This window comes from Chanodichthys erythropterus, chromosome 14, assembly GCF_024489055.1.
Source record: "Chanodichthys erythropterus isolate Z2021 chromosome 14, ASM2448905v1, whole genome shotgun sequence".
In the NCBI taxonomy this organism is placed as follows: Eukaryota; Metazoa; Chordata; class Actinopteri; order Cypriniformes; family Xenocyprididae; genus Chanodichthys; species Chanodichthys erythropterus.
Genome location: NC_090234.1, coordinates 17,220,131 through 17,292,219, shown reverse-complemented (window position 1 = coordinate 17,292,219; position 72,089 = coordinate 17,220,131). Strand labels below are relative to the sequence as shown.

The 72,089-nt window shown below is 37.1% G+C and overlaps 6 protein-coding genes across 7 annotated transcripts; 3 read left to right on the top strand and 3 right to left on the bottom strand.

The window, feature by feature from the left end:
- Positions 1–5,738: 5,738 nt before the first annotated feature.
- On the top strand, positions 5,739–9,586 carry cxcr2 (chemokine (C-X-C motif) receptor 2). Its single transcript, XM_067409916.1, has 2 exons — positions 5,739–5,847; positions 7,706–9,586. Exon 2 carries the CDS (start codon positions 7,728–7,730, stop codon positions 8,751–8,753), a length of 1,026 nt encoding a protein of 341 aa, XP_067266017.1. The 5' UTR covers positions 5,739–5,847; positions 7,706–7,727; the 3' UTR covers positions 8,754–9,586.
- A 6,806-nt stretch (positions 9,587–16,392) lies between these two features.
- LOC137035590 (UDP-glucuronosyltransferase 2C1-like) lies at positions 16,393–20,971 on the bottom strand. Its single transcript, XM_067409029.1, has 2 exons — positions 20,889–20,971; positions 16,393–20,546 (listed from the first exon to the last, which is right to left on the bottom strand). Exons 1-2 carry the CDS (start codon positions 20,893–20,895, stop codon positions 18,946–18,948), a joined length of 1,608 nt encoding a protein of 535 aa, XP_067265130.1. The 5' UTR covers positions 20,896–20,971; the 3' UTR covers positions 16,393–18,945.
- Positions 20,972–32,295: 11,324 nt separating this feature from the next.
- mettl5 (methyltransferase 5, N6-adenosine) lies at positions 32,296–37,604 on the top strand. Its single transcript, XM_067410480.1, has 7 exons — positions 32,296–32,684; positions 35,931–36,045; positions 36,139–36,320; positions 36,398–36,480; positions 36,561–36,612; positions 37,246–37,295; positions 37,443–37,604. Exons 1-7 carry the CDS (start codon positions 32,585–32,587, stop codon positions 37,482–37,484), a joined length of 624 nt encoding a protein of 207 aa, XP_067266581.1. The 5' UTR covers positions 32,296–32,584; the 3' UTR covers positions 37,485–37,604.
- A 1,624-nt stretch (positions 37,605–39,228) lies between these two features.
- On the bottom strand, positions 39,229–46,146 carry klhl23 (kelch-like family member 23). Of its 2 annotated transcripts, none has more exons than XM_067410478.1 (4): positions 45,803–46,146; positions 40,889–42,106; positions 39,723–39,875; positions 39,229–39,562 (listed from the first exon to the last, which is right to left on the bottom strand). In XM_067410478.1, exons 2-4 carry the CDS (start codon positions 42,099–42,101, stop codon positions 39,252–39,254), a joined length of 1,677 nt encoding a protein of 558 aa, XP_067266579.1. In that variant the 5' UTR covers positions 42,102–42,106; positions 45,803–46,146; the 3' UTR covers positions 39,229–39,251. The 2 variants fall into 2 exon arrangements, with proteins under 2 accessions (XP_067266579.1, XP_067266580.1); XM_067410479.1 differs by having other exon boundaries at positions 45,808–46,146.
- A 1,717-nt stretch (positions 46,147–47,863) lies between these two features.
- On the bottom strand, positions 47,864–61,367 carry phgdh (phosphoglycerate dehydrogenase). The gene is made up of 12 exons (XM_067409993.1): positions 61,126–61,367; positions 57,720–57,871; positions 57,337–57,402; positions 56,010–56,064; positions 54,763–54,861; positions 54,522–54,654; positions 53,465–53,613; positions 53,177–53,329; positions 52,082–52,220; positions 49,554–49,681; positions 49,202–49,418; positions 47,864–49,021 (listed from the first exon to the last, which is right to left on the bottom strand). Exons 1-12 carry the CDS (start codon positions 61,261–61,263, stop codon positions 48,867–48,869), a joined length of 1,584 nt encoding a protein of 527 aa, XP_067266094.1. The 5' UTR covers positions 61,264–61,367; the 3' UTR covers positions 47,864–48,866.
- Positions 61,368–63,499: 2,132 nt separating this feature from the next.
- cfap210 (cilia and flagella associated protein 210) lies at positions 63,500–70,617 on the top strand. The gene is made up of 9 exons (XM_067410558.1): positions 63,500–63,663; positions 63,754–63,953; positions 65,679–65,852; positions 65,932–66,137; positions 67,692–67,848; positions 67,940–68,079; positions 69,639–69,831; positions 70,020–70,184; positions 70,264–70,617. The coding sequence occupies exons 1-9, from the start codon at positions 63,597–63,599 to the stop codon at positions 70,615–70,617; spliced, it is 1,656 nt and encodes a 551-aa protein (XP_067266659.1). The 5' UTR covers positions 63,500–63,596.
- Positions 70,618–72,089: the final 1,472 nt, after the last annotated feature.

Here is a 72,089-nt window from a genome sequence, read left to right as displayed (position 1 = left end):
TCTCCGCGCAGATGAAGCGTGTTTTCGACCGGTCGGTCGCTGGGAGAGAAGCCGCCAGGTTACTGGCGGAACTACGTCAAGGAGAGAAGTCGGTGTCTGATTTTTCCATCGAATGTCGCACGTTAGCGGCTGAGTGTCACTGGAACGAGGAGGCGCAGTGGGACATGTTCCTGCATGGGTTGGCTGACCGTGTCCAGAAGGAGATCTACGCGCTGGATCTTCCGACTACACTCAACGGACTCATTGATATGGTGCTAAGAGTTGATGCTCGACTGACCAGGGTCGAGCGGAGGATTCCTATCCACAGATCGCTTGGCGGAATGTAAGGTCCGCGATCCAGCGGCGGGGACACGGTCAGCCCGGTTCAAGATCACGAGCCCATGCAGGTGGGTCGAGCTCGGCTCTCCCGGGAGGAGAGGGAGAGGCGGAGATCCCAGGGACTTTGTTTATATTGTGGCGGAGCTAGCCATTTCGCGTACAACTGCCCGTTAAAAGGGGCAAGCCTGACAGTAAGTATGGGGCTACAGTCGGGTGGGATCTCCGCCGAGAAGATCTACTTCTACGCTCCTCCCGGTGAGATTGAGATGGTCGAGTCACACGCACGACTGCAAAGCACTGTTGGATTCCGGGGCTGAAGGCAACTTTCTGGACAGATCTTTTGCTATCAAACTCCATATTCCATTCAACCCTCTCACAAACAGAATTGCTGTGCACGCCCTCAACGGACCGAGTCTTCCCACCATCTTATACAGCACCGAGGACATCACACTCATCACCTCCGGAAACCACACTGAACTCACCTCTTTCCTGATTTTTGATTCTCCCCTCACACCCATCGTCCTAAGTCACCCCTGGCTCACCAAACACAACCCCCGAGTAGACTGGACCCAGAATTCCATTGTGGCCTGGAGCAAGGAGTGTCATGAGTCTTGTCTTGTCTCTGCATGTTCATCTGTCTCTGTTTCTGTTTTGTAGGAGGAAGCAGTGGATCTGTCTACCGTGCCCGCTGAGTACCATGACCTGAAGGAGGTGTTCAGTAAGTCTAGGGCTGCTTCTCTCCCTCTGCATCATCCCTATGACTGTGCCATAGACTTATTGCCAGGTAAATCTCCGCCTAAAGGCAAGTTATATTCACTTTCTGTTCCAGAAAGGGAGGTTATGGAGAAATATATTTCTGATTCACTGTCAACAGGGTTCATCCGCCTTTCCTCTTCTCCAGCGGGGGCGGGATTCTTTTTTTGTGGGTAAGAAGGATGGATCTCTGCGACCTTGTATTGACTACCGGGGGCTGAACAACATAACGGTAAAGAATACCTATCCTTTGCCGTTAATGTCTTCAGCTTTCGAGAGGTTGCAGGGAGCATCTATTTTTCACAAAATTGGATTTAAGGAATGCTTATCATTTGGTCCGCATCAGGGAGGGGGATTAATGGAAGACCGCCTTTAACACCCCTAGGGGGCACTTTGAATATTTGGTTATGACGTTCGGGCTTTCCAACTTTCCAACTTCCCAGCAGTCTTCCAGGCACTCATCAACGACGTGCTGCGAGATATGGTCGATCAATTCATATGTCTACCTGGACGACCTATTGATCTTTTCTTCATCTCTCCAGGAGCACGTGCAGCACGTTCGAGTGCTTCTCAGGTTGCTAGTGAATGGGCTTTTTGTCAAGGTGGAGAAATGCGTTTTTCATGCACCGTCTGTTCCTTTCCTAGGGTACATCGTGTCGACTGAGGGAGTACGCATGGATCCTGAGAAGGTTAAGGCTGTGGTGGATTGGCCAAGTCCAGATTCCCGTAAGGCCCTGCAGAGGTATCTGGGGTTCGCCAATTTCTACCGGCGTTTTATTCGGAATTTCAGCCAACTAGCCTCACTGTCACGGTTCACAGATGCATTGTTTCCTTCCTGTCACGTGTTCTGTGTTGTGACAGTGGTGGGCGTGTATGTGTGTGTGTCCAGGCCACGTGGCTCATCAGTGGATCCAGCTGCAAGTCATCACCTCACCAGCTGCTGCTCATTCACTCACCCTTTATAAGCTCACCTCATTCTCCTCTTCCCCATCAGATCGTTGTTTGGTGTTCTGTGCTGTGTTGTTCCGTCCTGTTCCTGCCTGTTCCTGCCCGGAGTTCTAGTTGTGTCTTCACCCATTCCAATTTGGTGTTCATCGTGTTCTCGTTCTATGTCTGGACCTTGGATTACTTCACACCAGCACCTTTCATCACAGCCATGCATCACCAGCCGGCCATCTCAATCCCTGCGTCACCAGAGGCCCGCCTATTCAGTGACTGTGTTCATTTCTCTCTTCATTGTAAATAAACTAGTCAACTCGCATTTGCTTCCTGTGATCAATCATGACAGTTGAGGGAGTGCATTAAAATGAGAAATATCTTATTTTAATGAGGCCTTTTATAAATCATTTTAATTCATCTTTATGAGGCCCATTTGGAAGCTTGCTGAGGCCCCCTGGTCGAAAATCACTCTACTACTTGAACTTGAAATCATTATTAGCATCAACAACCTTTTTATCAAAAACCATATCTACCACTGTCTTCTCACACACAGAAAAACATTCGACTATGGGAAAATGCTAGTTGACTAGAGAATGTGCATCTATTCTGGTTAATTTAAGTGAATTTGGTTATTAAATATTATTTTATTTGAAATCACCAATGAAATCAGACAGCAGCTGTTTCATAGATTTGTTTATAAATGCTCAAATCATGACAAAAAAAGGCTGGAACAGCCAAAGCGCATGTGCAGTCTTAACCAGTTGTCTCATAACACAATGGCTGTGTCCAAAATCATATGCTTCCCTACAATATAGTAGGCAAAAAAAAAAACAGTATGTGACAAAAGAAGTACGTTAGAATTCACAGAAGACCTACTCATAAAAGAGTGGGCAAAAAGCACCTGGATAACCTAATACTTCTAAGAAGTAGATTCTGAAGTGTGTGTAAGGGTGGTTTCCCTACAGTGGTTCAGGCTGCATGATAGCCAAATGACTAAAGAAACGTTATCAGCAAGATGATAAAAAACTGTACATTTTTGTCTATTACCATCCACTACTTACACCAATGGTGTAAATAAGAGCAGTTGATGGCAATATATTTGAAAGATCATTGCTATAGTGTGACTATATTGTATTGCAAAAGGTTGCACTTCAAAGTTAATACCGCATCAAAATGAGTTAGCACACCATTCGTAATTGAAAGAGTTTAAAGACAATATCTGGTTATGTTTACACTTGAAATGGTTACAAAATAGATGTACCAATAATTGTTCCCAGCATGTATGTAAAATGTTAGCTGAGATGGAAAGCAGAGGTCAGGTAGAGAGGAAGAGGAAAAGCCCCCAGGAAGAAGAGACAAAAATAGAGGACAAACTGACCAAATAACAACTTCGTCCACCGTACTAAAGGTGTGACAATTAACAGGCCCTCGATAAGCACACATCTTGGTGTACAGGCCTTGATCACTATCAGCACTTCTTGTGCTTTTATGAATTCCAAATGGAAATGAGGGTGTTGGAATGGACACTTTACTATCCAATGAGGCCATGGGAGAGGATTTGTGAATGGCAGTGAAGCGACGCAACTGATGCTGGTAGGTCACGTGATAAGGGCAACATGTATGTCCAGATTACAGTCATAATATACACATTCATACTATATAGAAAGCACTTCTGAAATGAAATTTGAAATGAGCTCATTTAGTGAATAAAAGTGTAAACATTTCTCAGCTTAAACATTTGTAATGTTATATTTGTTCTATTGTGAATAAAATATTGGCTCATGTGATTTGAAAATCTTTTAGCTTTCATTTTATTTAAATTTAAAAAATGTCCCAACATTTCCGGAATTCGAGTTGTAAGTAGTAAGTACATACTCAAGAGAATATGTGATTTCGGATGCAGCCAGGGACAGCAATCAAACATCTAACAGCAGCTGCAGCAAAACAACAACCTTCCCGATTGGCTCTTTTATTTAGAAGCTGGGACATATTCAGCCATATTGCACTTACCATTCATAGTAATAGAAGTGAACCGCCTTTGTGTATCTAAAGTCTTTGGTACAACACTGTAACGAGGTTAGTAGATATGGGAAGGAGGAGGCGGGAACCGGCGAACATTCAACAAAACTTTAATATAAAATAAACAAACAAAACGAAAGTAATGCCGGCAGACCCTCGCGGACGTCTGCCGGCCACACAAACATAACAAAACATAAAATAAAGTCCAGGCCTGGTCCTGTCTCGTCTTTCATTGTAGTCGCTCCTCCTTTTATGCCTCCGGAGCTCCTCCGTGAGAGACTCGTTCCCTCACGGCTCTCGCCCGCCCTGCTCGTCACATACCCCCAACGCCCCTCGCAGGCCGGGGGGTACCTCCGAGACTGCGCTCTACTCCCCCCCGGGGTCTGTCTCGGCGGCCGCAGCACCTGGGGGTAAGGACAGACGAGACGAGAGAAAGGAGACGGAAGCAAGGGGAGCGACAGGACGAGAGAGGGGAGAGAGGAAAAAGAAAAAAAAAAATTCTTGGTCCGGTTCCCCGACACACTGCCGCTTGGTCCTCAGCCTGCCGAGAGGCTCTTCTTCGCGGAGCCATGCGGTGGCACTGGACGCTCGGTGGACGGCCCGATCCTCGACCGCCTCCTGGCGGCCGGCGATGGCTCCTCCGACTGAGGGCAGCCGGCAGCGAGTCCCCCGTTCCCTGCTCCTCCCCTTTATGGCGGACGGCAGCAGGCTCCGGCCCACGGCGAACGGCGGCGACTCCTCCGCTCCCTCTTGGACGGCAGCCACCCCACCTCGTCCCAGGGGCACGGCCTCGAGCTCTCCGTCCCACCTTTCACTAGGCTCCAGTACCACCGCTTCGGGCAGCCTTTTGCGGTCTTCACTCCCGCGCTGCCCGAACTCCGCAGCACCGCGATCCCCCTCAGCAGCGAGGGCTCTCCGACAGCATGTCCCTCCTTCCTCCCGGGTTTCGGCACCAATGTAACGAGGTTAGTAGATATGGGAAGGAGGAGGCGGGAACCGGCGAACATTCAACAAAACTTTAATATAAAATAAACAAACAAAACGAAAGTAATGCCGGCAGACCCTCGCGGACGTCTACCGGCCACACAAACATAACAAAACATAAAATAAAGTCCAGGCCTGGTCCTCTCTCGTCTTTCATTGTAGTCGCTCCTCCTTTTATGCCTCCGGAGCTCCTCCGTGAGAGACTCGAGGCCAGCACGCCTCGCAGGTGACGCTCATTATCACTCGCGTCACCGGCCTCGCGCCGTTCCCTCACGGCTCTCGCCCGCCCTGCTCGTCACAAACACAGTCGCAGGGGTTTGTATCATTTCAAAGCCTAACTTTTTTTGTGAAACCTGAAGTGCAGTTTGTTTACAAACCTGAATCAACTGTACAGTTATGTGTGATTATGAACCAATGAGACTATCAGAAAGTTGAAAGGCACTTATTTGAATTTTTATGGCACATAAGTATGAGAGTATGTATCAAACAAAAGCAAACCAGAGTCAACATTATAACCTTCTGTATATCACTAATTGCTAATACATGAACTGTAAAGTTGTTTTTTGTTTACTGTCTTGTGAAACTGTAAGACTGATAATATCTCTTGTTCTACCTCTCTTTTTTTCCTCCTCTTCTTCTTTTTTTTTTTTTTTTTGATTATTCACGCAGGAAGGAAAGGGACGTGGTAGAAATAATCAGTTGTTATCAAACCAGTTATTCTCACAAAGCTGTCAGAAATCAGCCAGCAAGTATCGGATAATTTCCACGGAATAATTCCTAAACCCCAGACAAGCAGGCCTGATAAATCTCAGTAAAATCACAAAAGATAAAACGGTAAGAGAATAAAATCTTGATCAATATATTTAGTGTTTGTACAGCTTTTAATCAGGTTAAAGATTAATTGATTAGTATGACTTAATGTGAAATATTTCATTGACTTATTAAAGTATACTTTTAAATTTATGCATTTAAGTATACAATATACCAGTCAAAAGTTTAAACATACCAACTCACTCCTGATTCTTGTTAAGAATAATTAGTCAAGTTACATTAATTTATATAGCACTTTATACAATACAGATAGTTTCAAAGCAGCTTTACAGTAATAAACAAGAAAATGACAGTATTAATGTTGTAAAGATCTTCAATCATGATATTTCACATTTTTTGCTGTAAAGCAGCTCTAAAAAGGGGCTTTCACACAGAATAGTGTTAGGATCTAGCAACAAGTTCCTGAGAACTAATTTCTCCCCTGGGCCATGTTCCTTTTTCCATTCACACCGGGAATAGAAACTCTGAAGAGGCAGACAGCAAGCACACCATTTACAAAGGCTAAAAACCGGTGGATGAAGTGGATGCCGTGATTGGAGCTGTGTTTGTTGTGTTTTGTGGGTTTTGTGATAATGGAGATGGAATGTAAACTCATAATTTACAAGACTGAAAAAGCTAAAAGTGGGGCTAAGAGATGAAATCTCCTATGACAACTTTCAGTAATACATATCATCGAGGCGGAGAAAAGAACACAACCCTGCAGACAACAGGTAAATGCCATTATCAATGTTTTCTATGTTTGTGAAGTAAATATGTTTACACAGCTTTTTAAAAATGCCGGTGTTTGACATGCGTTTGACCAATCAATGTACACTTACGTCACTGATAGGTCCTATAGTGCTGGTTTAGACCCTACTCTGAAGTAGGAGCTAATTTAGTTCCCCCAAAAGGAATTCCTAGAACTAAAATCATTCCTAGTTCCTGCGCTGCGAACACGGCAAAATCCGGGTACTTCAGCCAATAGTTCTGGGAACTAAGAAAAGTTTCCTCTGGTGCGAAAGCTCCTAAAGAAAATGTACGTTGATTGGTCAAACGCATGTCAAACATTGGCACCTGGCATTTTTAAAAAGCTGTGTAAACGTATTTACTTCCTGAACATGGAAAACAACAATAACAGCATTCACCTGCTGTCCGCAGGGTTGTGTTCTTTTCTCCGCCTCGATGATATGTAAAACTGAAAGTTGATATAGCAGATTTCAGTCTCTTTTTGCTCTTTCAGTCAAATACATTATGCATTTACATTCCATCTCCGTTATCACGAAACCCACGACACGCAACAAACACATTTCCGATAACGGCATCCTCCGTTCATCTTCTTTTTTTATGTTTGTAAATGCCGTGCTTAAAGACGCCGCTGTCAGCCGATTCTGAGTTCCTATTCCCAGTGCGAATGCAACCAGGAACATGGAGAAATTAGTTCCCGGGGAACTATCCTAATGGCAAGTTCCTATAACTAATCTCCTAGAACTATTCGGTGCGAAAGCCTCTAATAGTGCCATTATTCGGTAGCACTTGATTTAACTTTATACTTTAAAGTCCTGTTCCCCATGTACATAGGCTACTATGTACTTACTATAGTAATTGCAATAACTGGGCAATAATGTAATAATTATTAGCCTGAACCGACCCCTTAAACTAATATTACCCACTACTTTCTTGGGTAAGTTTACTGTAAGTACATGTAAGTGCACATACTGTAAATTAAAGTGCAACCCATTATTTAGCTCAATTTATTTCAATGTTGATTCGGTTTAGTTCAATAACTGTGTTAAAGTACATTATGACGCAAACTCTATAAATCACTTTTGTACACTTCTCAATTTGAAAATGCTGGTCCTAATAAACTTTTTGTCCCCTGCAGTTGGCAGCCAAACTTCTTAAACATGGAAGTTACTACAGAGTACACATACTATGAATTTATAACTCCCTGCCCGGACACCATACATCATCTGAACAGCACGGTTTTGATCCTAGTCTACATCATAGTCTTCTGTCTGAGCTTGCTGGGTAACACCGTGGTGATATTCGTGGTGTATTTCATGGAGAACCGCAGGACGTCTACTGACGTATACCTGATGCACCTGGCCATAGCCGACCTGCTCTTTTCTTTGACCCTACCGTTCTGGGCCACCAACCTTCATGCCGGCCGCTGGGTGTTAGGCACTGTTATGTGCAAGCTGCTATCAGGCATTCAGGAAACCACATTTTACTGCTGCGTCTTCCTGCTGGCATGCATTAGTGTTGATCGCTACCTGGCCATCGTGAAAGCAACCCAATTCCTCAACCAGAAACGCCATCTGGTTGGCATAGTGTGTGCGTTGGTGTGGCTATGCGCCTTTATTTTGTCCATTCCCGTAATTGTGAATCGCGATGTCTTTGCACCCGCCGAAGGCATGGAGTTGATGTGTCATGACAATGTGACAGCGGAAAACATGGACAACTGGAGGATGACCCTACGGATTCTCCACCACACTTTGGGGTTCTTCATACCGCTCGCCGTGATGTTGTTCTGCTACGGTTTCACCACGTGTAAGCTTTGCCACTCACGCAACAGCCAAAAGCAGAAGGCCATGCGGGTCATCTTGTGTGTCGTTCTGTTTTTTATCATCTGCTGGTTGCCCAATAACATCACAGAGTTCGTAGACAACTTGATGCGAGCCGGTGCAGTGATGGAAACGTGCAAGATGAGAGACAGGATAGATGTGGCCTTGTATGTGACAGAGGCGATAGCTTTCACCCACTGTGCAATAAACCCAATCTTGTATGCCTTTATTGGGAAGAAATTCCGCAACCAGCTCCTGACTTCTCTCTTTAAGAAAGGCATGTTAGGTAGAGACGTGATGTCGAAATATCGAGTGGGTTCTGTTTATAGCTCCGGGAGCACTAGGCACACGTCAGTGACGCTGTAGTCAACTGTAGTTCTGTTACGAGGGTATATGCTTCTGTTAAAGAAATAGTTTAGACACAAATGCAAATTTAGTCATTATTTACTTATCCTTGTTATAAAAATACAGAGTTTGTAACATAATAGGGGTGAGTAAAAATGACAATTACCATTTTTGAGTGCACTGTTCCTTTAAGAAAATGACTTCTATATAAACTCAATTCTTTTTTTTAAAACAGTAGAGCAGGTTCATGAAACAAGATATAAAAAAAGAGTGTGTTTGTGTAGCTCTTCCTGATGATAATGATCTTTAATTTTTTTTTTTTCCTTTGGCTTGAGGTGACATGCCACGCTCCTGCTTTGAACACTGAGGGCCCATATCTAGTAATAGATCTATGAAAAACACTCTGCAGAGGTTTCAGATACTGTCAGAACAGAATAACAGGTGAAAGCAGAGATTGTCTTTTGTGTATAATTTTCATCTGTATTTTTACCTGTGTTGTATACAATACCATGGGTCAGTAAGATTTTTTAGATGTTTTTTACAGAATTCTCTTATATGCTCACCAAGGCTGCATTTATTTGATCAATATACAGTCAAAACTGTAAATATTTAAAGGTCAAAAGAACAGCATTTATTTAAAAAATAACATTATAAATGTCTTAACTGTCACTTTTGATCAATTTAATATGTCCATGCTGAATAAAAGTAAGGATTTCTTTCAAAAAAATAAATAAAAAAGTCTTATTGACCCCAAACATTTGAATGTAGTTAAACAGGTTTTTTAGTTGCATGTTTCAGGGCATGTTGTTTTTCTTTGTATACTCTAAAATAATGTAAATAAGCAAATTACTATGTGTTGACTGCTTTACAGGTGTAAATAAAGTTGTTTAAGAAAAAATTGAGTTTTCTCACACACTAAACTGTTAAGAAATCAGTCTGCTCCAGGTCATGCAATAACATGACTTCAATAATGTCTCCACTTCCCTTCGACAACAAAACAGAGAGAAGTGAAGCAACCTGTTTTCCTCCTCAACAGGTCACAACCATAAAATTTTACAACATCATGCACACACAAACAGAGATACAAAGAAAGTTACACTACTTACTGTATGTGCCACTAAAATACAGAAAGTGTATAAAAGTGCTATTAGATTTTATTCTTTAAATCATATTTAAAAATGTTAAATCTATAAATGTATGGCTATGATGATTAGGTGTTAACTGAGATTAAATGACACCTGTTCATGTGACACGTCATCCTTAGATGTGGTTTGCATAAAGTCTTGAGAAATGGAAACAGGAAGAGACACTTTTGAAACGCAGTCCAATTCAATTTACTTCTGTCTTTTAGCATGAACAAACTCTTCTCTAATTCCTAATGCAGTATCACATATAATCTTTATCATTATATCTGTTTACAGTTTGCAAACTTCTGAAGTAAGACAATAAAGACAATTTGTTGAGAGCCACTGCCTTAGAATAGTTATTCCTCAATAATAATAATAATAATAATAATAATAATAATAATAATAAAACTAAAAGAACTAGTAGAAATCAAAAACTATATAATGTGACAAAAAATTTTTGACATGTGGTATGCACAATTTTTAAAAATGTTTTCAGAAGGAAAAAGGATGTGGCTTCACACTCTTTGTTTTCCATTGTATTCGGTTTATAAAAATAGACGAGGTTGGTTGGAGAAGATAAAGATACGAGAACTGCAGTAGATTAAATCTTTATTTTATTCACATGTTACTTATAATCATGAGAGTCATGAGATGATAGTCATCTACTATCAGAATGAAACAGAATCAGAAAAGAGCTTTGCCAAGTGCCAAGTGACAGAATGACAGTGACAAGACAATAAAAAAATACAATAAAATAGAGTAAGTGAATAAAAGTTAAAATATATTAAAAAAATATATTATATAGACAATACTGTATATGTATGTACAGATATGTTATATACAAATGCAAGAGAATGTAAATAAGAGGTATGGTGTGCTAATATAAGTATAAATAGTGTTCTGTATTGCATGTTTATTGCAAGAGCGAATTACATGCGCGCCCATTGTCCACGAAGGCATCGTTTATGTTGTTTGGAGTGCTGTGGGCCCCTCACAGCATTTGAATGGAAAAAGTTCAGATACTCTTAAATACTGAAAGCACTCTTTGTTTATTGCTTCTAGTGTTTTGTTGTTCCTATTTATTATTATTTATTAGACTACTTGCTTTTATGTTTTGAGCTGTTTATAGTTGGAGATTTTATTTTTATTTTTTCAAACTAGTAATTATTTAAAAAGTACTAATATTTACATACACTATGTATTAAATATATATATATATATATAAAAAAGTTTACAAAAGTAATTAAAAAGAAAATAAGTGGATCAAGAATCGTTTTGGAATCGGATCGTGACTCCCAGAATCGGAATCAGATCGTGAGGTGCCTAAAGATTCCCACCCCTATAATATATATTTACAAATATTTGGTTGTACCACCTGACAAAACCCCCAAAAATGGTGAAGGAGAAGTGTCCCGCCAGGATGGAGCCTACCCCCCCAAGACTTTGAGAGGGAATGTTTGGTGAATGTGGTGAATCTTGTGGTTCCTGAAACAGAGATAAAAACAAAAAAAAAGGCCACGATAGGCCACATGGAGATGAGGCCACGACAAGCCACATGGAGACGAGGCCACAATAGGCCACATAGAGACGAGGCCACGATAGGCCACATGGAGACGAGGCCACAATAGGCCACATGGAGACGAGGCCACGACAGGCCACATGGAGACGAGGCCACAATAGGCCACATAGAGACGAGGCCACGATAGGCCACATGGAGACGAGGCCACAATAGGCCACATGGAGACGAGGCCACGACAGGCCACATGGAGACGAGGCCACGTCAGGCCACATGGAGACAAGGCCACAATAGGCCACATGGAGACGAGACCACGATAGGCCACATGGAGACAAAGGCCACGATAGGCCACATTGAAACGAGGCCAAGACAGGCCACATGGAGACAAGGCCACGTCAGGCCACATGGAGACAAGGCCACAATAGGCCACATGGAGACGAGGCCACGTCAGGCCACATGGAGACAAGGCCACAATAGGCCACATGGAGACGAGACCATGATAGGCCACATGGAGACAAGGCCACGATAGGCCACATGGCGACAAGGCCACAATAGGCCACATGGAGACGAGGCCACGATAGGCCACATGGAGACAAGGCCACATGGAGACGAAGCCACGATAGGCCACATGGAGACGAGGCCACGATAGGCCACATGGAGACGAGGCCACGATAGGCCACATGGAGACAAGGCCACGATAGGCCACATGGAGACGAGGCCACGACAGGCCACATGGAGACGAGGCCACGACAGGCCACATGGAGACGAGGCCACGATAGGCCACATGGAGACAAGGCCACGATAGGCCACATGGAGACGAGGCCACGACAGGCCACATGGAGACGAGGCCACAATAGGCCACATGGAGACGAGGCCACGACAGGCCACATGGAGACAAGACCACGATAGGCCACATGGAGACAAGGCCACGATAGGCCACATAGAGACAAGGCCACGTTAGAAAATTCATTAAAGCTATAGAAGTTAAAAATACAGAATCAATGATGAAAACGAGATAAACATACCACCACCACTAGTATTTGCAGAAAATTACTAGATTAATGATGAGCATTTGAGTTGGAACACAGCAGTCCTCTTCATCTGATGTTAGTAAAATTTCTAAACCGCGCTCATGGCTTGATAGAACTTAGCCAAAAGGACTCCATCTAGCCATCAAAACCTGCCAAGAGAACCCCCAAAAGAAATTTAACCAGATAGCATGACAGATAAGTATAGGGTGACCAGACGTCCCGTTTTTCCCGGGACAGTCCCGTATTTCAACTCAAATTTTAGTGTCCCGACTTATTATGAAAAAATCATGTTTTGTCCCGTATTTTTTATCGTTAATATATATATATATATATATATATATATATATATATATATATATATATATATATAATATATAATTTTTTTTTTTTTTTGCTGAGTGCAGCGTGAGTACTCTATTTTAGAGAAAAAAAATTCCATCCAATAAGAGAAGGCAGAAGGACAATTCCATCCAATCACAATTCCCTTAATCAACGTGCAGTTAGTGAAGGCAGAATCCGACGTCACAGTTAAGTATATGAGATGAGAGGACGGATAAGCTTACCTCAGGTGCAAAGATGTCAAAGAAGCGTGCGTGTACATTTAACGACGATCTTCAAAAAGAATTTACATTTCTCAAAAGAGAGTCACTATCAGAGGCAAGTAAATTAAGATGCGACTTTTGCGGGGCTCGCTTTTCCATTGCTCACGGAGGGCGAGCCGACATTACGCAGCATATGCACACAAAAAGCACATGGATGCTGCTAAAAGTAAGTGTGCTACTCCAAGTGTCAGCGAGTTTTTTGTGAAGCAAAGTTGCGAATCTGATAAAGTGTTGTGGGTCTGTGGGTTCTGTGTCTGTCCCGTATTCCACTCTGAGAAATCTGGTCACCCTAGATAAGTACAAGAATACTGAAATACTGAATGCCATTGTAGAAAGGAAAACGATTTACTTGACAACGCTTTACTAGCTAACCTTAGCTAGCTACTGAACCCTGCAAAAGCTAGCAAACCATTGCAAAAGGATAACAATGCAAGTAGTGTTGTTTAATACCTCAGCGAAGAGAAAAACTGTTAACCAGAAAAAATTAACCAGACTCTACTGCTTAAGAGACAAACATGTCCAATTGTCTTTAAAGGTTTTATTTCTTGCAAGAAAGGTCAGACAGGTCATACAGAAACACAAGTAGCTGCAGATTGTAAAACAAAGAACGAAAGCTTCCCCTCACTTTTATATCTCTAACCTCCAAGGCCGAAGCCTCTGTCTTTTTACTATATTAGGAACATCTCTTAGCGGCTGTAACTTTCCACACATTGTTAGCACAGACATGTTTTTAACATACATCTTGCATGTTCCCATACCATATCTTGCTCTTTCTATTTCTAACATCTATGTTAACAACACTATGTTAAACATTACCACTTAAGCCAACATCATACCATGTTTCATAAGCTTCATATTTCACAAGAATACAGGTAAAAAAAATCATATGAAAAATTCAAATTTCCACAACAATTCCCTCTTCTTATCATTCAATGATAATCAGTCACTACTTCTACTTCATTTCACATCACACTCTTAAGGGTTAACCACTCATCTCCATGTGGCCTATCGTGGCCTCGTCTCCATGTGGCCTATCGTGGCCTTTTTTTTAGTTTTTATCTCTGTTTCAGGAACCACAAGATTCACCACATTCACCATACATTCCCTCTCAAAGTCTTGGGGTGGTAGGCTCCGTCCTGGCGGGACACTTCTCCTTCACCATTCATATTCAACTTAAAATATCATATACAGCAAATTTAAGTTCTTACTTCACATTTATGCTCTTCATCTCTGATCTTCATACAAACAACAAATTCAGATACATCGCCTAATCATAAAACTAATGATAACATCCTTCATTTTACAGACATATAGCATGCACCATCTTAGTTGTATAACATCTTATCACAACAGATCCATTTTGTAGCCCACGGTGTGTCATTGTCCAACCTCAGTGGTCATTTGGAATTCCTTGAGCTGATTTCACCTGTACACAAACCTTAGACAGGATAGAAAACATTTCTTTGCAATAGTTCAACATGTCATGTTCACACAATTCTGTTGATGCCACTCGTTGTTTAGCCACTTCTATTCCCAAAAATGGGTTCTTCCAACCTAATTTAAAATTTTCAGGCATACATTCATTAATTACCACCCCCCTTTTTGATGTATTGTTCATCAATTTATCATAGTGGTTGGAGACAAGTTTCTCTAAACAACATTTGCCATCAACACTAAACTAAAATCCATCTTTAATTCTGCAACCAGATTTCCTCCAGCTTTCTCTGTCTCTGAACATGCTCTGTGAAGAGTTAGAAAAAACATGGTTATTTTCAGATAACAGGTTACACACAATCTCCTGTGTCTGCTCCAGCACTTCCTAAAGAAACAGAAACTTTTTTTTATTAGTTTGGGCACAAACAAAAATTCAAACCACAGCACCTCAAAGATCGTCTTCTACCTCGAACCAATAACAGGCACCTGTGTAGATAGCCACAATTCTTTCCACCTTGACTTCTCCCTTTTATTCTGTCATAAAAGCTCCTAACTTCTCACTGTAACTCATACTACATCCCCAAATCGCAGTTCTCTTCAACTCATTCCCTTACGACCTTAAGTCTTATGACCACTCAACGTTCCCTCTTCTGGAAAATCATAATACTTAAAGGTGCTCCAAGCGATCCTGGGTGGAGTAACTTCCTGTTGACGTTCGAAGTGTTGTCAAACAAAACAGAGGCTAGCTAGTCCCTCCCTCCTCCTCCCCTCCATGCTTCGTGAAACAGTCATGAACACGCATTTAAAATCATACTGTCGGTTATTGGCTGGAGCATGTTTATTATGTTTCATGGTCCAGGCTGCACCAGGTAGTTTTTGTTGCCATTTAAAAACACGTGAAGTCGCTTAGAGCACCTTTAACTAACTTTTCTATATCTAACATGCATCTTTGGCCATACAGTTTTCTCATTTGATAAAACACTGGTGCAACATATTCTACAACACCCCCGTCACTTCACATTTTGCAAGCTTGCTCTGGGACTTCCCCATTTTGGCTCTCTCGACTCCTGTGTATTTCCTTTCGGTGCGCACCTACTTAATTTGTTGGACATCTCCTCCAGATCTGATTGTTCTACCCCAAAATCGGAACGGGTTGAGTCTCAATGCTCGAACTTTGTGAAGTTCACAACGTAATTTCGGGAGGAGTGAACCCATCTAATCTTTAAATTAGTGAAACTCAAACATAATCTCAAGAGGAGGGAACCCTTATCTTTCAATTACATCCAGAGCATATAAGCAGCTACTCACCCTGCTCTGGCATCAGTTGTTTCGATATCCCTCCACCTCCCCAACTCCACCACATAAATTAAGCATCTCATCTATCGTACTCCTCTTTCATGCAATAGTAGTCCCTGGGGGGTATATCCAAGCTCGAGTTGAAGCTGCTTCCTCGAGCCCCTCCACAGCGAACAGCAAGCCAAATACGCTTAACCTTATTAGCTTAAAGATTTTATGAGGAAACGAACTCGTGAAACCCAAAACTGAGCCTCACTGCTCCAGCTCAAGCGTTTAAACAGTGTCACTCCTTCACAAATTTATTAACTTCAGCACTCAGGCTGTAGCCGGGCTCAGTCCTAAAATTTGCTCCAATGTGACTCAGTCAATCATTTTACTAAATCACACTTACTCTTAATTCCCCATAAAATTTAGAGTCGTGTAGCCACCTGGATTCGTTTTCTGATTCTAGTGGCGTCCCCCTCTGGACCCTGGCGGTCAGCCCCTCATCCCTTAATCTATTCGGGGTAGGGCTGAGACTACTACTAAGTCCAGGATGATCAGTCACCGTCCACCCTCAGGTCCAAAAGACACATCCAAGGAATCCCAACTTCTGACACCAATTGTTGTGGCAAATAATCAACCCGACTCTAAAGACAATTGGACATGTTTGTCTCATATGCAATAAAGGTTTTATTTCTTGCAAGAAAGGTCAGACAGGTCATACAGAAACACAAGTAGCTGCAGATTGTAAAACAAAGAACGAAAGCTTCCCCTCACTTTTATATCTCTAACCTCCAAGGCCGAAGCCTCTGTCCTTTTACCATATTAGGAACATCTCTTAGCGGCTGTAACTTTCCACACATTGTTAGCACAGACATGTTTTTAACATACATTTTGCATGTTCCCATAACATATATTGCTCTTTCTATTTCTAACATCTATGTTAACAACACTATGTTAAACATTACCACTTAAGCCAACATCATACCATGTTTCATAAGCTTCATATTTCACAAGAATACAGGTAAAAATCATATGAAAAATTAAAATTTCCACAACATTGTAAAAGGCCCTGCACAGGAGATGGGGGAACGATAAGCACAAGCGAAATACTTATAACCAGGCAGGGGCAGAGTACTGAGCGCAAAGTAATTCTGATGTTCGAAATGCGGTAGGCTGCACCATTGCGATGAGCGCATCCACAATAGTCACGTCGCAGAAATTGCAGTGTTTAGACCAAAGTTGCATGTGTTTAGGTCCTGACAGATAAGCACACTATTTCAGTAAACACCAAAAATCGTTCACTTTACCATCTATTTGTGCTTAGAGGGACACGCACACACGGGATTATGTCAAAAGTCCTTGTGCATACAGTGCTTATGGCTTAGGTAACGCGAACACAGAAAACCGACATGGATCATTATAGGGGATCGGCACAATCGATCTTCGCATTCGATGAAATGTTAGAATATCATCAGGATGATATTATAATTTGATCTAGCTTACAGTCAACAGACTAATACACAGAACAGCATTACAACTTTAAGCATGCTCAAATGCACATTAGTATGATAGTATGACGCTAGACCAAGTAAAACAGTTCTGCGTTATCTCACAATTTTAATTTGACGAATAAATTGACCTGATAGATATAAGATAGATATGCTAGGCGGGCGTGGTTTCAGCAACAAGTCGCATAGGCTCCAAATACATCCCGCCTCTTTGCCCATTTTCAGTTATCCGTGAGTGATGTGCGGTGACGCGCAGCTAAGATGGCCGCGGCCTCATTTTCGCTTCAAAACTGCTGTTCAGAAATCTATGGGTGACGTCACGGACACTACGTCCATATTTTTTTACAGTCTATGATCTGAACTAATAAGTGACGTAACATTTGAGTCTTCCCGGCAGAACTTGCGCTAGAGCTTCATTTCATGACTCAATATTATGCATTTCAACAATTTTGAAAATATTTTTTGTTTTGAAGCTTAAAACCTGTTGGAAAAACATTACAAAAATCATGTATTTTTGTTAGTGTATTTGTACATCCACAGCCGAAAATATTCTAAAGACAATACACCTGTAGTTTTGATGTTAGTATTTACTTATTTATTTGAACTGTTTGGCTAAGGTAAGAGTGTGTTTAGATCTCTGTGTTAACTGTTTTGAGAGCAGTTACATTACTTTGGAGAAATGTGTCAAATCTACTGAGAAAAACTGTAACTGTTCATGAGATAGGCCTGAGGACAGAAACTTTTCTTGTCTGCCTGTTCTAGTGCTCTATAGCTCCGACCAGACAGCAACAGTTCAAAGAGAAAGTGGCCTGGGTGTCAGGGAACCAGAATGATTTTACCAGCCCTTTTACTCACTCTGGATGAGTACAGTTCTTGGAGAGTGAGGAGGGTTGTACTAAAGCAATAAGCCCCAAGAAGCCATACATTCTCAGACTATATTTGCGCTGTGTGAACAGAATCACACTGGCCATCGCAGTAAGTTACCAAAAGCCAAACCACACAAAACACCTTAGCAGAGCGGCTCTTTCACACTGACTGATGTTACAGACTGCTCTGCTAAGGTGTTTTGTGTGTGGTTTCGCTTTCGGTAACTTACTGCAATGGACATATGAGCTGTGTGTCATCTGAAGGTGTTAGATCCAGTCACTGTTCTCCACCAGAGCGGCTCCCATCAGTTTTGTGTTTCTTTTCCAAATTCAAATGCTGTGTCATGTGCGAGATGTCGCAAAGGACATGACACGCATGTTCAATGGTTAAAGACTGTATACATTTTTTTTTTTTAAAAAATGAATGTTTCATAACCAAGTCAGTATATTGGCCAATGAGACCTGAGCGAACACAAATGAGAAAAGTCATGAAAAATCAACAAACTTTTATACAGACCGATAAAACACAAACAAGAGAAGTGATACTGCTTTGGGGGATCTAAAATTATATCCTAATCTGGGCTGCTAACACAAAGGTCAAAGATGTTAATCATAAACTGGAAACATCTACCAAAACTGTGCTCATGAGCAGAACATAATCACAATCACAGGCTACCCAAATGGAAGTGTCACTACTGCTTGTGACATTCAGAATAAGACATGTTTACTATGTCAAGTAATGAAATATGTTTGTTGTTTTCCATTGACGAAAAATGCTTTATAAAGGTATAAACAACTGCAAAAAAGGAAAGTAGGAAAGTAATGCAAATCCTAAAACCTCATCCTCATTACTGTAACTTGTTTTTTGTTTTTCTCATGCATATTCTGCAGCAGAAATATTTGATAACCATATATATGATCAGGATTATGAGTGACACGGCAGAAAGCAGAAACAGTATGACATCAACAGAGTGATAAGAGTACCAGGGCATTTTGTAAGAGTCTGTGTGCAAGTGAGCAGCACCTTTGTGCCTCATAACAAACTCAATCCAGAAGATGGCTTTGTCCAGAGGCTTCAATGGGACGTCCTTGTGAAGCCTTGAGAGCCTCTGCATGTTCTCCCTATAAGAGGGCTCATGAAGAACCTCTTTAACAGTTTTAAGAAAGGAGTCCTTATCCACTGTGGCAAAATCTACATTCTTGGCTACACCCTTTACTCTCATATTTAAAAGATTACTAAGCTGGTCAAAAATCAGCCCAAATCCAATGATTGGCACCCCGTGGTAGATGGCTTCTTGAATTCCATTGGTTCCTCCATGTGTCACAAAGGCTCTGGTCTTAGGATGACCCAAAAGATCATTCTGAGGAATCCAGTCCATTATTAAGGTGTTGTTCCCCAGTGCAGATGGTATCTTTCCTTTGTACCTCCAGATGATCTTCTGTGGAAGTTCTGCAAAAGCTTCAGCAATTGCCTCAGCCACATCATCAGGAAGCTGACTAAAGAGAGTGCCCAGAGACATAATGATGACACCATGCTCAACAGAGCTCTGTACAAAGTCCTCCAGGTCTTGTAGAAGAGGCTTTGATGGCTTGCACTGAAAACCTCCAATGTAGACAATGTTTGGCATAGTGGGACGTGGGAATTCAAAAATAAAATCAGCTCTATGGAGCCACAGATCAGCACCCTGAAGTAAAGAAAAGTAGGATGTTCCTGGGCCAATGAAACGTTTACAAAGTGCATTATAATTTGGAGTAATCATTATAGCTAGCTGTATTTCTGGTATGATGTACATCACAATATTCTTCACTCTTTCCAGGAAACTCATGCGGTCTGATAACTCCAGCATTGAAGCAGGAATATAAGAAAGTGGTGAAGGAGCTATTACAAAATGAGCCTCACTGTAAACTGTCCAACGGGCATTGAAAACAATGGGCAGTTTGAGATAATGACCCAATAGGACACCTCCAAACATGGCTGGATCTGTTAGAATCAAATCATATTTGGAATCTTTTAAGGACTGCATTAGCTGCTGGTCTTCAAACATGTTGATTATAATCTTGTTTTCTACTTCAAGCATCCCTAAGAAACTTTTCCACATTATTATGTCCAGCTTCAGACGAGCCCAGATTGAACCCTCCCTCATAATTCCCATTAGTCTAGATGTAAATGTCTCAAGTAATTCTTCACTAAATCCTCCTTCAGACTTGAGACTGACTGATGTGTAATGAGGTGAGAATTCTTTGATGTACCAGCTGTCTGCTAACCGAATGACTGTAACTTTGTGTCCTTTGGCATGAAGTGCTTCAACCAAGATGTTCATGTTGATCCAGTGACTGCCACCCACGGGAAAGACAAGGACCTTCCCGCTCCGAACAACTGGGACAGTCGTCAGAAGGAAGGTTAGCATGATTGGACCAAGCACCTGAAAAACCTGTCCATTTATAGTACCTATATCGCAAAGGAGGGAAAGCGATTAAGTAAATGTTTAGTATGTTAAAATACAGTAGCCTATTTGTAAATTTGAATAATTATGGTTAAGGTGCAGTATATCATTCTTGCTTTCTTAAAAAAAGAAACTATATTAAATCTAAATCTATAGAGGAAAGAGAGGCAAATTTTAGCATATAAAAATATGAAATTAATTGCATTAACTCCAAAAAACAAACCATTATTGACATCCCTAATTTATACAAGACCCATATTTATTTGATTAGGGAAACATTAAACATTACACAGCAATATAAACATGAATCACAATAATGCATCTTTTCAAGAGAAAAAAATTCTCACCCATCATTGTGTATTTCGGAAAATCTACCAGGTTAACTTATGTTGAATGGAGTGCAAGTCATCCAACTACAAGCACAGACTTTGTCCTTGTTTGAAAGTTTATTTAACAATCATTGAATGGAAAGGGGCATTACCTTCAAAGAATTAGTTAATTAGTTACTATTCAATAGGGACTGGTTGCACCAGCTAAGCTTGTAAGACTAGACTGGACATAAAATCCGTTTAAAGTCCTGCATAGAAATAAAGGTGCAATAGAACATTTTCGGGGAAGCTAGCAATAGCGAGCTAGCTTTCAAATCATAACATCCCACCCTCCCTTCAGAGCACTCTCCAAAGCCATGCCCAGGGTTGCCAACTTTGGGACTTTGGCTGGAGTGAGACTTTGTAAAAAATTCAGTTTGCGCATGTGCGCGGAGAAAATGTTTGGTAACCCTATTTTAAAAATCAATGTCAGTCCATGTTTACTTAGTATCATTGGGGTGAAATAATTTATTTTATTTTTTGTCAGTTTTGTTACATGATAGGGGCTTTGATACTTTCGGGGCTTATTCCAAATCTATATTTGTCCAAAGACATTTCAATTTTGTATTAATAGCTTTAATGACATGAAAGGAGCTTTTGTTGTCGTATGAAAATGTACATTATTTGCCACTGTAATTTGTAAAACTTTGTTGGATGTACCTCCGCTAGGGGGGTCGGGGGGCATGCCCCCCCGGAAGAAAATTTAGTACATTTTAAGGTTAAATGCATCAATCTGGTGCACTTTGGAAGCTCAAAATTAAGAGCTTCAACCCATGTACAGTGTGCAAATTGAACAAAGAAACAGCATTGACTTGTACCTGGGCATTAAAAAGGGTTCAAACATTTTTTTACAATACTTTTGTACTCATTTCTTTTTAAAAGATATCCTTGAGCTATTATTTTGATCACACATATATATATATATATATATATATATATATATATATATATATATATATATATAAATTATGTTTCAAAACCAAGTCAGTATATTGGCCAATGAGAAGTGAACCAACAGAAATGAGAAAAACTGTAATGAAAAATCCCACCACTTTTATACAGACCAGGGGGTGGACTGGGGCAAAAAAGTGGCTCTGGGGCTGGGCTTTCTGGCACAAAGCGTCCCATCACACCCAGTCCACAACACACCTCATGATAAAACCCACCAGCTCATTATGCACAGCGCAAATTTTTTACACCACTTTTTATAACATAAAAATATAAAGGCTATTTATTCAAATGCTTATCATTAAAGGAACACCTTTATTTATACCTTTATTTTATACAATTATACCTTTTTCAAATCCATTCAGCTAATCTCTGGGTCTGGCGGTACCACTTTTAGCATAGCTTAGCATAGTTCATTGAATCTGATTAGACCGTTAGCATCTCGCTCAAAAATGACCGAAGAGTTTCAATATTTTTCCTATTTAAAACTTGACTCTTCTGTAGTTACATTGTGTACTAAGATCGACGGAAAATGAAAAGTTGTAGCAGGCGCAATGATATTACGCAGCGGCTGTGACCCTGTTTGCACAGGGAGCGTGCCTTGCAACCATGGAGACATTTGTGAGAGGCACTACGTAATATCACTGTGCCTGCTGCACTCATGGTATGGCAGCAAAGTTCCTTGATTATTACGCCAGAATCAGAGTATAGTTCCTAGCCATATCGGATTGGATGAAAATAGGATGTTTTAGGATGGAATAGGGTGAGAAGTTATGGATTTGTGTTTAGTGTTTTGAGAATACGAGGCATAGTTTTAAGAAATATGTTTATACTGCAAGGAAATGCATAATTCTGTCTGAGGACATGAACAACTCCGGTTAGAACATCACAGGTTGAAAAATGAAATTTCTGTCATTAATTACTCACCCTCATGTTGTTGCAAACCTGTAAGACCTTTGTTCATCTTCGGAACACAAATTAAGATATTTTGATGAAATCCAAGAGGTTTTTTTTTTTTTTATCCTCCACAGAAAGCAATGAAATTACCACATTTAATGTCCAGAAAAGTAGTAAAAACATTGTTAAACGTTGTCAACGTGACTACAGTGGTTCAACCTTAATGTTATGAAGTGACGAGAATACTTTTTGTGTTCAAAAACAAAACAAAAATAACTTTATTCAACAATCTCTTATCTCCCATGTCAATCTCCTGTGGCCTTCTGACGAAGAACCTGGAAGCGCTGAACGTCAACAACTTATGTTCACACGAGTGGTTGCGGACACTAATATTTGCTGGGTTCGTTGGTATTTGCTCTGAGGTTTCAATGGTATTTGCTCTGAGTGCATTAAGTTATTCCTAGTGTTCTGAGGAGCTTATCCATCACTTTCAGTCTGAACAGCGTGAGAAATAAAACAATGGGAGAGAAAATGAGATAGCTACTATTGAACAGGCAGAAACAGAATTTTTCTTCTCAACTGACTCAGGGTGACATTAAGTATTGTTGTCCAAATCTCAGTTTTTGGAGTTTTGCAAATAATCGAAATATCACACATCTCTTCCCGTAGGATATGAATACACTGCTGTGCAAACTTTTAATGCTCTCCAAGATAATAATCTAAGATGGTGGAAATGTACAGTGGTTACTACTTGTAATATTAATTAGCAATTATGGTACATATAAATTCCAAATATTAGATTATTTTATAGCCAAAATATCTTTGTACTTCTTGGTATCTCAGTGGTTAAAAATGACAAAGTGGCTTGAAAATCCAAAATCTTTGGACTAAATTAAACCCTAAAATCTTTTAAAAGAGAAAGTGGTCAAGTAAGGACATTAAATGTTTTTAGTATATAGGTAAAGGAGGTCTGTCTTTATGATGGCAGATTGTAAACTGGTATAGCAAATTGGTATGAACAGATATTAAAGTCTGCTGCATTTTTATTGGAACTTACATATGTGTTACTGTATCCTGAAATTATGATAACACCACTTTCAGTCTTATTTATAGGCTACCTCACCTGCAGATATTGTAAACTTACATGTCGTTGCACAGCCATCTAGTGGAAGAAGAAAGAAATGCTGCAGTTTCGCATCTGTGAATACAAATACAGCTGTTTAGATTGTAGTTTAAAAAACCAAGAAGAGTCTCTTGTATAAGAGATTATGTAAAGTAAACATGGACATGAAATATTGAATAGAGTAAAACTTTTTTTTTATAGACGGTATAAGGTCTCCAAACGGTTGAAGGTCAAATATTATTAGTTAAAATGTATATAATTTTAACTTTTTTTAGAAAATGACTTATCATTTAGCTAGATAAGACCCTTATTCCTCGTCTGGTATTGTTTAAAGCCCTTTGAAGCTGCACTGAAACTGTAAATTTGACCTTCAACCGTTTGGAGGCAAGTCTATATGGAGAAAAATCCTGGAATATTTTCCTCAAAAACCTTAATTTCTTTTTGACTGACGAAAGAAGGACATAAACATCTTGGATGACATGGAGGTGAGTAAATTATCAGGGAATTTTAATTTGAAAGTGAACTAATCCTTTAAAGCCTCTGCAAAGAAAAAAAAAAAGTCTATAGCAAAGTAGTAAACATCGAGTTAGCAACAAAATGAACAATATATCAATTAAAATATTAATGTACATGTTAGCAGGCTAGATTTCTTCCTCTGTTCACCTTATTTTGCAAGTTATGCGATTTCATCCGTTTAACTAGCCGCTATAGGTAACATTGCTAAATAACTAGAATAACAAAGTGCAGTAAACGGAAAAACTATTTTCTCTACAAACCAGTGTGTTTATAATTACGACTTAATAATATGGTTGGTAATAAACACCAGTTTGCAATAACAAGCTGTGTTGTACAGCTAACAAATAACGCAGCGGATGACACCGGAAGCCAGACTACTTAAATTTACAAATGGCCGCTCCCGCTCTTACGCTAAAAATAAAGTAGATGAGCTCTCACATCCAGCATTTTTCTCTGGTACATCTGAACATTCTTCTCATTTATTTGCTCGTTCATTTGACACACAATTAGCTATTCTGCCCTGAGTTTGAATAAAAAGAGAAAGACCGCGGAGTGATCCGAGAAACATGAAAGTAGCTCCGGCGTGTAACAGAACGGTTGCCTGGATACGGCAGAACTACTTGACAGTGCATGACGCAACAGCCGTGTGGCTGGCGTCACAATATGAATACTATATAAGCTGTGGGAATCGGCGCTTGACAGAAGTCTGCCTCGTCTTGCAGTACAGACAAGATTAAGCAGAATATTATTATCATCTGTTGATCTTTTATGAACAGGTGAAGGAACTGGTCTGTTATCAGCAGCCTCGTTGACACTGCTTGTGTTTTTATGTTAATATGCGCTATTTGGACGTGTTTGACCGTCTCTTTTGCAGTGTTGGACTCTAGGAGCGACAATGAAGATGATTGGAATGACTTTTAATCGGTTACACTTTATTTTAAGGTGTCTGTGTCACAGGATAATTATACATTTAAGTGATGAGTAATACTTATTACTTTCTGTAGGGTTAGGGTTAGGATGAGGGTTTGGTTTAGGGTTAATTGCATGTCATTATGCATAATTTATGATTATTATTACAGTAACTACATGTAACGTGTAACAATGACACTGTAAAACAAAGTGTTACCTTTTAATCATTTGACTTGATCCAAAGGTGTGAGCAAATGAATAATATTATGCACAAAATAATGTTTTTTTACAGGAGTTTGTTCTGCATATACCAACATCACTTTGTTGAATTATTTTCCCACTATAGATCAGAAAGCTGTGGAGGAAAAACAGAAACATCCTGACAGAGAGAGCATTACTTGCTTCTGTGTTGGTAAATTTGAAGCATTTCATATTTCTAGCAATTTCTTTACCCAATCGTGTCCTTTTCTCTCATAGTTTTCCTACAGAAGGTTGAGATGATGGACGTTTGGCTTTTGCTGATTGTCTATGATAGCTACTTACCTTTATAATCAGTGTGGCTCAGTGGCAACGGACCATTTCATGAAATCCCACTATAAGACATTCACAGGTATGTTGTGTGGGACTTTATTTACTAATTACATAACACTGGATGTTAACGAGGATGACAGAATGTCAGATAACAAATTCATTTCCTGCATTCCCATAGAAAAAATGCTGTGGAGATCCAAACCCACACATCGGACAAAACATTTCCGTTGCCACTGAGTCACAGTGATTTTAAAGGTAAGTAAGTATCAGACAATCAGCAAAAGTGTGCATCAGTGTGCAACAACATGGACTCTAGGAGCGACACCGAGGATGATGGGAATGACTTAATCATTTGACCTCTGATCCAAAGGTGTGAGCAAATGAATAATATTATGCACAAAATAATGTTTGTTTACAGGAGTTTGTTCTGCATATACCAACATCACTTTGTTGAATTATTTTCCCACTATAGATCAGAAAGCTCTGGAGGAAAGACAGCAACATCCTGACAGAGAGCATCACTTGCTTCTGTGTTGGTAAATTCACACAAATCAAGCTGTTTTTTAAACATTTTGTTTAATTTGTGGGTTTTATATTTCTGCACTGACTATTTAAACAAATCCCGGTCCCACTTTATATTAGGTGGCCATAACTACTACGTACTTGCATCAAACAATAAGAACACTGTACTTATTGTGTTAATATTGTTTTGCAAAACACTTGTGCTGGTGGTATGGGTAGGTTTAAGGGTGGGTTAAGGTATAAGGGATGGGTCAACAGTGTGATTACAGAAATTAATTACACATGTAATTACATGCAGGTATTTTAAAAAATATAAGTACAATGTAAAAACATGTTTTTACACAATAAGTGCATTGTATCAAATTTGAATTCAAGTACATAGTCGTTAAGGCCTACTAACATAAAGTGGAACTGAAATCCCACTACAAGACATTCATAGGTATGTTGTGTGGGACTTTGTTTACTAATTGCAATGATCACTGGTTCGCATTCTGTAATCCTTGTTTACATCCAGACAAATAACATATTAATTTCTTGCATTCCCATAGAAAAAAGATCGGACATCGACCCCACATAGGGCAAAATATTACCGTAGCCACAGAGCCACACTGATTATAATGGTATGTTCGATAAATATTATAACATCATTGTTTAAGAAACATGGGGGAAGAGAATCCGACGGCAAACAATCCAGCTGTTAGAATCAGTTCCCCCACCTATATGATGAGAGATGATGATGTAGTGACTTCAAAGATGCTAATTCTATTCTGTGTGTAGGTGGAGCTTAACCAGCATCAGTTTAAAGATTTATTTTTGTCATTTTTGCCTTTTATTATGACAGGACAGTTTGTAAACCGGAAGTGAAGTGGGAAAGAGAAAGGGAACGGGATCAGAAAAAGTCTATGATTAGTGTGATAAATATTAGAACCTCATTGTGCAAGAACCACTGGGGGAACACAATCCAACGGCAAACAATCCAGCTGTTGGAATCCGTTCCCCCACCTGTTCGATTAGAGATGTTGATGTAGTGGCTTAAAAATGCTGATTCTATTCTGAGAATGGAGCCTAACCATTTCATTAGTTTAAAGATTTATTTTTGGCGTTTTTGCTTTTAATGTAGACATGAAGTGAAATGGGAGGGATGCGATCAAGAAAAGTGCACGAGCCGGAACATGAACTAAGCCTCCCAAAGCACAACAGCACTATATGTCAGCATGCTGCCCACGAGGCTATCAGCTCCACCGAACCAGCATCAGTTTGATAAATATTAGAACCTCATCATGTAAGAAACATGGGGGGAACAGAACCTGAAAGCAAACAGTCCAGCTGTCAGAATCCGTTCCCCCACCTATATGATGAGAGATGTTGATGTAGTGGCTTAAAAGATGCTAATTCTATTTTGTGTGAGGATGGAGCTTAAACCAACATCACTTTAGTGACCAACATCACTTTAAAGATTTATTTTTGCCTTTTATTATGATAGGACAGTATGTAGACAGAAAGCAAAGTGGTAGAGAGAGGGAGGATGGGATCAGGAAATGTGTATGAGCCAGGACTTGAACTCAGGTTTCCCAAAGCACAACAGCACTATATGTCAGCATGCTGCCCACGAGGCTATCGGTGCCAACTAACCAGCATCTGTTTTAATTTTTAGAACATCATTGTTTAAGAAAAATGGGGGGCAGAATCTGAGGGCAAACAATCCAGCTGTCAGAATCCGCTTCCCCACCTATATGATAAGACATGTTGATGTAGTGGTGGCTTAAAAGATGCTATGTGTGGGTGGAGCTTAAACAGCATCAGTTTAAAGATTTATTTTTGGCGTTTTTGCCTTTATTATGACAGGACAGTATGTAGACAGGAAATAAAGTAGGAGAGAGAAAGAGGGGAGGTGGGGGGGGAGACTTGATCAGGAAAAGGCACTTGAACTCAGATCACCTGAAACACAACAGCATTAAATGTTGGCGCTGCCCACGAGGCTATCTGCACCAACTAACCAGCATGAGTTTGGTAAATATTAGAGCCTCATTGTGTAAGAAACATGGAGGGGACAGAATCCGATGGCAAACAATCCAGCTATCAGAATCTTCTCCCCCTCCTATATGATGAGAGATGTTGATGCAGTGGCTTAGATGCTGATTCTATTCTGTGAGTGGGTGGAGCTTAACCAGCATCAGTTTGATAAATATTAGAACCTCAATATGTAACACCGTGTCTCACCGGACGTGAACGGGATGATGCGACGTGACACAACAAATTCCCGACAGAAAACGGACTCCCTGTTCTATTTCTGATGTAGTCTAAGTGCTTCGGTTGGTTTGTCGTATTTAGTGTCGACAGCTTTTAGCGCGAGGCCGACAACTGGAATACCCAGTCTGGTGTAGACATAGTGTAAGAAACCTGTGGGGAATCTGACTGCAAACAATCCAGCTGTCGGAATCCATTCCCCCACCCTCATGATGTGAAATGTTGATGTAGTGGCTTAACCTTTAAAGGCAGGAACACACCAAGCCGACGGTCGGCCATCGGGCACTTTTTCTTTGTCGGCCGACTACGTTTTCTCAGTGTGTTCCGCACCGTCGGCTGAAGTTGGTCCTCGTCTGCCTTTTTCGGCCGATTCAAAATGTTAAATCGGCGTTGGAGCTCGTCGGTCCGTCGGGCCTTCTGATTGGCTGCTCAGCTACTGCCGCCTGCTGTTTCGGAAAGGCATTTCATCTTACGCAGGCGCAGAACTGACGTGCTGATTGGCCGTCGGCTGTTTAGCTGTTTAGTCGGTTTGGTGTGGCAGGGCAACTTTGGACACAGACGCTGCCGACGTGAGCCAACCCTGCAGTCAGTCTGCTTTCGTCTCCATTAGTTCGTCGGCATGGTGTGTTCTGGCCTTAAGCGTCCTTCATAGAGCAGCCCTTAATGAGTCCTTTGTGGACAAATTTGGGCACGAATGTCACAGGTGTGATCCCAAAATGTCTTTAAATAAATGTCATAACACTATCTTCAATAAAATAAAAACACTCAAATGTATGCAGTTCAATGTTGTTGTTTTTTTACTTTTATTTTCCTCTAAAATTACTATATTTTTCATGTAATTTTTCAAAAAAAAAAAAAAAAAAATGTTTTAAATATTCATTCCAGTAAGCTATAACCACAAACATTTGGCATATGTTGGTGACATCTGGTCACATATGTTGGTATAAAAATAGCAATTACATGAAATATCAATGGACACTATATGGCTGTAGTACTCACTGGCTGCATAGGTTAAAATGTATAAACCAATGCTAACAAACTTGACCTCTTAAGTTTTAGATTTTAAATCTGGGTGTCCTGTAAAGAGCACATTCAGGGCTTTTCAGAGATACCAAATGTTTGGAGGTTTGACTATGACAACAACTTCTTGGTCTTTAAAAATGACTGACATTTATTTAGTGATGCTAAAGATATTTAGGTATTTTAAATGCACTCTTATGGAAATATGATAATATTCTGTAATTTCAAGTTGTTTGTCATATCAACATCTCAGGAAAATGTTATGGGGTTTCTAATCAAAACAGGGCATTGATTTCATACATGTCAACTGAAGAGGACTCAAGAGGCCCGTTTGAGAGAGGAGTGAAATGTGAAAACGGGTTAAAGGGTTAGTTTACCCAAAAATGAAAATTCTTTCATTAATTAATAATTACCCTCATGCCGTTCCACATTTTCATGGCAAATTAAGATATTTCTTATGAAATCAGTGAGTTTTTTGGGTTTTTTTTTTTTTTGTCTATGGACAACAATTTAACCACCAATTTCAAAGTCCAGAATGGTACTAAAGATATTGTTAAAATAGTTAACATGACTGCAGTGAAAAAAGAAGAAACACCTGAATATGTAGTATATTTTTTTGTTCATGTAGTAAGTGTGCATATGGGGAAATGGAAAGTGAAATGATTTAAAATAAATTTCCTATGTTCCGTTGATAATGGTCATGTGATATAAAAAAAACATATGATGATTGTGCCACATTGCAATACCAGCAGGTTTTTTGAGACTTTTACAAAGCATCACTGAATCTCAGAAACAATCAACATTTTAAAAAGAGGTCTTGGTGTTGATATTAAATGCAGTCATACATTTTTCATTTGATTCACTGCATTGCGTAATAAATACTTTTGGAATAACCATTTTGAGAATATTAATTGGAGATTGATTTGGACTTATAATAACAAATACTGTATCAATAATAAATAATAAAGTTAATGAAATTATAGTTCCTAAAAAGATATAAAACTGAACTTTCTGATCTTTTTTAATGTACTGTATGTATCTGTGTTAAATTATTTTGGATTTATGTGTAATATTTATTTAAGTGGCATTAAAATTAACACAGAGAAAAGAGATGCTATTTTTTACTATGTCTATATATACATATATATATATATATATATATATATATATATATATATATATATATATATATATATATATATATCATAGACTGTAAAAAAAGATGGACGACGCGACGTCGCTTCCTTCCATTGTAATGAACTGAAGCCAAAATGGCCGACCGAATGGGCGCTGACATGTTACGCAATACGTAAGTTTGGAGCCTGGGCATGCGCAGAAGGAACCGTCAGTGGAGCCGGAGGCGGAGTCGCGATATCAAACTTCCGCCCAGACGACTGCGTCATCATTCATGTATTTTAAATAGACTATAAAAATTATATACAATTTAAAATTCTACCTATAAAATAATAGGCTATTCTATTTCTAGAGCAATAATACTTTTAAAACAGCAAATTCAGTAGATAAAATCAATATAATATGCCACTAGAAACAACTCTAAATCGTCAGAAACGGTCCTGCCATTTTAAATCAAGTTCAACTAATGTTACAGGAGATCGATTGCTGTAATTAGAGTAAGCTATCATTAGTTTTGTCCTGCTAATTATTATTTTATACCCATAAAAATAATAAGTAACTGCCAGATAACGATCACCTGCTTTTTCCCGACATTGTTAACATTAGGTGTGTTATCTTAACTAATAACATTTATTAATTAGCTTATAACACCCATATTTAATGTTACAGAAAAAGGTTCAGTGATCCGTCAGATCCTGTAGGTCGGTTAGTACAGTTTACTGCTGAACAACTCATTTTGTTGGTGTTAAATAACAAAGAAATCGAAAATTAACAGTTAGTTAATACATCTTCAATCTCCCCTCGAAGCTCCGACAGTCCTCAGACAAGCTGAGCTGTCAATCAAGTTCGAATCATGACGACACGCCCCGTTTTTATAGCATCAAATTGCTAGCTAAAATCTAAATCATCACAAAAACGAACAATTGAATATATATCAGTGTGATAACAACTACCTTAAATGACCAAAAACATTTTTCATAAAGTTTTATTTGAAGCAGAATTTATTTTTAAGTTTTCACTGAAGTCTCATTCGACTGCATTGAGAGGGCGGGGTTTATGACCTGTACTGCATCCAGCCTCCAGGGGGCGATCAAAGAGCCCGTGGCTTCACTTTTCAGAACGTATGAGACACACCCGATATATATATACATTTTTATGTTAAATCCGATAATATTACTTGGTTTCACATACACAAATGGTCTGAAAGGATACCCAATATCACCCATTTCAAGGCTGAAGATTTACTTTGAATCCTTACAAGGACTTTCAATCCACAAAGCAATCAGAACTATGGACATTTATAAAGAAATAAATTCCTCTTTTTATTTTGTATCATACACGTATACCCTTTTCTATTATTTTTTCTTCTTCCTCCTTAATATGTGAATATTTTTCTTTAATATCTTTGATATGAATGCTATCATATAAAATACCTGATGTTAAAAATGTTATTAATGATGCTATTGAAATATTTGTATCATTCGAAATGTTTCATCATGTATGTTTGTGCGCATGGTAGCAATCATCCAGCAGATGGCGATAAGATGTTCGGCCGGCAAGATGATCATGCAGAAGAAGAAGAAAAGAAAACACACATGTAGGAAGGGTGCTGCATGTTTTCATATCCGATCCACTGTGTGAAATCTCCACTTTGAGGAAAATCACCATATATTAATAGGAAACATCGTAAGATCCATGTGACACATCAGTCACGACATCATGATCGTTAGGCGCTTCAGTTAAGAGTCAACCTCATCCGATTAACATTCGCATAAATATATCAATACAGGCTGATGTGAGCTGGATTAGCTGGTCATCTGATGTAAACATGAAGCTTAAAGAGCTGGAGAGCTGCCTTCAGCAGGTGGATGGATTTGAGGAGCCCAAAATACTCCTGGAGCAGTACCCCACCAGCCCTCATATAGCTGGTCAGTGTTATTTATTTATTTTTATATAGAGCATGATAAAGACTCAATAATGACACTTTTAATTAATGTACGGTGTGTTTTTGTGAATGTATGGATGTGGTCTGCAGAAACATGAAAAGAACATGGCTATATTCGCAGTGTGGGTCACTGACAAATAAATCTTCACCAAATGTGTGTTTTTTTTTTTAAATCTTTTTAAAACTGATGTAATGCATATTTTTTTGAGTCATGTACAGTGTTTTTAAGTGTGTAACTTCATTTTTTTTATTGTTTTTATGTGAGGCGGTACAACCAAATAGTTGTATGCAATGTATGTATACTGTAGTTGTACCACCAAGATGTTCATTTCTTTCTCTCTTCAGTCGAAAAGAAATTAAGGTTTTTGATGAAAACGTTCCAGGATTTTTTTCCATATAGTGGACTTCAATGGGCACCAAACGGTTGAAGGTCAAAATTAGTTTCAGTGTAGCTTCAAAGGGCTTTAAACAATACCAGACGAGGAATAAGGGTCTTATGTTGTTCAAGATGTTCAGTTATCGTCTTGCACTTCCATATTCTTCAAAAAGCTTATGCCGTATGTCCTACGCCTTCCCTTTTCTACTTACGGAAAAAATGGAACTGACGCTGCGTTCTTTCCGTAAGTTGAATAGGAAATACGGCGTAAGTTTTTTGAAGAATACAGAAAGCAGAAGCACGTACAAAGCGACCATTTCTGCATATACAGTTGTATTTTTTTCAAAAATGACCAATCATTTCACTAGATAAGACCCTTATTCCTCATCTGGTATCATTTAAAGCCCTTTGAAGCTGCACTGAAACTGTCATTTTGACCTGTAAATTTGACCTTATTCTCCATATAGTGGACTTCAATGGGCACCAAACGGTTGAAGGTCAAAATTACAGTTTCAGTGCAGCTTCAAAGGGCTTTAAATAATAATAATTTAAATAATCCTGGAATGTTTTCATCAAAAACCTTAATTTCTTTTTGACTGAAGAAAGACATAAACATCTTGGATGGCATGGGGTTGAGTAAATTATCAGGAAAAGTTTATTTGAAAGTGAACTAATCCTTTAAGACACCATTTTTACTAGTTTTTTTAGTCTGTGTTAATTTGTTCTGAAAGTTGCACCACCTGACATTTTGGGGGTTTAAGATAACAAAACATAAAATGATATGTATTATTTAAATGTACTAAAAATGTAAGAATTTAAACTAAATAGACTTTATAGAATTGATATGTCATGCATTTATCAAATTATTAAAAGGAAATAGTCCACTTGGACATAAAAATATGCAGGTCATGATGTCATTGACCCATACTCGTTTTCTTACTATTCATGTGGTAATTACTGTGCAAATTTTCTGTCTTCCATATCTGAAATACTGCGCTAGGTACTGTATACCACAATTCAGTACATTTGTCTTAAAGTCACCATGAAATCAAAAGGACAATTCCTATTTTTTATGGAATATTGCATTAATATTGCATTATCTGTGCACACCATTACTTTTTATTACTATTATTATTCACATGCCCTCGTAATGTTTACACACAGTTTCTGCCAATCTCATGTTAATCTTGCATACCTATAGAGTAGTTGTGCATCCTTCACATCTCCAAAAAGTCTTTAGTTTTATCAGATTTATTAAAGATACATACTCTGTACCGAGTCTTTCCGAAAACTGCCGAGCGCCTGGAGGCGTGCCTTGTGAGCGGAGGTAAAGAGTCACAGCTTTTGTGTAGAGATCGTCTGCAAGCTGTCAGTGGTCGGCTAAATAACTGTATTTAAACACACACAATACACCATCGCATTATCCCTGGATAACTTTTCATTCACTATAATGAATATAGTGTATGAATAATGAATTTGTGTTGTTTACATTATATGCACTTAGGCGCCTATTGCCAACAAAACAGACATTTGATGCAGTTTTACTCACCACCTGTAGTTTCGACTCATGACGGGGATCATTATCGCGTTGACCGCTCCATCTCTCTCCATATCTGTAAATCCACTGTAGAACTGGGCCTTGTTTATGAAACCATAAGCGCAGATCCTGAGGGCTTGAGCAGCCACGGAAAAACACGAGATATTCTCCATTCATTTTAACCAATAAAAAAGTGATTGCAACTATCAGTTTCTATGGTTATTTTAATAACAAATGTCGAGAGCGCATCAATGTAACGCGTGAGAACAAAACTCTCAGCTCCACTTAACGCTGGGTTCTTTGGGAAGCAAGGTTATCTTTCCCTCACAAAGGTATGGTCTATATAGTATTTAGTATTAATGTGTTTAGTATGAATGTACTACACCCGCCATGTTGTCATTATCATGTGACCTACCAGTGTCAGTTGCGTTGCTTCATTGGCATCCGCAAATCATCTCCCGTGGCCTCATGGGATAGTAAAGTGTCCCATCATATGCACACTTCAGAATATCACCAGAAGTATAGGTCATCCGGGACGTGCACAGCAATAGCGAACCACAATGACTCAATCACTTCCCGATTGATCAAATCAAGTACCTCCGTAAATTTTTTCTTGTTCGAGAAGCAATTTTACTCGGATATATGTTACATTAAAAAAATTTTTTTTTACATAAAATTAAGTAAAGATTGGAAATTTACAATGTTTATATGCAAGATGACAAATAGAAACCTGCTTCTGCTGTGGGATAAAAATTTAAAAAAAGGTAATTGCAACTTTTTATCTCACAATTCAGAATTACTCAAAATAGCACAATTCTGACTTAATTTTTGCAATTCCTAATTTATATCTCACAATTTTGAGTTAACATCTGACTTTTTTCTAAGAATTATTATAAATATTTCTCAGAATTGCGAGTTTATAACACAATTCAGAAATTAGTGTCTCACAATTTCGAGTTTACATTTCTCAAGTCTTTCTCAGAATTGCACATTTATAATACAATTCACACAATTATAACACATAATTCTGACCTTTTTGGACATAATTGTGTATTACAAGCTAAATTCTGCGAGATAAAAAGTTGTGATTACCTTTTTTTTTTTCTGTGACTGAAACGGGCTTGCATAAGAAGCCACTCACTAAATGAAATATGCACATAATTGGGTCATGTGACAATTGTGTGACATAAGGTGGTTCACACGATGTCGGAATTACCGTAATTACGTGATGACAACTTGTAAAAAGCATCCACGTCATTGTCGAAATCATGATTACGACTTTTAAACCCTGAATTTTCCCTGTCTTTTGTCTGTAGGCTGTATGTTGTACACCATCCACAACACATTTGATGACATACAGAATAAAGTAGTTGCAGACCTGGGCTGCGGATGTGGAGTGCTGTCTATAGGAGCTGCCGTCCTTGATGCTGGGTAAGACCAACTTCATCCTTCTATCCATGGCCTAAAATTACACTCATTTTAAAAATGAAATGAATCAACATAACCTTAATCTTTTCTTACAAGACTGTGTGTCGGATTTGACATCGACGAAGATGCCTTGGATATATTCAAAGGAAATGTTGAGGACTTTGAATTGTCAAACATTGATGTGGTCCAATGTGACGTGTGCGCTATCGGATCCTCTTACGCCAAGAAGTTTGACACGGTCATCATGAACCCTCCATTTGGCACGAAGCACAACCAGGGTAAGAGTCAGCTTTAACCTCAACATGCAATGCTTGATTTCACTTTAACTTATATATATCCGTGTCTTCAACCTTAGGTATTGATATGCAGTTCCTGCGGACAGCGATTTCCATGGCAAGTACGGCAGTGTATTCCCTTCACAAGACCTCAACACGAGATGTAAGTTATCCCGTTATATCATAATTTCACAGCTTCAACTCTATACTCTATATTTACAATTGAATTGTATTTTTGTTCAGCACATTCAGAAGAAAGCAAATGACTGGAAAGTGAAAATGGAAGTCATTGCAGGTAAATTGTACTACACCTATAAACATACGACACACTACTGAGTCAGAAAGACTGCATTTGAAAGAAATTATTACTTTTATTCATCAAGGATGCATTAAATGGATCAAAAGTGACAGTAAACACTTAGATTTTTTCAAATAAACAATTCTTTTCAATTTTTAAAAGAAGAATCTTGGAAAAATATATCATGGTTTTCACAAAAATATTAAGCAGCACAACTGTTTTCAACATTGATAATAGTAAGAAATTTTTCTTGAGCACCAAATCGGCATATTAGAATAATAATAAAGGATCATGTGACACTGAAGACTGCAGTAATGATGCTGAAAATTCAGCTTTGCTGTAGTATGAATAAATTGCATTTTAAAATGTATTCAAATAGAAAACAGTTATTATAAATTGTAATAATATTACACAATATTACTGTTTTTACTGTATATTTCATCAAGTAAATGCAGCCTTGGTGAGCAGAAGACTTTTTTCAAAAACATAAAAAAAAAATCTTACTAATTGCAAACCTTTGAAAAGTTTTATTGCTTTATTGCAAGCAGGAGTTTATGCACTACCTGTAAGTTGTAATAAGTTTTATAGTTTGTCATAATATGATGTGAACTGTTGTTGTGTCCCTCATAGAGCTCAGATATGACCTGCCAGCATCTTATAAGTTCCACAAAAAGAAGTCGGTAAGTCCATGTTTTGCTGCAAACTTGTTGAGTTGAGAACAGTTTAATTTTCATATTTTGCATTGCCACTGGCAACATGTAGTGACTTTTTTTTTCAGAGTTTACCATGAAAAACTGCTTATATAATTTTTTATCTGATTATTGTAGGTTGATATTCAAGTGGACTTCATTCGATTCACTCCAACATAAAGGTGTTGGGCGGAAAAGGAGTTTGTGTTGCTTTGCAACATTTTAGTAGGGTTTTTCACTGTTATACAAAATAAATTTTATAAATTAACATACTGTATCATTTTTGGGTGGATACCACAGAAATTCCAGCACTACTGTAGAAACACTATTGTTGGAACTTTATTCAAATTTGTGCTTTTCACATTTTTGGCAGCATACACAGTTGAACATCATCACAATAACTAAAAAACAATAAATTACACATCACACATTTTTTAGTTAAAATCCTGGGTTCACAATTATATTACAAATATAAAATCATTTAAATAAATACTGATTAAGGAATAAATACACTTAAATCATGTTTAAAATACCAATAGAGTTTAGTTTTTTGTTGCAAAATACTAAAAAGTCACTGTGCAAAAAGTGATGTGCTGTAACTGATTGTGCTGTTCAGTGTATATTTAGAAACAACCCTTTATCTTCCAGAACAGATAACAGACAAACGCCCTGTCCCAAATGGCTCCCTAAATACTCACGGTCTTCCTACGAGTCTGTGACGTATCGACTGATGGGAAGAAGTCTGCCGCGGAGCTCGCAAAAGTGCGCATCAAGGGCACATATCGACCGCAAAGGGGGCACTCGTGACCCTTCTGAAGCCTAAAATTGACAAATGGGACACTCTAAGGTCTCGTGGACTTAACGGACACACGCACAGGCAGCCATTGTAAGTCCACAAGACTGAAAGTGCACAGAAGTGTGCCATTTGGGACAGGGCCTAACTGTTTCTCACACATTATCAGTGACTTCACATAACATCATCATTCACATCATCATTCACCAGTTAAGAATTATATATAGTGGGGTTCAAAAGTCTGAGATTCTCAGGGCAAGAATTCAAGTGATAAATCGAAACTGAAAATGTACATGAATATCCAAATTCTTAATTGGTTTTCTCCCTTTTGGAGCTGACATGAACAAAATTTGATGATCATGATCTCCAGTATAATTTGAGATTATCCAAAGAGGAAGCAAGAACTTCTGACCATCTGTACAAAAATTCACATGATCAATGTAACAAATTTACAGGCTTCCTACGTAGCATGGAAAAGTATGGAATTTGATTTTAGCAATTTCCAGGTCTGGACAAGTATGGAGAAATATTTGCGTTTCCATATTATTGCCCTTATTTTGTTGTCTACAATATAAAAATAATAATTTCTAAAAATATAAAGTTCCGTCTAGATGGCACTTCATTCTCTATTAGGCACAGCTGATTGGTTCCTGCTGTATCAGTAGCCAATGAGCTCGCTGCTCAACCTTCAAATACCTGGTCAGCGTTTGCCGTAGCAGTTTGCAGCATGCTTTCAGAAACCCTCCACCTTCCCCAGCTCCACCTGTATAGATCTGCTATGGGTAATTCATATATGCTATATTGTACAGCAGCAGCATGTCTTACTTGCTCACAGCAGTGTGTATTGTATGTATTGGCAGTATCTTCAGAAAACAAATGAAGACTTGCTAAACAAAAGTCTTACGACTCAATGGTGAGTAATTAATGAGAGAATTTTTGGGTAAATTAACTCTTTAAATATGGTCTGAAAAATCCACAGAGGAGTGTGGAAAAGTATGGAATCCTGAATATGATTTGTGACCTAGAAATTCAGCACCTGGTCTGTTGCGTATTCATTTTATGGCATTAACACTATTTATTTCCAGGTTTAAACAAATAAATGTGGTCTCCGATTTTTAGACCCCACTGGATGTGATCGTGATGGTGTAGTGATTTCACACGCTGAACACACAAACGCAGCCGTGTGAGCGTGCGGCCGATGGGAGGTTCCCCACAATCTCCCAGCAGTCTATCTCAGGGTCGTACCTCTCTATACTCTGCAGATACGTCCCCTTAGAGTACGAATACCCTCCTGCTACATAGATGCAGCCATTTATAACGGCCGATCCACACTCCATCCTTCTCTCCTTCATCGCACACATCTGTCTCCATTCATTTTGCTCGGGATCGTAGCAATCTGTGATGGTGGTCTGACCGCCGACCAGATAAAGCTTATTGTTTAAGGAGACCGAGCAAAGACCGTACTCTGAAAGTAAAGAGTTTTCAAATGATAAGGGATGGTGAAGATGGGCAGGTACATCATTATGAGAGAAAACAGATGGACTCATTTCTGTTAGGAAAATGCCTTATAGCCTATGGTGGAGATTACATTTTGGCTCATTTAATACAAAACGTAGGTGGCTCACCAGGATGTGGACATATCGTTGTGATGCTCCACTCATTGATATCTGGCCGGTAAGTCTGAATCTTCTCGTAAGTGCAGGTTCCTCTGTACCCATAATGCCCTCCAGTTACATAGATTCTGTCATTCACCACGCAAGAGGTTGCATTTCCCACACCTTTAAAGTCGAAATAAAAAGATGATGAACTTCCATCAACAGGCATTTTGGGTCTTTGGTATTTTAAAGGTTTTGTGGATGACAATACATTTTCCAACATTTAATTTTTAAATTTAATAGCTGAAATCCTAGTGAAGAACTGCACTATGCATACGATTTTTTGACTTTGTTTCTTATGCTGCTCACCAAAGCTGCATTTATTTGATAAAAAATACATTAATGTGAAATATATTACAATTTTAATTAACACCTTTGTATTTAAAATGTAATTTATTCCTGTGATGCAAAGCTGAATTTTCAGCATCATTACTCCAGTCTTCAGTGTCACATGATCCTTCAGAAATCATTCTAATATGCTGATTTGATGCTCAAGAAACTCTTATTATTATCAATGTTGAAAACAGTTATGCTGCTTATTTTTGTGGACAGTGTGATACATTTTTTTTTCTGGATTTTTTGATTAATGTTCAAAAGAACAGCATTTATATAAATAAATAAATCTTTTGTAACATAACTCACTTTACTGTCATTTTTTTTATTTATTTTTAATGCTTTCTAGCTGATTAAAAGTATTGATAAATCTTAATGTCCCAAACCTAGTGTATATATCTGAATATTGTTTTCTGATTTCATTAAGTAACACATGAAACATTGCAAATGATATGACAACATTTACAGTAGCCTCCACAATTATTGGCACCCTTGAAAATACAACTGGCTGAAAATGGCTGTGAAAATACATCTGCAGAATTGCGTGATATTAAGTCGCAATTGCGAGTTATAAAGTCAAAATTGCAAAATATAAAGCAAGAATTGTAATTATAACATCAGAATTGTGAGATATAAAGTTGCAATTGCAAGACATAAAGTGAGAATTGCGAGATATAAATATAAGTCTCTGATGTTGGATGACGAAATAACCTTATAAAATTCATACATGGTTGAGTACATAGCACACTGTAAGTGCATAGTGTATAGTGCGTCATTTGGGACGCATCTTGAATTAATCATACCTTGTATCATATCAGCCACAGGGAACCATATCTTCTTCAAGGGATCATAGAATTCAGTTTCTCGTGTAGGAGCTCCTGCCGTATATCCACCTATGACATATATACACCCACGTAAAGCCACGGAGCAGTGGTAATATCTGGCTGTGATCATTGGACATCCTTCTGTCCATTCATCCGAGTCTGTGTTATAAATCCACACGGTCTCTAAAGCATCTACGGTCTCTGTCCTGTATCCTCCGGTCACGTAGATATCAGGACCTAGAAGTGCCACACTGTAACTCTCTCTTGCAAAGTCAGGCATGTCTTTGCCCTTAACCCACGTGTTGGAAACGGGGTCCCACATGTGGACTTCACACAGCGGATGCCAGTAATATCCACCAATAACATACAAGCTGCATGTTAGTTTTTTGCAGCAGTGTGAGAAACCTTTGCTTGGCTTCAAGGAGGTGAGAATCAGAGATCGCAATTTGCTTTCAGAGCATCGTTTGCGTAGATCCAAAGCAGTTTTGAGGTATACGTCATTCATGTCGAGATGGATGCAGTTGAGAAGCTCTTTTAGGTGGTTTATTCGAGAAGCCGCATCGTGGGCGACCCATTTCACCACCGCGTCCAAAAGCGTTGCATCTTTCCATACATTAAGGTTTTCTGTTGCTAATATCACCATGAGCTTTTGGAAATCCACCTCTAGGAACTCCTCCTGAAGTGTAAGTTCCTCAAAGCGGCTCAGTATGATCCTCAAAGCCGCACGCTCCAGCGCAGAGCATACGTGAAGCTCGGCGAATGAGTGCATGCCAAGGCAGTTGTCGACGTCCAGCAGACGAATCAAGAAGTTCTCGCAGGCTTTCTTGAGCGAGCTGAACTGCAGCAGGTCTGCGGCCTCCAGAAGACTCTGAACGTTGCTCTGGGTTATGCTGATCTTTGAAGTGTAGACGTAGGTCACCAAGGCACCCAGAATCTCCCCGTCTATGCAAGGTAGGTTGATAGTGTCATTCAAACGTTCTCTCATGTCTAAGGTGAACATTACCTTGAAGTAGGAGCTGCGTGCTGATAGGACAGCCTTGTGGCAGTGGAAGAGCTGTCCGGATGAAGACTGCAGGGTGATGTCCGTGAACAGACCGCTGCTGTGGAACTCGTGAAGAGCTTCCAGCACTTCTGATGAATGAGAGGCATCGCAGAACTCGTACGAGTAACCGCTGTGACCTTTGCCTGACATTGCAACTGGAAAGACATCATTTTCAAATGAGTTTTCAAGTGTCTGAAGACAATTACTAAATTCCTTTAAGCCATGGAAATTTTTATAGTACTTTAGTTATACTTGGCTCATTGATTTTTTCATTTTGTTAATGAGACACAGTACAGTCCAAAAGTTTGGAACCACTAAGATTTTTAATGTTTTTAAAAGAAGTTTCGTCGGCTCACCAAGGCTACATTTATTTAATTAAAAATACAGTAAAAACAGTAATATTGTGAAATATTATTACAATTTAAAATAACTGTGTACTATTTAAATATGTTTGACAAAGTAATTTATTCCTGTGATCAAAGCTTAATTTTCAGAATCATTACTCCAGTCTTCAGTGTCACATGATCCTTCAGAAATCATTCTAATATGCTGATCTGCTGCTCAAGAAACATTTATGATTATTTTCAATGTTGAAAACAGTTGTGTACTTTTTTTTTCAGGATTCCTTGAAGAATTGAACGTTCAAAAGAACAGCATTTATCTGAAATACAAAGCTTCTGTAGCATTATACACTACCGTTCAAAAGTTTGGGGTCAGTAAGAATTTTTATTTTTTTGAAAAGAAATTAAAGAAATGAATACTTTTATTCAGCAAGGATGCATTAAATCAATCAAAAGTGGCAGTAAAGACATTTATAATGTTTTAGATTAGATTTCAGATAAACACTGTTCTTTTGAACTTTCTATTCATCAAATAATCCTGAAAAAAAAATATTGTACACAAATATTTTGTACAATTGTACACATTAAATGTTTCTTGAGCAGCAGATCAGCATATCGGAATGACTTCTGAAGGATCATGTGACACTGAAGACTGGAGTAATGATGCTGAACATTCAGCTTTGATCACAGGAATAAATTACTTTGTCAAATATATTCATATAGAAAACAGTTATTTTAAATTGTAATAATATTTCACAATATTACTGTTTTTACTATATTTTTAATTAAATAAATGTAGCCTTGGTGAGCAGACGAAACTTCTTTTAAAAACATTAAAAATCTTAGGTTTTTAAAAGTGTAAAACGTAATGGAGATATAATTAAATTGGAAGATTTATTAAGTGCTAACACTGAGATTATCTGGTTTGTATAATAAACTATGCTTTTACGTTTTTATAATAAATGCTTTTACAAGATGGAAAAAATTTGTCACCAAAAAAAGTCATACTGTTTAATCAAAATTTCGGTTTTACCGAATGACACTTTTGGTTATACCGAATGAAAATATTTTCAAACAATGCTAACAGGCTGATATCTAGCTAGGACAATCAAACATTTTATAATTAGTAAGTAAGTTTTTAAAATATTACAACATTTTCCATATGTTATAGCGGTTGTTCCAAATGACCTGATTTTTCGGGACATGCGTATGAGCAAGTGAAAGCATGAATTTTACAAATAGTTAAAGGATTAGTCCACTTTTAAATAAAATTTTCCTGATAATTTAAGATGTTCATATCTTTATTTCATCAGTCGAAAAGAAATTAAGGTTTTGGATGAAAACATTCCAGGATTTTTCTCCTTATAGTGGACCTCAATGGCCTCCAAACAGTTGAAGGTCAAAATTACAATTTCATTGCAGCTTCAAAGGGCTTTAAACGATACCAGATGAGGAATAAGGGTCTTATCTAGCAAAACAATTGGTCATTTTCAAAAGAAATTTTACAACTTACAACTGTATATGCTTTATAATCACAAAATATCGCTTTGCACGTAGTTCCGCTTTCCGCATTCTTCGAAGAGCTTACGCTGTATGTCCTACGCCTTCCCTATTCTACTTACGAAATGAATGCGGCGGCAGTTTCGTTTTTTCTGTAAACCTTAATTTCATTTCGACTGATGAAAGAAAGACATGAACATCTTGGATGACATGGGGGTGAGTACATTTTTATTTAAAAGTGGACTAATCCTTTAAGAGAGAGTTAGTTCGCTTCACGACCATGTGGTCCTTTGCCGTGACTTTTTTCCCCCAAACCAGCGGAAATCCCGCCCTGGAGCCGATTCTCCAAACATTTCATTGACCATGTCAATCACAGTAACGATTGCCTACACCCAACCCTGCTCCCTAAACTGACACTATGACCTCAGCCAATGAAAATTGTTGCAGGGCGGGGATTTACGCTAAACCGCTTGGGGGGAAAAAAATCACTCTGTCCTTTGCAGGTGTCTGAATGATGTCACATCCTGTCACATGATATTGACAGCATGACTTGATCCAAAATGGTCCCTTTATATTGGTTACTCCGAATGACGTCAATCAAATTCATTCTTTCTCATAACAAAGCAACGACTTCTACACATAATTTTAATACCATTTTGCACTGTTAATATATGATGTTATAAAATCATGGCAAAATAAACAATATTTACATTTATTAAATTTTAAGATATTTTAATCTCAAATTAAAGGGCTGTATTGGCCTTTGTACGGTTAAGCCGAATTACCTTTTGACACTTCGAAATCTTTAAAATACCTTTATATGTAGCAAAATATACTTAAATCCTTTTGGATCCAATAAAAGAGATCTAGTTGTACTGCCTTACATACTTTGGATGTCATATCTTTTTTTATTATTATTAAAAAATGACCTATTACGTTATTGACCCATTTAATTGTGAATTAAAATGGCACCACTATACAATTCTACAGATAAGGACAGACAGAACTTAAAATATTTTAGACAATGGGGCTAGTTGTCACATTTATTCCAGTGAATATTTCTCATTATTACTTCTGAAGGTAAGTTTCTGTATGAAGTCTTTAAAATCAAAAAGTGGTTGTATATTGTCGCACATGTTCGCGACCTAGTGTTATGTTTTCACACCATATATAAGGGTAAGTTGTGACACCTGCAATTAAACATTATAGGCTTTTTAGGCAAAATGCAAACAATCATGAAAAAGCAAAATGTGATCTGTAACATAAATATTAAATTGTTTTGGCCAGGAAATAGTAATAATTGGTCAATTGTACGAAATGTTCTATTTCAGCTTTTCAGTTAAACTTCTTTCATTACATATTGACTCTAGTCTGATTGTATACTAGTCTGTTTTTTTCTGGTTCACTTGTTTACTAAACAGATATTACAAAACTATTTTTAGAAATATTAGTTATGAGCACAATATATTCACAAACACATACACACACACACACACACACAAATATCCTAATAAAATACAATTTTGAACCAATTTTCGAACAGAGATAGCTTACTATAATAGTTTTCATTAAATTTTGGATTAGTTTTTATCTTTATATTTTCCGTTTTCATTTTAATTATCATTTTAGTCATTTTTATAACAAATTTTAGTTTTTCTTACCTTTTTTTTCTTTTAAAATATGTCTATTTATAGTCTTATTTCAGATTTAGCTACCGTATTTCACTATATAACGTTAAACTAAACGAGAAATTAGAAAACAACTAGCAGAAACAAAGGGTTAATTGTTTTATTTAAGTTAATTCGTTTATAAATACCCAACATGTTTGTTATGATTTAAGTTTTAGTTAAATATAATAACCCTGTGATCCTTTGGACTAGGTTTTTACCATAGTTTTTACAAGCAACCTACAAAAGCACTAATGAAAACAAGCATTCATGCAATTTAACTCTTTACTCACAACCGAGATAGAGCTTGTGACAACTAGCCCCTATGCAAAAACAAGCTTACCTGACCCGTAATGACAGATTGACACAGCTCGTCCTTTCTTCGTTGGAGAAGTTTTATCTCCAACAGTGCAACTTGTGCTCGGACAGATCAGACATGTGGCCCCTGTATTTAGCCTCAGCCACTAGTGAATGTCGAGCTCCTATTTTGGTATCTGTGTATACTCTCGGCTGTCACCCGCCACTAGAGATTCAACACAGCCGCGTCCTTCAGCCATATGACGACACCAGTGTGCTCACAAGCATCCCATTTTTATCAATACATGTTCAACATGCCACTATTTGATCGATTTTTCAATCAACTGAGACACAGTACTAGCTTTCACGTTTTAGTTGTCATGGCAGTCTTGAGTGTGTAATCCTAATAAGGATTAAAGCCGTTGCATAATAACGCCTGAGGAAAACAGTACCAAGGGCGACCGAACACCAAGAATTAATCCATACCGAGCGCTTCGCCGTTTTCTGAACTCAGGAGCGTTTGTTTATAGCTTAGTGACGGTGAATTATTGGTGTGTAGTTACCATTAAATCCACAGGGTACAATAAAAGGACAGAAATAACTCACGGTTACCATGGAAACAGCTTGAGGGTCAGTCAATGAAGCGGGACTTTTCCTGCTTGATGGAGGTTTTTTTTTTATAAAAGTACATTTCTGCGAGATTGTACATATTCTTTCAGATTAAGATGATTAAATTCTAATAATTTAAGAATCTAAATTGAACTCAAGATATATAAACACAATAATACTAATTTTGTTTGCTAACATTATGTTTCCTGAAACGTTCCTGGAACATTAGTTTAAAGTGTTAGTTCACCCAAAAATGAAAATAATGTCATTTATTACTCACCCTCCACACCCGTAAGACCTTCATTCATCTTTGGAACACAAATTAAGATATTTTAGTTGAAATCCAATAGCTCAGTGAGGCCTCCATCGGGAGCAATGACATTTCCTCTCTCAAGATCCATTAATGTACTAAAAACATATTTAAATCAGTTAGGGTTAGGGTTAGTACAGTGTGAGTACAGTGGTTCAATATTAATATTATAAGGCGCCGAGAATATTTTTGGTACACCAAAAAAAAATAAAAAATAGCGACTTATTTAGTGAAGGCCGATTTCAAAACACTGCTTCAGGAAGCATCGGAGCATAATGAATCAGTGTGTGAAATCACATGACTTTTGCGCTCTGAACAGCAGATTCGATACACTGATTCATAACGCTCCGATGCTTCTCAAATCGGCCATCACTTTATAAGTCGTTATTTTGTTTTTTGTTTTTGGCGCACCAAAATATTCTCTTCGCAAAATATTTTCGATTTATAATATTTATAATATTAATATTGAACCACTGTACACACATGAACTGATTTAAATGTGTTTTTAGTATCTTTATGGATCTTGAGAGAGGAAATGTCATTGCTCCCTATGGAGGCCTCACTGAGAATTTTCATTTTTGGGAACTATCCCTTTTAAGGGTTGATTATGATTTCTCTTTTTTAACTTTAGTACTGACAATCCTCATTGTGGCTGTGTGAGATTCTCCAGCTTTGTTGTTGTTGAGCTGTTAAAGCTCCGCCCTCTTCTGGAAAGGGGGCGGGAGCAGCAGCTCATTTTGCATTCAAAGGGACACACACAAAAACGGCATGTTTTTGCTCAAACCCAAATAGGCGCAAATTAGATAAGCTATAATAAATGATCTGTGGGGTATTTTGAGCTGAAACTTCACAGATACATTCTGGGGACACCAGAGACTTATATCACATCTTGTAAAATGGGCATTATAGGTCCCCTTTAAGGAACCATTCTGTTTGCTGAGATGAGTTTAATTTGACATTGCAAGCCTTGAGGTCAAAGTTGTGAAACTAAAGTGTTTCAAAGTTAATTTAATGCAGATTCTGTACATATTTCTGTTTGCATCATCTACCTGTAAAGAGAAGCACACGGAAAAGGGGCTGTATGGTTTAACTTTTTTATATTTATTTATCATTATTATCAATTAAAACCTGTATCTTGATGGAAATAACATCACAACGTTTATTTCCATCAAGAGGTGCATACATTTTCGGTCAAGATCTTGTATTGACAATGCAAGAGGTGAGCACTCTGTAAAGTCTCCTCCAGTACATCCCAAATTAATTTAAGGTCTGGACTCAGAGGTGCCAGTTCATATGTGAAAATGATTCTTCACAACTATTCTTTCATAATTTGAGCCTGATGAATCTTGACATTGTCATCCTGGAATATGGCCATGATGCGTCTTCCTACATGGTTGTTTAAGAAATGAAAAGCTACACACTCCATCATGTAGGGTTAAAATAACTGTTGCCAAACATATAACATGCTACAAACATAATAATCGCTGTAATAATGATCCAGTCATAGACTCTTAAAGGGTTAGTTCACCCCAATATGAAAATTACACCATGATTTACTCACCCTCAAGCCATCCTAGGTATATATGACTTTCTTCTTTCAGATGAGTACAATCAGAGTTATATTAAATAATGTCCTGACTCTTCCAAGCTTTATAATGGCAGTAAAACTTAAAAGATAAAATAGCTAGCTTTCGACAGACGGTGAGTAAATCATGGGGTAATTTTCATTTTTGGGTGAACTATTCCTTTAAGCATTTGCCTATTTAAATACAAACAGTGACTTTTTTTGGCCAGGAAATGTATGTAGAGAGAGAGAGAGAGAGACTTAAAACAAAGTGCCATTTGTTAATGCATACTTGCATATTTGTTAATAAGACGGAAACAGAGGTGGGGACAGTCCCAAAAACTCCATCCTGATGTTGAAACAACATGGCATCACTTTAATATGATGAAAAGAGACACCGAAAAGCACTGATGGTTATTGTTTTTATCAAACACATGCACATATCTGCAATACAAATAAGGTTTAGTAAACTAATAACAACAAAAGTAAACATCTGAATTTTTTCACACGGTTGTTTTAGGAATTGTAGTGATCAATGTGAGTAACGGTAATTAATGAAACTCAGTAAGGCTAGAGCTTTAGATGCTGGAATGCTAAGTGGTTCAGATCAGGTTCAGCAACAGATATTCAAACAGAGAGCTGTGCAGCCTCTTTCACTAAGGATTTAAAGGCACCCATGTCCCCCAGCAGTGAAGAAACCCCCATGCAGTACCACTGGTCACCACTGCTGGCAGTAGAGGCACTGAAGGACTCCAGCTCCACACCTGCAGCGGCCAAAACCCCTGAGGAAGATAAGAAAGCATCAATAAACTGAGCTTTTTCAAAGCCCTATTTTCTCACAGAGATTTTAAAGAGTCATTATCCACCCTCATGTTACTCCAAACCCATGACTTGTGACATATTACGCAAATATATATAATCCTATTAAAGGCTATTTGTGCAGAATGTGAATCATGCTTTACCAGTTACAGAGAGCAGGAGATCAGTGGAGGTGGCGGCCTTGAAGAACAGCAGGTGTCCGCTGAGAGGAATAGGCTGTCGAAACACACTTCCATTCAGCTCCAACAGCACAGGAACCCCAGTCTGCACCGAGCCAACAGCCTTATAGCTACTGCCGTTCACAGAGACCTCCACAACACACGCCTCACGGCCATTTGAGTCGTTGTGATCCGTCTTCACCTGGGTTTTTTTTGACACAGACTAATTAGGAGTGCTGCTGGGATAATAAACCACCTAAATAGTGCTTGTGCATTAACATAAAATACAGTTTTTAAAAAAAAAAAAAAAAATACAGATTTTGTAAAGTTGTCTTACAGTAATTCCAGTCTCTGCAGCTAGAGGCAGTGCATTCACCAAGTTGGGGCCATTCTGAGGACCTTCAGCGAGTAAACCAACCACAGCTGCTGAGCTCAAAAACCCAGTGGACTTCTTTAAGGACTCACCTGAATAGCAAAAATAAATACAAATACTTTGTATATTATATAGACAAGTGCACACAAATGGATACAAATGCATTATATTGCCACAAGATGGCATCCTTGGCCTTTTGATGATAAAATGTCATGCCAACAGACTAGAATGACAGAACAGATGAAGTACACAACCCTATCTAGCCACAACCCTATTAGTCACTACAGATGTCCCTCAGGGGTCTGTTTTCGGACCCATTTTATTTTCTTTGTATATAAATAATATTTGTGATAACATTCCCAATGCTATGTACCATCTTTATGCAGACGACACTGCTATTTATTGCTGTGCTTCATCAGCTTCACAAGCCCTTTATTATTTACAGTCAGCATTTGATATTGTTCAATCTCGTCTGTGTCAACTTAAATTAGTTTTAAATATAGATAAAACTAAACTAATGATTTTTTCAAATTCTAAAGTTCTATCAAGTAATCTTTCTGATATAATATCTTCTCAGGGAGCAAAAATTGAATGTGTTGCGAGTTATAAGAACCTGGGTTTTTATTTGATAATCGATTAACCTTTAAGCCACACATTGATAAATTACTTTCAAAACTTAAGCTTAAATTGGGTTTTTATTTCAGAAACAAAACTTTATTTTCTTTTAGTGCAAGGAAATATTTGGTATCTGCAACCTTTTTACCACTATTGGATTACGGAGATCTGCTTTACATGACTGCCCCAGTACATTATTAAAAAAAACTTGACAATGTTTATCATAGCGCTTTACGTTTTATTACTGGTTATAGCTATCAAGCACATCATTGCACTTTATATGACAAGGCTGAGCTGCCATCTTTGTATATTCAAAGAACTTTTAATTGGTATCGTTTTATATATATTTATATTATATTATATTATATTATATTATATTATATTATATTATATTATATTATATTATATTTTATTTTATATATTATATATTATATATATATATATATATATAGATAAGTCTATCTGTGATCTAGCTCCATCTTACTTGTCTCTTAGCTTTTCAAACACTAATGTTTGTTACAATCTTCGATCAAACAATTTATTATATCTTAAAGTTCCTCGAGTTCGAACAGAGCTAGGTAAAAAAGGTTTTAAATATAATGCTTCCACTGTTTAGAATACCTTACAAAATGTCTTAAAGCTGACTGTGCTTACATCACTAAATTAGTTCAAGTTACTTTTAACAGATTACGTGCTTTATCCTTTGGTAAATTGCTGCTGTGATCCTTGATAGTTTTTTTGTTTTTTTTTTGTCTTGATGTGTATTTGTGTGTCTATGTTATTGCTGCTGCTTTCTTGGCCAGGTCACTCTTGTGACCAGAGTTTTTTAACCTGGTTAAATAAAGAAGAGTGAAAGAAGGGATACGGCTACGGCCAGAAGTGAGGCAAAATCTCGGGATAAATAACAGTAAATTAAATTTGCTACTATCAAATTGTGTTTTAACAACATCTACACCTACCCCAACCATAAACCTACCATTACAATACTGCAAATGCAGTTATTAAATAAAAATAAATATTAAATGATGCAATATGGATGTGCGCATGCCCAGTGGCCATAGCTGTATCCTTTCTAATCTTTACCAAATAATAGTTCACCCAAAAACATGAATTGTCTTTTAATTCAAATGTCATTATTTTTAAATTAAGCGCATTCCATTTCAGTTGGTTTATTAGGCAACATTTTTAAGTTTTGTTCAAGTTTTGTAATCTAATATTTATATTTAATTTAATTTTTACTTTGGTTAATTTTACTAACAACAAATATTTTTTAATTGGTATTAACTTCAAAACAACATTATTCCATATCTAATATATGGAATTAATAATTCAAAATTATTCATTTAGATAGAGTTACACATCTGTAGTGGTCACCATGCATCAGAGAGTTTAAGAAACTAAATCTGGATTAATTTGATTAATTCAAGGGTATAAACAGAATAAAACCTTTTTCTCAGAAGAGTAGAACATATTTATATATATACAGTATGTGTGTGTGTGTGTGTGTGTGTGCGCGTTTTTGTGACATATCAGGACACAAATTTGTATACTGACATGGGTATGACATAGGTATTACAAGGAGAGGGTGACTTATGAGGACATTACTCTATGTCCCCATTTTTTCCGTTGATGGGTAGGTTTAGGGGTAGGGGTAGTGTAGGGGGATAGAAAATACGGTTTGTACAGTATAAAAACCATTACGCCTATGGAATGTCCCCACAATTCACAAAACAAATTGTGTGTTTGTGTTCAATCCTGCATCATGTGTAAATGAATTGTTAACAATTGTTATTACAAGAATTGAACAGGATTTCTTGCTACTCGTTTGTTAGTTTTGACAACATATTTGGTGAACAATTCCTTAATAATTCACCTACCAAGTGCTGTGACATGGACCTGGCTGTAGGGTTCTTTAGAAGTGCTGCAGGCCTTCAACACTCTGCCCATGGACTCTCCCAACCGAATCCACTGATGAGAGTCAGGAGAGAAAGTGCTGACCAACACCTGAGCATTGACCTGAGGAGAATAAAAAAAAAGAGATTTGAAGTCATGATGTTACAGAAGTAGTGCAGATCTGTTCTTCTGTATTGTGATATGCATCCGAGTTAGATAAATGATCGTAAAAAGAAGAATGTAGGGTGGGGACTAGTTCTGTCCTTCGGTTGTTGATTGGATGGAGGTGGATCTGAATGCGAGCTTAAAATAGGCTTTACACAGATAAAATGATTGGAGAATTCCGGCACACGTCACCAAAGAGAAATCTAACATTTTTACTGGAAGATTTTGTCATGTCAGTTATGAAATGGATTAAAAATTACAAACTTAATTTAAAATAATAATAAAAAAAAAAAAAAAAAAAAAAAAGCAAATGCATGGAGGGAGTTTACAATAAGATCAATAACATGCACAAAATACATAAGGTGAATTTTCATTTCATGCTGACTTTAAACAAATACATTCTTGTAAAAATCCTAAAGAGTTGAAGGTGATGCGTGTAATTTCCTAGTTCTCATTTCCAAATTTAACAAAGCTGTTCATTCATAACATAAATTTCTTAATCGAATAAGGGTTTTTAAAACTCTTTCAAAGACTAATAAATCTTTCAGACCATTTTGCGAATTGAAATCGGATTCACTGAAAAGAAGACTTTTGTCCTGCAATTCCTAATATTTTCAGATTTTCCAAGGTAGAATTTGGATTTAAAAATAAATATCTGTGGTGCACATTACTCAAGTCTTCTATTTTGTTTCATCCTACAAAATAAATTACTTGGTGCATTAATTATAGCTACTTTTGTATTTGTTAATTGCTTATAATTTTTCAGATTAAACATTTTTATTTTAATGGAATTATTTGACATAAGGATAATTTACTATGATTTGATATGGTTAGGGAAAAAATATGCCCTCTAATATTTATATATATATATCATAAAGTTAATTTCTGACCATATAAAACTGAGTGTGACTCACAGCTCCCACTAATGCTTTGCCTGTAACCATGTCCACAATCTGCAGGGCGATATCCTTCCCACACCGAGCCTGTGCTTCTTTAGTGCTGGCTCCCAGATGAGGACAGCTAATAACATTGGGGTGGTTCACCAGGGCCCGGTCCTTTGGAGGCTCCTGAACCCCACAAAATGACAGCAACATTATTAGTAATACTTTAAATATGCTTGCATGAAATGCCATTTATTTATTTATATTTATGCAGCAAAAAGCTAAAACAGTTCTCAGTCTGGGTGATTGACAAGCTCTGACCTCCACAAACACATCCAGTCCCGCTCCTCCACACTGCCCCGACTCCACAGCCCGGAGGAGGGCGGCTTCATCGATGATGCCACCACGAGCACAGTTCACCACCTTCACACCCTTCTTACACTTAGCAAATGAGGTGTCATTGAGGAGACCTGTGTAGCACATCACCAAAGGTTTGATTTTAACCTGGGGCAATTAACATTAATAAAATTAGAACTGCAATATTGTACTATATAATACAATTATTAAACCATAAGGCTGTCATATAATTAAATAGATGGTATGCAGACTTGTTCTGCATGGAAGTGAATAAATTACAACAGAAATAGCTTATATATTATATAAACTACCATTCAAAAGTTTGGGGTCGGTAAGATTTTTTATGTCTCCTCTGCTCACCAAGGCTCCATTTATTGATCAAAAATACAGTAAAACAGTAATATTATGGAAATTTATTATAGTTTATAATAAATAATTATTCCGTTGATGCAAAGCTGAATTTTTAGCATTATTACTCCAGTCTTCAGTGTCACATGATCCTTCAGAAATCATTCTATGCTGATTTGCTGCTTAAGAAACATTTCTTAATATTGTTGAAAAACAGCTGTGCTGCTAAATTTTGTGTAAACCATTTTTTCAGAATTCAAGACCACAAACATTTGAACACACATATTCTATCATATTATTACTATATTAAAATAATATTTTTTATTGAAATTGGGATTCAATCCATCTATAATCCCAATAATCAACAATAAAAATATAATATATATAGTATAAATATAGTAATAATAATAATAATAATAATTATTATTATTTTTATAACAACAACAATTATTTTTATGTAGAATACATTATATTATATTATATTATATTATATTATATTATATTATATTATATTATATTATATTATATTATATTATATTATATTATAGATTTGATTAGATGCAGGTACCCCAGGACTTTAGTATGCAACATGTATTGCGGTATTTGTCAAATAATCTTTTTTTTTTTTTAAGCAAACTGGCAAAGATACATGTCATGTTTTGGTTGTGTTTACCTGTGGTGGAGGGCATGAGTGGAGTGTGGACTGTGATATAATCACACTGCGGCCACAACTGCTCCAAAGACATTTGCTCCACACCCCAGCCCGCAGAAACCTCCGGAGGGGTGATGGGGTCGTAACCAATGGTCTATTAGGGATGCAAAAAGTTCCATCTTGGTAAAACAATAAAATTCTAAATAAATAAAATCACTATCACACCTGCATTTACTCAATTTTTAGGACACAAAGATCTTACCTTCATCCCAAAGGACTGCATTCTTGTCGCCACCTCTTTGCCGATTCTTCCAAGCCCTACAATTCCAAGAACTTTTCCATACAGCTCTGCACCCATGAACTGCAAAATCATTAGCAAAACAATCAGCCATCTAGCATAACAATGTGAAGCAACACATTCAGGGATCACAACCGATTAGTGATGACTGAGTTAACATGGACAGGAAAGCATGGCTATGCAATGGCCACTGATGAGCTAAACATTATGACCAGTCACAGGTGAAGCGATCATCATCTAACAAGGCCACATATTAAGGATTAGATGGTAAGCAAACAATCAGTTCTCGTAATCAACGTGTTGGATGCAGGAGAAATGGGCAGAAATAAAGACTGAGTGACTTTGACAAGGACCAAATTGTTACAGCAAGACGATTGAGTATCTCTGAAACGGAAAGGCTTGTGTGTTGGTCCCGGTCAGCAGTGGTGAGAATTCACCAACAGTGGTCCGAGAAGGGACAAACCAAAAAAACTGTGACGGAGTGTTGGATGCTCATGCACGAGGGCAACGAAGGCCATCCAGTCTGGTTCGAACAAACAGAAGGTCTACTGTGACACAAGTCACAAAATATTAATGATATTATGGGAGGAATGTGTCATTCATTGCACCTTGATGCGTATGGGGCTGCATAGACAGGGTCTGGCCATTCATGTGGACGTAAATTTGACACGTACCACCTACCTAAACATTGTTGCAGACCAGGTAAACCCCTTCATGACAATGGTGTTCCCTTTATCCTCTTTCAGCAGGATAATGTGCTCTGCCACACTGCACACATTGTTCAGGAATGGTTAGAGGAACAAGGTGTTGCCCTGGCCTTTAAATTCCCCAGATCTCAATCCAACTGAGCATGTGTGGGATGTGCTAGACCAAGTAAGTTTGATCCATGGTGTCTCCACCTCGCAACCTACAGGACTTAAAGGATCTGCTGCTAACATCTTGGTGCCAGAAACCACAGCACACCTTCAGGGGTCCATCCCTTGGCGGGTTGGCGCTGTTTTGGCAGCACACGGAGGACCAACAGAATATTAGGCAGGTGGTCATAATGTTTTGGCTCATCAGTGTAAACTGTGCACAATGTTTTTAAACTACCTGGATGATTTGTCAAAATTTTACAACTTGTTGCATGCAATTCTCTATCCCACTATGCAATGTACATATTGAATTTGTGATTGACAGCCACACAAACGGAGGATAACAAATGCACATACCTTTTTACGATCCCATTTTCCATCCTTCATTGACATGACAGCCTGTGGAATATGTCTAAGAAATGCAGAAAATATTAATTCAATTTGCCATCAAATGGAAAATTGAATTTATCTTGGCATAGTTGAATAACAGGAGTTCAGTACATGGAAATGACATACAGTGAGTCTCAAACTCCATTGTTTTCTCCTTCTTATATAAATCTCATTTGTTTAAAAGACCTCCGAAGAACAGGCGAATCTCAACATAACACAGACTGTTACGTAACAGTCGGGATCATTAATATGTATGACCCCAATATTTGCATATGCCAGCTCATGTTCAAGCCAGTATTAACGTCTGGATCTGTGCACAGCTGAATCATCAGACTAGGTAAGCAAGCAAGAACAATAGCGAAAAATGGCAGATGGAGCAATAATAACTGACATGATCCATGATAACATGATATTTTTAGTGATATTTGTAAATTGTCTTTCTAAATGTTTCGTTAGCATGTTGCTAATGTACTGTTAAATGTGGTTAAAGTTACCATCGTTTATTACTGTATTCATGAAGACAAGAGCCGTCGCTATTTTCATTTTTAAACACTTGCAGTCTGTATAATTCATAAACACAACTTCATTCTTTATAAATCTCTCCAACAGTGTGTAATGTTAGCTTTAGCCACGGAGCACTATCAAACTCATTCAGAATCAAATGTAAACATCCAATCCAATAACCATACTTGCGCGATTAGACATGCTGCATAATGAACACTTTGTAAAGATCCATTTTGAGGGTTATATTAGCTGTGTGAACTTTGTTTATGGTGTTTAAGGCAAGCGCGAGCTCCATGGGCGGGGAGCACGAGAATTAAATGGGCTGCAGCCTGAATCAGTGCATATTTAATTATGCTCCAAAATAGGCAGTTAAAAAAATTAATTAAAAATTGGGGTATTTTGAGCTGAAACTTCAGACACATTCAGACTTATATTACATCTTGTAAAAAAACGTTTGATGGCACCTTTAATAAATATGTTATTTGAAAATTTAAAAGTATAAGTTATTTAAAAGGAATAGAAGATAAAGGCTTTAATCCTGATATCCCTTAAAGGGATATCAGGTTTTCAATAATTTTATTTTTATCTCTGAGGTCCACTTATAAGTCTACAGTCCAAAGCAACCATTTAGTTTTGTTTTTTTTTTTATTAATTTTGTTGACCATTTTCTACCCTATTTCAGACCCACACTCAGACATCAGAGACTTCAGAGTTCTGAAAGTTACAATAATTTCGTAATCCAACAAATTCTTTATCCCCTCTTTATTAAAGAATAGTTTTTCCAGTTTACCTTGACAAGCTCATCAAAAGAGCACAGGTGAGCTCAGCAGCACTGATTGTGTTTCCACTCGGAGTGCTAAAAAGACAACAACAACAAAATAAAAATCAACATCTTTCAGCTATCGCCTTCTTCACAAATAAAAAATAACATTTAAAAAATAACATTTAAAAGAACTTTTAGGAAAGGGATTTCTAGCCATTCTATTTAGCACCTCCTAAGATGTGCATTTGATGAGAAAAATAATATGTTATACCAAGTTAAAATGACATGAGAGTCGATAAATGAATAAATGATGATGATTTTATTTTAGGCCAAACAGAAGAGTGCACAACTAGAGTAACCTGCTTTGGCATTGAAATGAGGTCAGAGCAAGACTCAACATGCTTCATTACTTCATGACAATGATTCCTCTCTTGGTTGCTGCATCCACATCCACATTGTCAACTCCTGTTCCGGCTCGTCCAATGATCTTCAAGTTACTGCCAGCATTGATGACATCAGCAGTAACTTTGGTTGCTGATCGGACAACTAAACCATCGTAATTCTTGGGGAAAAAGATTTAAGACATGTAAACAAAATTGGCATGTAAAACAAGGTTTTATTAAGTTTATCCCAAACATTTCTAAACCCTTCACTATTGTTACATACATTCAGTACTGCTTTTTACTTGGTGCCCTAATCAAAATCCCTTATTTAAGGGCTCGACAATGAGGACTGCCCAATAGGCCGAGGCCAGCATGAAAGACTCTTGGGCCAGATGGCGGAGCCGCCACTTGCCCGATCGGGCCGGTCCTGCATTTTCATGGAAGTTGATCATTTGTGCATTTATAACCCTTACCATGTAAACATTCAAGCATGTGTAGATGCGAAAGTTCTTTCATTTTTCATTTTGAGCGTTTTGTGATTGATACTAGTGATCGACCAATGTACCGGTTTACCGATATTTTTCCCGATATTTAAGCATTTTTCCATAATCGGGTATCGGTTTTGTAATATCGGATTCGCAGATTTACGGAACCATCTTGTGGCCATTTTGAGACTTCCTCCGTCTAAGGAGATCAGTCAACAACAACTCAGTGCACAGGTAAAGTATATGTTCTACTTGGTTTGCTTTAATTAATCAACTTTATTTAACATAACAGACATGCACAAATGAGATCTGAGACATAAATTCCTGATATAGTTAATTTATGCAGCATGTTTCTAAACAATTGAGACGAACTCATTGAGTCACGTAGTGTAATTCGTCATGTCCTGCCCCAATAAAGATGTAACTTTACATGAATTAAATAAAACAGACGTGAATGAGTGCATGTTGAAAATAAAAGCGCTGAATTTAATTCTCTATCTGTTGTATTTGCTCACTATTAGTCTAGAAGAAAAAGTTTGTTCATATTGCTTAGCAACTGACGGATGATCAGGAGGCTTAAGCACGGCCACTGAATGAAACTTTTGACAAGATTATCTTGTTTAAACACCCTAGATTATATTATAATTTACTACATAACAATTATTTCGCTAATACACATATAAATATAGCCTACCGCTTTGTGGAAATTAATTATCTCCATGTGCGATCGCGGTTTATTAAGTTATAGTCAAACAGCACTTTGTCAGTTGGCATTTCATGATTTAACGTTAGATTAAATTTAGATCATAAAATGCCAACTGGCAAGTGCTGTTTAACTTTATTAGATTATATAATCATTTGATTTACTACATAACCATTATTTAGTTAATACAAATCTAAATAAATGCAGCTCTGTGGAAATTATTTAGTATCTCCACACGCGATCGCGGTTGAGTAGCCCAATTTATAGTTTTGTGTAAATGCATAGATAAGTTACAGCACTTTGTCAGGAAGCATTTCATGATCTAGACTGACAAAACATAATAATTAATAACACTAGCTGGAAAATGCAATGATGTATGCTGTTTTGTTTGTTACTTTCCTGACAATGTTATATATTCCAGCTAATATTATTCAGTAAAGTTTTTCTCTTTTTGTATGCAAGGAGGGAGTGATTGTTATAAATAAAATGGTTTGTTCAGCTCATTTGTGTTGTAATAATTGTCAAAAACAGAAGTATAACAGTAAATAAATATCGGTTCTGCATATCGGTTATCGGGTACATAAACATGCAAATAATCGGTATCGGTAATAAAAAAATCAATAATCGGTCGATCACTAATTGATACGTTTTGTAACACACATTTATTGCCCACAACACCGCTTCTCACAGCGAGTGAATACTCTTTCACGGACATATTCACAAAATTATGTCAAATTGCAGTCTTGTCGAGTATCATAACGTAGTCTGTTATGTCTTAAGTGAACATAAATGTAGATGCATGTGTAACAGTATAAATAAGATGCATGTGTAACATTATATTGGATCAGTGCAGCTCTTAAAGTGACAGCAGCCTAATATTCCAGTGATATTTTACATTTGATTACTATTTTTGTACGTGAAAAACCTGAAGAGAACTGTTTATTTCATTTTTATATATTTGTTCTGTGTATTTATTTTTGCTATTGCTCGTAATTTGTTTTTATTAGGCTAGTAGTTTTATTTATTAGTTACATGGCTCAAAAACAACACATATAGGGGAGAGCGGGGTAAGTTGTCACAAGGTTAAGTTCTCTTCATAACTCAAATCTCAAAAATCAAATAGCCACTTTGTGTGACTTCTATAGTCAACTTCCTGTTCACATGTGGTCAAGATCGCTCTAATCTGGCTTAAAAAGTAAAAAAAATTGCACTTTAAATTTTATGCAATACAACTTTGTTAGGTATGAATGTTGAATTACCATTTTTCACAACACAGAGGAGACAATAACGTGTCTTTTGATACTTTAGCTGACGTGCTATGTTGAGCGAACCTTCAACTTGAGATTTAGCCAACATTAGCACACATGTCAGTTTGGGTCAAGTTGTCTCAATGACTTTGAAGCAAGTCGCCACATGTGACAACTTGCCTCAGTACAAATAAACACATAAAACATGCTCAAAAAAAGAGGTTCAACATGTTAACTCAGTTATGTTCAGAGATTAAACATGTTAAGTGAGTTATCTGCAGTATTCCATTCAGTTATCATGGATCTATGTGCAAGCCAGAGAAAGTTTGAGTTTAAAGTTCAAAGTAAAGTGGTCTTGCCACTTAATGTGTTTTGATTGAAATGTGTATTGTCACAAGTGCACATTCTCTATTCAACAGTCTACAACTCCGTAATGAGATAAGATATGAAAATGTAATGAATACAACATATGTGCCCAAGACTTCCTTCTTTCATTTGGTATGACATTTATACCATTGTGATGTATGGTGCTCAGTATATGTTAGACAGTGTGAGAAGTGTGACAGCTTACCCTGCTCTCCCCTATTATAAACCAAGCATATTGGAAAATATGGAAATATTAACTGCGCACGCAAATACCTCATAAATTAAAACACAAACACATGCAGAGAGCAAAACACGTTTGCATTAAGAATACTGTACTGGGAAAAAATCAGATTTACTGTTTGAGATCTAATAAAACCATGCGTTGTGAATCGATTGAAATGATTCATATGGTGCAGATACAGGCTGCTGTTGCATCAGACTCTTGAAGAGGAGGAGGAGGGGTGACACACAGTCACACGCAAACTTTAGCACATCCAACTGGCACACATACACATGCTAATAGTTTATCATTTTTACTGTTGCTGCATTGGAGGACGCCATTAGCTTGGGGGCGATTCAAATCAGGGCACTTGATATTCGGGTGCAGAACTTGAGTCAGAAGAATCACTTACCTGAATCTCTGCAATCAACTCTTCTTTAGTCATCTGCGGTTTCTCCGTCACTTCAATGCCATTCTCTTGCAATATAGTTTTGCAGCACGGATCAACACTTTCACTGATTAAAACGCGTTTGACTGATACCGGAGCCATTCCTGCTGACTGATCGCGTGCGCCGCTGATGATGATGATGATGTTCTGAGGCGCTTTTCAATGAAGATCTGCTCGTGCAAACTCCGCCCTCACGCGCCTCCCTAAATAAGTTCCTCCTGCCTCTGAATGTGCCACAGAATCACCCCACAGTAACACAATACGCCTTTTGTAAATTCACGTTGACCCATGAACCTGCAGAAATAAAAAAATAATAATAATAAAATAATAATAATTTGGGAATAAATAAAGAAATAAATGACTTAATAATGACTTAATATTGTATTTAAAATAACTCCTGAATTAACTTTATTTATTTATTAATTGTTCATGTGTTTATTTACTAATTTATTTATATATTTATTTATTTATTCCCACATAGGCCTACATTTATTTATTTGTTTATTCATTTATTTTTATATATTATATATTTATTTTCCTATTACATATATTTATTTATTCTCACATAAATGTATTTATTTTTTTATCAATTTATACTTTATTTATTTTTCCACACATTTATCCATGTATTTATTTATTTCCACTTTTATATATTTCTTTAATTTTTTATTACAGTTATTTATTCTCAAATAAATGTATTTATTTTATTGATGCATTTATTTATTTATTCCCACATTTATTTATTTCCACTTTTATATATTTATTTGTTTTCCCATTATTACATTTATTTATCTATTCCCACATATATTTATTAATTTCAACTTTTATATATTTATTTAATTTTTTGCAATTATTACAGTTATTAATTCTAACATAAATGTATTTATTTTATTTTTGCATTTATTTATTTATTTATTCCCACATTTATTTATTTCCACTTTTATATATTTCTGTTTTCCCATTATTACATTTATTTATTCCCACATATATTTATTTATTTCCACCTTTATATATTTCTTTAATTTTTTTCTATTATTACATTTATTTGTTATCACATTAATTTTTTTATTTGTTTATTTAAAAATTTATTTATTTATTCCCACAAATATTTATTTATTTGTATATTTATTTATTTTCACTATTTTTATTTAATTATTTCCACTTTTATATATTTCTTTATGTATTTTCCTATTACATATATTTATTTACTCTTACACAAATGTATTTGTTTATTAATTTATACATGTATTTATTTTTTTCCACTTTTATATATTTCTTTAATTTTTTGCTATTACATTTAATATATTATAATTGTTTATTTAAAAATGTATTTATTATTATATTTATTTATTATTTATTATATTATTCTTTTATTTTCCCTCTTTTTATTTATTTATTTCCACTTTTATATATTTTATAAAAAATAATACATTTTATTTATTTATTATATTATTCTTTAATTTCTCTTTTTTATTTATTTATTTCCATTTATATATTCTTTCCTGTATTTTCCTATTACATATATTTATTTATTCTCACATAAATTTATTTATTTATACATTTGTTTTCCCCACATGTATTTATTTCTTTCCACTTTTATATATTTATTTATGTTATCCTATTATTACATGTATTTATTCTCACATAGATGTATTTATTTGTTTATTTATACATGCATTTATTTTTCCCCACATGTATTTATTTATTTACTTACTTATTTCCACTTTCATATGTTTCTTTATGTGTTTTCTTATTATTACATTTATTTATTTATATATTCTCTTTTTTTTTGCAGGCTTCGGTCTCCATACTTTGTTATTAAATCAATGATCAATTTATTTGAGCTTAAACTGAATGAAAATAAGGTTATAAGGGGTCGGTTGGACTAATTCTACACACAAGCTCAGACATTTGACTAATTAGGTGACCGACCACATGACAGAACTTTATTCTGTTGCCATTTTCTCTTGTGGACTTATAGTACTAAGCACTATGTGCCATGTTTCAGAATTGTTTTACTGTTTACATTCTGATAGCCTTTAATAGGTTGGTTAATGACAAGTTTCAGTTGTGACAACCCACCCCATACATGGTACATATGTGTCATACAAGAGTATATATATTATCAAAAGTTCTATACTGGGGATTTAAAGTAAATTAACAACATCACATGATGTTCAGAATTTCAAGGCAAAGGAATCATTTTTTAGCGGGCTCTTTAAGGATTCACATGACGTCACATACTTCATGGGCAGGGTTGCTGGGGAAACAGTACAACAAAAGTTTAAATGGTTGCCGAGCAACACGGTGTAGAGAGTCCGAGCATGTCATCAACGTTAACCAAGTTTGTCGATGTATGAAGGAATAAAAATATAAAAACACCTAAATATACGTCTAGATCAACGAATGTGAGAGGAAATAAAACAGCAGATCAAATGTCAACAGCCTCAGTAACAACAGGTGTCGTCCAGTACGGTCGGAGGAAAGGCTCGAGTAAACAAGGTGAGAATTAAAAATACTGCGCTCCCAAATATCTAAAAAATAATTACATCTTTTATAATTACTTGAAAACATGTTGTCATATGCATACAGTTGTGAGTTCAGAGATGGACAAACCCGAAGCAGACCTTCGTCAAGTGGTAGTTTTGTCCAAATCTGAATGGCAGCGCGTGCAGGACAGTGTGAACGGTGTGAATCATTACAACAGAAGCGTCATTGCGGCAGCTGAACAGCGGGAGGCGCTGCACATGCGCTCTAAAGAGCTCGTGAAACACTGGTCCAACACCATTGCTGTAAGTATAAGTGGTCACCTTACAGCAGCGCCATTTTGATTTTTAACGGGAATGAAAGCGAGGCTGTGTTGGATTGACGTACAGTACATATGTCTTCAGTGGGTTGTCCTGTTATTTAATGTGTTTTTTAATTGTTTTGTTGACGAAACACTGCAAAAATATCATACCATACCAAAATATAATTTCAGTAGACAACAAAAACCAGACAACATAAGTCAAATATAAGTGATCTAGGAGCTTATACAGCTTTTTTGTAGCTCTCTTAAACATACCGAGCAATACTTGCTTGAAAAAAAAAAAACTAATTTACCCTAAAACAAAAAAACACCATGATTTTTGATTACCTAAAACACTTTTAAGGAGAAACTATATCATATCAATTTATCAGTCTTAATTAAGAAACAAGAATAATTCATTAATAAAATAAGGATTAAAAAAAGCTGTGATTTAGTTGATGCATTTATTGTATTTTATAAAACGGTTAGTCCCTGTTCTTGATTCTGATTGGTCAAAATTCACGATAAAACACGGCTCTGACCTCTTCATCCAACGGTTCTGTGTATCACCAGTATAACTTCAAACAAAGTTCTTTTTCGTTCTTCATTTAGGGGTAAAATGAAGTTCGAATTGCGTGACCAGGGATATACTGTAAACGAACATCTGATGCCGCCCATACTGCTGAGCGTGACGTTTAGATGAATATGTAAATATGTGCCATGCACTTTCTTCTCAGTAACAAAATAAACACAACAAAAATGAGAAAACAGCAAGCATTTATTATAGAAAGCATAAGAAAAGCGTCTGATCATAACATTGTTAGCACAAGCTCTGCAAATTAGCACTCCAGTCACGTCACGTCTTCATATAGCACTTTATTCAAGTTTGAAGTATATCGCGGCCTTTAGCAACCACTCTTAGCAATGTAAACTTATGTTGGTTCTCATTAAAGCTTACTGTATTATGTAGAAAAGTAAATATCTGATGTATTATCTTGTCCTTTTAACAGTTAAGGGGTTTTCCCGTGACTGACAGCGCTAGTCAAAGCATTTGTCAGTTACGTCTTGTTCCGTGTTCACAACAATTCAGTCTTTTCAATATAAAAGTCTTCGCTACTGACTGACACACTCATAAAGACAGTCTTTGCTGCCATCTAATGGTGTAATAATGTAACTTCTGTTGCTGTTCACATTCAGGGACTATTTTTTCCGGCGGAAGGAAGGCTTTTAGTGAAAGTTTACTTCATGAAAGTTGCATTGATACATATTTTTGGCTTTAATATTTGTATTGTGTGGTAACCGTTTTATAAAAGCAATAAGGTACTCCAGGCTAGTGCTGTATCGTGAATAAGTCACAGCTGAAGGGGTTACTCCGCTTCGCATCGTGCCTAACAACGGCCTTCAGTACCTTATTGCTTACATAAGATTTTGTTAACAACACTCCTGTGATAAATTTGTATTTATTTCTTTTGAGCCTGTGCAGGTATTTTTATGATTTTTTACATTTTATCCAATTTTCATTTTGTGTCTGTGCCCTTATTATGATATTAAATTGTAGTTTGTTACATTTTGTCATACTGTTAATTTGTAATTTGAATGCCATTTTGTCATAATATTTTTGGTAAAAAAAAAAAAAAAAACATCAAAAGTTGGGTCTCTGAGGATTAATATGAGACTTAATGTATACAGTAACAAAGTACAACAAAAAACTCAGATTTTTTCCTTACAGGGACAACGACAAAAAAAGTTAGAAGCGAGGAAAATTCGAGAGGCGATCGAAGAGGAGGAGAGGAAACTACTTGACATAGAAGAAGCGAAATACCAGGCCCAGATACGAAAGGAGGCCATTGAGAAAGCAAAAACCCAGCAGTACTACCAGACCGACAGAGTGAAAGGCTTCCATGTTTGTGTCTCTCATTATATGATCACAAGTCTTTTTATGTAGTAAAATATTAGTAGAAACTATCCTCTTGTTTTTATAGAGCGCTCTGATGCTGGCAGAGGTACTGAAGGAAAGGGAGGCTCAGATTGAGCTAAAACGCTTGAAGCAGAATGTCAGCAAAGACGTAGACAGAGAAATATTGGCCGAAATGGCTAGCAGAGAAGAACAGGCCATCCAGCAGGAACAACAGAAAGCCCTGCAGAGGAAAAAAGAACAACTCGCCATGGCTGAGAGCTTGAAACTACAGTAAGGAGATATTTAAGTGAATTCATGCTTCAACCCAGCAAACACGTTTCCAGTAAGATATAAACATTATTTCTGAATGTTCTCTGAATGTTCAGAACATCCAGTTTTTAAAATGTTTTTTCCTTGGTTATGCCAACATTCCATTTTAGCATTCTTCTTACTTTTGAACATTGTTGGGGAAAATTACTTTTAAGTAATGCGTCACAATTAGGGCTGTCAACGCTTAATCGCGATTAATCGCATACAAAATAAAAGTTTGAGTTTGCATAATTTATGAGTACTGTGTGTAATTAATATATTTACATACATACATAGAAACTCATACATGTATGAGTATATATAAATAAAAATATTTTGTACATAACATTTCTCTTAAATATATACATTAATTTGTGTGTATTTATATATACATATTAATTACACAGTACTCACACATATATTACGCAAACTCAAACTTTTATTTTGTATGCGATTAATCGCGATTAATCGTTTGACTGCCCTAGTTACAATACTGTATTGGATTACAATATTGCATTACTTTCTAAAAAAAAAGTAACTCATTTTGTTACTTAGCTACTTTTTATGGAAAGTAATGGAAAGTTTGCAGAAAAACAGAATACAGGAGAAGGAAGTTCAACACTCTTATTTCTAAATATAATATAAAGTAATTTTTAAATTAATTTTTGCTTATGGTTAGATCATTGAAGGTCAACAGCAAAGACAGTTGTTAATAAAGTGAGATTAAATACATAAAGTATATTTGTGTAATTTAATAGTCAAATATTACAGCTTTGCGTAATATTCAGAGATTACTGTTCACTGTTTTTATTCAATTTGAATGCTTAATACTGAATGTTTTCGTGCAAGTGAGATGAGTAAATGCATGTTCACATTGAGTCTTGAACTACTATAACCATCATGTTCACAAAGCACACCTCTGCCTCTGCACTTTATTTCTCTCAACATGAGGACAGGAGAGCTGTCTGTCAATAAATTTGAAAAAGTCACTTGCTTTACTTATTTGAAAAAGTAAATATATATTTTGTTGTAAATTGAATAAGTAATGCGTTACTTTACTAGTTACTTGAAAAAGTAATCTGATTACATAACTTGAGTTACTTGTAATGCGTTATATTATTTGGAAAAGTAACTCAGATATTTTAAAAGTAATATTACCTGTTACCTGAAAAAGTAATATAATTATGTAACCTGCATTAATTGTAATGCGTTACCCCCAGTACAGCTTTTGAATGTTCTCTGATCATTCTGAAACAATTATTAGTAACATTTAAAAATGTTTACAGTAGTCCAACTAAAGCATTTCATTAAAAAAAAAAAAAAAAAAAAAAAAAAAAAAAACGCTCCACGAACAATGTATAAAGTTCTGAGAACATTATTAATTCCAAATAACTTTGAATGAACATTCTATTAATGTTACTGGAAGAACGTTATTCCCTTAACGTTCCCCATTATTCCCTGTTATATATTCCCTGTTAGCTGTGAATTACCTGAAAGGACCTAATAAAAGGTGTCTGATGTTTCCCGCTCTATTAGGCTTAAGGATCATGAAATGACGAAAGAGCAGGAGAGGCAGGAGGTCAAAAGGGAGGCTGAAGAAATTGAGCGACTCAGAGATCTTAATCTGTGGGAGCAGTCCATGAAAGAGCGCAAGAAACAGGAAGAGAAGAGAAGCATGATGAAGGCTCTTCGTGTAAGGCGGATGTTGGACAACATTCACACTAAAAAAGCAGATAGATTGAATCAGATTCTGTTTTGAAATCCATTTTTCTGTCTTCCATCAGGACCATTTGACTAACAGAGAGCTGATGAAAGCAGCAGAGGCCAAGAGGCAGGAGGAAGAAGAGGAGAAACGGAAGCAGCTCGCCAGCCATAAAGAAAAAATGAGGAAAATGAGGAAAGAAAAGCAGGAGGAAATATTTAGGTACTGTACATAAAAGGGTTAGATCACCCAAAAATGAAAATTCTGTCATTAATTACTCACCCTCATGTCGTTCCACACCCGTAAGACCTTCGTTCATCTTCAGAACACAAATTAAGATATTTTTGCACAGTGCAGCACTTCCGGTTTCTACGTCAGAATGGCGACTCATTGAAACGCTGCAGTCACATGGACTATTTTAACAATGTCTTTACTACCTTTCTGGACCTCAAAAGGTGCAATGACATTGCTGGCTATGTGTGGTTCAGATTCCCTTGAATTTCATCCAAAATTTCTTAATTTGTGTTCTGAAGATTAACAAAGGTCTTACGGGTTTGGAACAACATAAGGGTGAGTAATTAATGACAGAATTTTCATTTTTGGGTGAACAAACCTATTAAATTCTTTATTTTGCACCCTGCAGTTGATTTTCAGGAGCATTTTTACATTTATGAGGGTGTTTCGATTATTATGGAAGCTTGTTTCTGCTACTAAATAAAAAAATAAAAAAGATAATTGTGACTTTTTATCTCACAATTCTGACTTTTTTCTCAGAATTGTGAGATATAAACTTCCAATTCTATGAACTCGCAAGTCTTTTTTCCCTCACAATTGGACATTATAACATGCAATTGCAAGGTTATATCTCACAATTCTGACTTTTAACTCGCAATTGTGAGTTTATATCTTGCAATTCTGAGAAAAAAAGTCAGAATTGTGAGATAAAAAGTCGCAATTACCTTTTTTTATTTTTTATTTCATGACGGAAACAAGCTTCCATAGATTATTTATGTTAAACACTTCAAACCTATACTAAACTTGATATATTAAATAACAGATTAAATGACTTTGGGAGCATTTTTTATATTTTAGGCATTTATAAAATTGTGATTCTCTAGACATCATGGGCTTTCAGTGATATTTCAGTATTATTTATATACTAGTATTTAGTGATGTTTTCAATTAACTTTTACTTTTATATTTTCAGTTTAAGTTTTAGGAATTGTGTCATGTGCTTTTGTATTTTTATTTCTTTTTTATATATATATATATATATATTTCTTTGAGCTATTATTTATATTTATTTTAGTTTTAGTTATTGTAGTACTTCAGCTTACTAACCGAAATGTTATTCAGATTTTTAAAGTTATTATATATGTTTTTAAAGTTAAGTTTCTCATCTAATGTTTATTAATTTTATTTTATTTTAGCTTCATATTTAATCATCTAGAAGCTGCTCTTTCTGAGTGTTTGTTTCAAATTCAGACTTGCTTGCAAACCAGCTCCAATCTTTAATTAGTCTGTGAAGGCTCTTTTTGGAACATTTATACAAATATAAATGAGAATATAAATCAGTCTGCTAATTCAAAAGATTGTTACCTTACATACAAATGGTCATCCACATTTCTACAACTTGCTCATCTATGAATTGCATCAAAGTTATGGAAAAGTCATTCACTGTGTGGGTGAAGTGTGGGAAACCCTGAAGAGAAAGTATAATTCTCTCCACTGCTTGCTTTGTCTCAGAACTGGGCTTGTATTTGTCTTTCATTTTGCTTTAGAGATCTTCAAAGACACAGAGAGACTATTATACAGAAGTTAGCTGTACAAAAGCAGCAAGAAATCAGCAATGAGGAAGAGATCGTCGCAAAAGCGGTCGCTGAACGTGAGGCCAGACAGGCCCGAGAGCAGCGTGAGAAAGAAGAACAGCATGCAGCCATGTTAAAATCTATCGCTGCACACAGAGAATCCATGGTAAATGAGCTAATCCTAATGTTTTTATGCATATAAAACATTTCAAATGTATGATTTCAATTTTAAGCTTCCTCTAGTAATAGATGCATGATTTTGTTTTTACATTTTTTATTAAACTAAAAGTAAGTATAGCCGATGTACTACAGTGATATTTTACCACAGTGACATTTTTCTCAACTCTATATCAGAGGCAAGAGCAGGAACGAAAGGCAGAGGAAGAAAAACAGAAAGCTCTGGAGATGCTGAATGCAAAGAAGGAAGCAGATAAAATCTTCATGGAAAAGCAAGAACTTAAAGCTCAAAAAGCTAAAGAAGAAGGAAAAGCACTGCAAGACATCTACATACAAGAAATGGTGGGTATAGCTCTTAATATGTTTTATTTTATGCATTGAGCTCATGATTTCTCTTAAATGCAACATTGGTTTTGCGAAGGCTGAAAAACGCGCAAAGGATCACCGTACGAAAAAAGAACAGAAGGACTTTGTGGAGAGGAACACCGCTCTCATTGTTGAGGAAGAAAACCAGTTCCAGAAATACGCCAAACAAGTCATCGAAACGGCCGAGAAGGGAGGGAGAAACATCTACCCGCTCCTGAAGGCTGGCAGAGAGGGCATCGGAGGGGGCCTGGGGCCCATGCTCAGTGGACTTAGACCAAGTTATCTAGTCCAAGATGAGTCGGGTGTTCAGATGCCCAGTTATGTGAGCGGCACCACTCAAAACATAAAAGAGCTGAACGAGACCTCTGACATCCAGAAGTCCAAGAAAAGACTAGGATTTACCTGGTAATACTTTACAACATCCTGATGTTAGAATGACTCTCTATTGCTAATTGCGATAATAAAGATTTTATGCAAAATAAATGTTAATTGCTGTATCTTAATTAAAATATCAAATTGGAAGTTTATAAGTACAGTATGTTTAGAAATATTCTGATTGTTACAACTTCCTAAATTTGGTATAGGGTTAGAAGAGGCAACATTGAGATTGTGTTCATTATATGTGCAAGAGACAGAACGCTACACAATAAACAAAAAAAAGGCGTGAGATTATAATAGTAGAAATAATGCAAAAGTATCAAAATAGCAACAGGAAAAATATATGCAATATTTACTAAAGCAATAGAAGAAAACAAAATAATAAACCTGGGAAAAGGACGCAAGTGGCACCAAAGAAAAGAAAAGAACAAAACAAAGGAGAAGATCGTCAACACAACATCAAAGATAAGAAATAATAAGGAAACAAAAATGAGATGACAACGCAAAACTGAACGAAGTAAGAATGTCACTAAGCATAACAAAAGGGCAGATTTAACAACACAGTCACGTCACAAAGGAACAGGAAAGCAAAGCTGTCTTCACCCTTGTCCTGTTGCTTTTAAACAAGTACAGGTTTCTGCAGGACATTAACGATTGATGGGCGAGACCACAAACAGGGGTGTTTTTTTGTTACCTGATTTGCCCAAAGTGTGGGTAGGGTTTAGGGGTGGGGTCGGGTGAAAGGGATCATTTTCATTGCATGATATATAAACACCCACAAATACAGAAACGCCCACTTTTGTACTGCAGAGACCTCATACTCCTTTTAAACACTGGCGCCAGACAGGATTGGCAGTGGAAACCATGACGTCACTCGTGTTAATAACGATTGACAGCTTCCCGAACCAATAGCCGTTCCATGTAGGTGTGCCTAAGAAATTGACAGGAGGAGGAGGAAGAGAGAAAAGGCACACAACTACCGGGACATAAAACTGATATAAAAAAAATGTATATGAACATTTTACATATATGTGTAATAATTTGAAGCGCATTGTATGTTTTATACACAGCGAAATTTGCCTGCATTTGACCGAAATAACAGAATCGCCAGCCACCGGACTGTAGATAGCACTGTGAATATTTATATGGTTGTCAGTGCATGGGGCACCACATAGGCCTATAATTTTGGTTTTAATAAGATTTTCCCAATAAATAGGCAAGAATAAACCTGGTGTACTCCATGTAGCAGCATGCACAAACGTCCGCGAGGGCAGGGGCGAAAACGCGTTCTGGGGGGAGGAGAAATGGGAACGTGGGGGCAAGTGTAGCCCATAGACTGTAAAAAATATGGACGTAGTGTCCGTGACGTCACCCATAGAGTTCTGAACAGCAGTTTTGATGCAAAAATCCCAAAAATGAGGCCGCGGCCATCTTAGTTGCACGTGACCGCACGTCACTCACGGATAACTGAAAATGGGCAAAGAGGCGGGACATAGTTGGAGC

What these genes read in the sequence shown, in the direction of transcription:
- phgdh (XM_067409993.1), bottom strand. Translation starts at nt 61,263, where the DNA reads ATGGCTCCGGTATCAGTCAAACGCGTTTTAATCAGTGAAAGTGTTGAT. An exon ending in GCAAAGCATTAGTGGGAGCT is followed by an intron (nt 52,221 to 53,176) that starts GTGAGTCACACT and finishes TATTCTCCTCAG; the next exon opens with GTCAATGCTCAGGTGTTGGT. An exon ending in CTGCAGAGACTGGAATTACT is followed by an intron (nt 49,419 to 49,553) that starts GTAAGACAACTT and finishes AAAAAAACCCAG; the next exon opens with GTGAAGACGGATCACAACGA.
- cfap210 (XM_067410558.1), top strand. Translation starts at nt 63,597, where the DNA reads ATGTCAACAGCCTCAGTAACAACAGGTGTCGTCCAGTACGGTCGGAGG. An exon ending in ACTGGTCCAACACCATTGCT is followed by an intron (nt 63,954 to 65,678) that starts GTAAGTATAAGT and finishes TTTTCCTTACAG; the next exon opens with GGACAACGACAAAAAAAGTT. An exon ending in AAGCAGGAGGAAATATTTAG is followed by an intron (nt 68,080 to 69,638) that starts GTACTGTACATA and finishes ATTTTGCTTTAG; the next exon opens with AGATCTTCAAAGACACAGAG.
- mettl5 (XM_067410480.1), top strand. Translation starts at nt 32,585, where the DNA reads ATGAAGCTTAAAGAGCTGGAGAGCTGCCTTCAGCAGGTGGATGGATTT. An exon ending in GCTGCCGTCCTTGATGCTGG is followed by an intron (nt 36,046 to 36,138) that starts GTAAGACCAACT and finishes TTTTCTTACAAG; the next exon opens with ACTGTGTGTCGGATTTGACA. An exon ending in ACAAGACCTCAACACGAGAT is followed by an intron (nt 36,481 to 36,560) that starts GTAAGTTATCCC and finishes ATTTTTGTTCAG; the next exon opens with CACATTCAGAAGAAAGCAAA.
- cxcr2 (XM_067409916.1), top strand. Translation starts at nt 7,728, where the DNA reads ATGGAAGTTACTACAGAGTACACATACTATGAATTTATAACTCCCTGC.
- klhl23 (XM_067410478.1), bottom strand. Translation starts at nt 42,101, where the DNA reads ATGTCAGGCAAAGGTCACAGCGGTTACTCGTACGAGTTCTGCGATGCC. An exon ending in TGTGGCTGATATGATACAAG is followed by an intron (nt 39,876 to 40,888) that starts GTATGATTAATT and finishes TCGACTTTAAAG; the next exon opens with GTGTGGGAAATGCAACCTCT. An exon ending in AACGATATGTCCACATCCTG is followed by an intron (nt 39,563 to 39,722) that starts GTGAGCCACCTA and finishes CTTTACTTTCAG; the next exon opens with AGTACGGTCTTTGCTCGGTC.